At 35.7% G+C, this 72,089-nt stretch overlaps 1 protein-coding gene across 1 annotated transcript; it reads left to right on the top strand.

Annotated features, from left to right (window-relative positions):
* Positions 1–53,130: 53,130 nt before the first annotated feature.
* On the top strand, positions 53,131–59,358 carry LOC124888889 (ATP-dependent RNA helicase MAK5-like). Its single transcript, XM_047400176.1, has 3 exons — positions 53,131–53,271; positions 57,596–57,713; positions 59,141–59,358. Exons 1-3 carry the CDS (start codon positions 53,131–53,133, stop codon positions 59,356–59,358), a joined length of 477 nt encoding a protein of 158 aa, XP_047256132.1.
* Positions 59,359–72,089: the final 12,731 nt, after the last annotated feature.

Below are 72,089 nucleotides of genomic sequence, written 5' to 3' on the forward strand. Positions count from 1 at the left end.
ATGACCAAATGCTCTATAACCATAACATGCCCCAGGCGTGGAGCCAAATCTTGAAGATTCAGCTCACCGAAAGAACCATCATGACTAGAATAACCAAAAGATAAACCTCTTAAAAACCAACCACAACTCTAGCTAAGACGATCAATGCAACAAGAATAGCCTCTATTAATAATCTAAAACATGATCTGAATGGGTCTACTCAACTGAACTTAATGCTAATATGGATGATATGAATGGTACCTACTCTGTTAACCACTGCCTCTGAACTATGAGCTACTGCAATTCCTCCTAAACCTACCCTGATATCACAAACTCTTTTTATTGCCTTCTAAAGCCTTAAAGGCATCTTCACCATAAGCTGAGCATGATTAGAAATCTCAAAAAAATACCTACTCACAATAACCAAATTCTGAGTAGACATACGAAGAGGAAGTCTAAATCATTAGACAAATAAACAAACTCTCTCATACTCAATAGTCAGAATAGAATTAAAATGCCAGGAAAACTGATGAAAATAATCCCCAAACCTATACCAATCATGGATCCCTACTCTAACCTTGAGAACTAACCCATCTAATGATCTTTAAGACTTTGAGGAATTTACTTCTTCAAAAATATCTTATAGAGTTAGGTCTATGTAAAAGGGAGAGATCTAGATGGCCTAGAATCAAGATGATATCTCCACCAATGTTAAGTTGCCAATTCTAACTAAAAAGTAGTGTAATCTACACAACAAGTCTCAACTAGGCCTAAATTATAGAGCCTATCCTCACAAGGTATAAGGACCTCATATGCATCCTTTCTCGGTGCACAAGAAAACCTAGGCAAAGCCAATCTTAAGATTATGCCCAACATTTTTTTCTCCTCAATTGAAATAGAAGGCTAGGAAACTACTAGCTAAGTAACTATCAGTATATAAGGAACCTCAACTCTAGAGCCATAACTACATGATATGCCCCTACCTCAGTACCACTCTAATTTGTAGTTTGTGCACCACTAGATGGTGCACCACTAACCAATCCCAAAAGTTGAACCAAAAGCATCTCAGATCACTGAACAAGAAATAAATCTACCAAAAAGCATCTCAGATCACTGAACAAGAAATAAATCTCGATAGAGCTTGGGTTGGTCCCTAGACCACCACTGGCTGAGGTGGAAGAATCTCTAGATTGAGAGCAGGAATAAGATTTAGCAAAGGCCTCCTATCCTGGACCCTAGTTGGGGATAAATCCCTGGTCTATACATAACCTCTAGGTTAACTAGAAATAATGAAAGGATACCTAGGATCATTCTCAAGACTCTTGTCTCATGTAGCGGCAACACATGTCCTAGCCATCTAAGAAAGAGTAAAACCAAAAGAAAGCTTTAGAAACCAACCTGAGACCTTTAGCATAAACTGAGTAAAAGAAGTTAATAACTCCTAAGAATATTATATAGCCTCCCAAAGATAAGAAACAAATGTTATTTTTCTAATCTGCAAGATTCTACTAGATACTTGCGCTTGTACCAATAAGACTGGTGAAACCTAGGCTATGATACTAATTTGTCATGGCTCAATTTATGAGTCATGATGACACCTACTTATCCTACTAGTAGGTAAGGAGAACCATTCCCTAAAGCTAGATGCAATGGGATAACTTGATGGAAAATGGACTAAATACTAAAATTTAACAATTCAAGACTTAAGTAGAAATAAAATAGTCAAAATAATCTAATAAATAGATTGAAAATCAAAAACCATCCTAAGACTCAGTAATGCTGGTACAAGAGATTTTACAAATGAACTATGAGTACTAAATGTTCAAATAAAATTCATCTCAAAGATGAAAGACCATACATTGTTAAATATAAGAAAAAGTGGTAACTACGACTCTAATAGGTTATTTAATATCTGAAACCAACCCTACATGAGCATACTCAGATCTGAACTAAAAGATACAGAAGTGTAGTATGAGTACCAAAATCATGGGTAGTCAGTAGGCATCATAAATGACTAAGCTAAATTATGAAATAGACATGATAAGGTACCAGATAAAATAAGTTAAGTCAAAGGAAAAGGGGAAAACCTAGAAATAAGCTCCAACATCACTGTATATAAATACTTAAATAAATATAAAATAGTAGCATAAAGATAATACGACTATAACAATAGGATTATCCCCTATAAGGCAATAAGTGCGGATAATTAAATAACCCAATGTAGATCTCTATAATCCTTGAGGGTACAATCAAGGGAACTTAAAAACCAAATAACCATATATTATCAATTATTATGCCATAACTAAGAATTTATCCAAACCATACCTTATCATAATAACTCACAGCACCAAACTTGAATTGAAACTCAATAGTATCATCATCATCATTATTATCAATTGTCGGACTTGAACCAATACTCATATATATATGTATATAAACTGTATCAATGAACCATATCAAGAAGCCATATCAATAAGCTAACACACTAAACTATACCAATGGGCTATAACTATAGACTATCCCTTTTACTCATATATATACATCAAACCAAAAATCACAACCATAAGTCATATCGATACCTACACCTATGAATTGTATTAATACCACATCTATTAAATTATACCAATAACCATGCAATTAGGCCATCTCAATAGTCATATCAAAAAATTATACCAATAATTATGTCTACAAACCATTAATAATATATATAAGCCAAATCATTAATAAATTCTATTACTATATCATTAGGCATGTCGATAGGCCATATCATTAATCATATCCAGAAACCTTAAAAATAATTATTTATGTGTAAGCCATATCATTAATCATATCTATAACTCATATCATTAATCATATTCAAAAGCCATATCAATAATCATACACACACACACATATATATATATATATATTCCATACCATTAGTCATATCGATAAATCATATCATTAATTATTTATGGAAAACATTTCAATAATGATATATATATATACATAAGCTATATCATTAATCTTATCTATAAATCACATCATCAATCATATCTAGAAGCCGTATCCATATATATATATAAGCCATATCATTAATCATATCTATAAATCATATCATTAATCATATCCGGAAGCCATATCCATAATCATCTTTAAATATAAGCCATATCATTAACCATATTTTTAAATAAAATTATTAGTCATATCCTAAAGACATATCAATAATCATATATATATATAAAAGCCATGTTTTTAGTCATATCTATTCATCATATCATTAATCATATCCGTAAGCCACATAAGTAATTATATATATAAGCCATATCATTAGTATTATCTGTAAATCATATCATTAATCATATCTGGAATTAGCACCAATATTTTAATATCCGACAAACATACTCATTAAATATATTCAATTTTCTTAATTCCAAAATAAAACATTAATACGAGTATATCATATTTTAGTAAGTCTACAAAGCTAACACAAGTCTTAGACTTAGGTGGGCCAGAGGGTGTAAGATACCTCAAAATTTCAATCATTTTATTTTTTACCCTCGTACGTGCATAACACTGAATGTTAACTTGAATTATGTTTAGGGATGTTAAAAGGGAGCTTGGGGAAAGTTTTAAAATTTTTGAAAGGGGTTCGGGGTTATTTTTGGACCCCAAGGAAATGAGAACAGATAAGATATCCAGACATACCGATGTTTTGATACCATTGAGAATAGGAAAAAAAATTCCAAGGAATCTAAAAAAGTGAAAAATTAGGTCTATGTCCAATGGATTACGCCTAGTAAGAAAAGTTTTTTTGTTTTAGTTTGACCTGTCGTCACATATGAAATAACAAATGATATAAAATTTAGCAACCCTTTTTCCACCAGATCTATTGCAGGAAAGAGATAATGTGCACCAGCTATAGATCGAGCATTGGAGTTCCTCTCCTCAGTACTGGCATATTGAACTATTGTCTATTGACTAGCTGAGATGTTAACGTTTCACAGAGGATAGCCTCCACGATAGTAGTGTGGCATGGAGGCTAGCCTTTGCAATATTGGCATGCCATACTGCTGTGTTAAAAACACCCAGTTTTGTTTTTTTCACTTTGGGTGGGGGCTTTTGGTCTTTTTACCACTTGTACGACCATTAAACATAAAGTAACCCTATTTTCTTAAGTTTTTAAAGATAAAATCATTATTTTTCTCTCTCAAACTCAAAATCCAAGAACCTTCAAGGGTTTTTAAAGGATTGACCATCTAAGCTCTAAACTCCAAATTGTTTTCTATTTCTTGTGTATTTTAGGCATGTACCTCATTTCCTAACTTTAGATTTACATTGTGGAACATATTTACTCATTATCCATGTGATTTAAATTGATGGGTTTGAAATTAGGTTGAGCGGTTTTGATTGGTGATGTGTTATGGTTTCATAGAACTTTCAATGCTTGTAATGATGAAAATATACATATTACTTAGGTCTTTTGGTTAGATATGATGTGTTTTGTGTGTTATTTTGCATGAAATCAGGTTTTGGAACTATTCTAGAGAAAAATAGTGAAAGTTAAAGTTTTGGACTACTAAAGTGGGAACCTATGGCCTATATGTGCTACCTACGGGGCATAGGTGATAGAGTAGGTCTCATATAGTGAAGCCTAGAGACTCAGAATCGTAGAAGAAGACTATTCTACTTATGGAGGGTACCTATAATCTGTAGGTGCTACCTATGGTCTGTAGGTGATAGAATAAGTGTCAGAGAAGCAGAATAAAAAGAGTTTTCAGGAGATATAGAGGAGGGGCACCAACGTGGGATGACCTAAGATCCGTAGGTTCCACCTATATCCTGTAGATTATTTAGTAAGTAGCCACCGATCTTGATTTTCCTCTTTTGTTTGGGAATAGTTTCCTAGGGTTTCCTAGTACTCTATATATACCCTTTTGCTATATCTTTTAGTTAGTTTACTCATTCTTGATACTTACAAACATATACTTGATTCTTAGATTCAAGTTTGATCTTGGGATTATTTTGTATTGATTTTTGTTGATTATTCAGTTTAATACTTTGGGTTTTACTCATTTATTATAGTGATATTTTTTGAATGCTTCCAATTATGAATTCTCTAGATCATTTCCAGTAATGAGCAGCTAATTCCCTTAGCTAGGGTTATGGGAACCATGGCTAAATAATAAAGTAGAAGAAGTGTTCAATCCTTCTAGAATATTATTGCTACATTAATTGTGGTTTTCTTAGAGTTTATTACTTTCTTAATTGTTTAAAATGTTAGGATCCAACCTGTATTCACTATGAAGATAAGAGAGAGGTAGAGATTGGGCAAAAGAGATCATAATAGTGATTTAGGGTTAGTTGCCAAAATAAGCTTACATATATTATCTACTTAACATGATTAACTTACATATAATCAACTTCAAATGGAGAGAAGATAGTTAAAACTAAGGTCCCAGGTAAGGGTTAATAAGGTGATGCTCTAAGAACGATAGAATATGAGTGAAATTCACCAAATAGCATTGACAGGTGGTTGGTGATACCTAACTTACCATATTCTACATGTGTTGTAGCTTGGTAGTTGGATTGAGCATGAGAAGACTACTAATTTAGAAGATAGGGGAACACAAGCCTAGTGTTAGTTTATGACTATTTACAACCAAAGCTTTTGAGTTTGGTTACTATTTACAACCCCCCATTTACTTCAGTACTGCTTATTGATTCTAGAAAATAAGAGATATATTTTCATGTATCACCTTCGGATTCAATCCATACCTTGTTGGGTAAATAATTTTTTTTCAAACCTTTTTATCCTTATTTAGAGGCGTAGATTTAAGCAGCATCAAAATTTTGGCACCGTTCGGGAAATATGGTGTTGATTTATTGATTAAAATTGCAGAAGTTTTTGGGTTTTTATTTTTTGTTATTAGTTAAGTGCATGCCGGTGTATGCCTAACTCAAAGAATCAAGGAAATCACTTGCCCTTACTATATCTAAACCCAAAGATAATTCTACAGCCAAATCATACGATGATAGAACACGTATGTGATGGCCAGCTTGAAGGAGTTCAAATGATCCTAATGTTGTGCCTGCTCTAGTTGGAATTGTTCAAATCATTTTACATGAAAGAATTGAAAAGTTATCAGCAGAAGCAGATAAGACCCAGAAGAGAGAAGCTGAGCCCCGTCGTATAGCTTAGGAGAAAGAGCTGGCAAAGCTGAGACCAATAGTTAATCATTAAGTAGTACTCGATGGTAATTGAGTTAGATTTAAAGTTGGTAGAGCTTAAGTTATCCTAGCATACCAGTACCTACCACCATATAATAAAGAGAAAGATATGGGATACGTTAAGCTGATCGAGAGATGAGCCATCATTCTTCCTATTTTGCCACTAAGTGTTAAGTTCAACATTGCTAGTCCTATGATCCAACTCTTGAACTTGGAAGGTGTTTTTGCAAATTTTGATATGAACAATGCAAATATGCATCTAGCTAATATCATTGGGATCTACACTTCTTATACTATGCCTAGGATAGATCAGGAGGCACTCAAACTTAGGCTGTTCCCTTTTCATTGACTGAAAAAGCTTAATTATGGTTGGGGGAACTTTCTCGAGGATTGATTACTACTTGGAATGAGTCGAACAAGGAATTCTTGAATCATTTCCTCCCTCTACCAAGAATATTTAAATTAGTAGATGAGCTATGGAACTTCAGTCTGTTACATTCTGAGTCGATGTATGATTTTTGGTTTTGATGTAAGAAGAATTGAGCATGGTACCTAATCATTGAATTTTAAGGAAAACTTGATGGAGCTATTTTATAGATCGTTGAGCATTAATTCCAGAGCTATGGTAGATACAATCATTAAAGGAGCGTTCCTACATTTATGTTGGAAAGTAGCATTTGATATTCTAGACAAGATCTTTCTTACCAACTGAGGGTAGTATACTCGGGAGGCAGAGAGGGGTGCTAGAACTTATGCCCTTGGGGCTTCCAACGACCACAACACGGTGGATGATTTTATAGAATAAAAGATTATGTAGCATAGGATTGATATTGGGTTGCTGACAAAGTAGTTTGCTAGAGTGAATTATGAGAATATTAATATAGTAAGTTCATAGGGTAAGGCCTCTAAGTCTTATGATTATTATTAGAATAAGAGTCCAAGTAATTAGATCATGATTTGGTTTATTTTTAAGCCAAAGGGGAAATAAAACCATGATCAAAACTATTATAGAGATAGATACAGAGATCAAAGTAGAGAGTGTGATGGTAACTAGAGAAAAAAGGATGACTACAAAGAGAAGGGAGACAAGTATGTTTCATCGGGCATTCGATATACTAAGTAAAGGATTCAAGTGATGTTTTCCAAGTTTGTTAAGGATTAATAATGTCAGGAAACTTAACTTAAGTAGATTAGGACAGATATCTCAAGATTGACCCAAAAGGTTGAATTATACGCGACTGTGATAAAATAATTAGAAAAGCAGTTTAGGTAGATGTCTGCAACTTCAAATTAGAGGCAATCGGGTACCCTTCCAAGAAATACAATATAAAATCCCAAGAATGATGGTTATTTTCTAACTATCACTACTCTAAATGGTAAATCTACTATTGATCCCTAGTTGCCTATTGTTGTTGATTCTATGAATTATTGTATTGTGGTTGATGAGAAACCTACCATTAAGTTAGATAAGGAAACAATTGTTGATGGTAATGTTGATCAGGATAAAGGTATAGGCATGGTTAATAAGTCTGTCATACAGTTAATTCTATAGCCTCCCAACCTTTTTCTCAAAGATTAAAATAAAAGAAATAAGAAGGGAAATTCAAGGAGTTCATTTATATGATGAAGTAGTTGAGCTTGAACATCCCTTTTCTTGAGGCTCTTAAGTAGGTGCCTGGATATATGAATTTCATAAAAGAATTAGTCACAATAAATCAAAAAGAGAGTTTTGATCCCATTGGTAATATGTACCATTTTAGTGCTATCACTTCTAAATACTTAGTTGATAAAAAAAGGACCCGAGGCTTTCACTATTCCATGTGCTATTGTACCCTTTCACCTTAAATAGGATTTGTATGACTTAGGAGCTAGTATCAATCTAATGCCGCTGGTGGTGTACAAGAAATTGGTGTTAGGGGCACCCAAACCTACATATATAAAGTTATTAATGGTCGACCAATCTGTGAAGAAGTCGATGGGTATATTGTGTGATGTATTGGTGAAGGTGGCATCCTTCATATTTCTAGCTGACTTCATTATCCTTAACTATGAGGTGGACTTCCAAGCTCCTATTATATTAGGTAGACCCCTCCTATCCACGAGTGGGATACTAATTGACATGGAGTTGGGGTAGATAAAGTTTTGCCTTAACATTGAGTAGGCAAACTTTAATGCATATCAATCAGCAACAACCAGATAATATATGAGTTTTGTCTTTCATAGACACTATCAATAATGATATTGATGTAGACGTTGTGCCTATTAAAGAAAAACATGGGGTTGAGGCATTAGCAGTAGTAATCTTAAATTTTGAGTGTGACAATATTAAAGAATATGAGGAGATGGTTAATGTATTGTATGGTAGAGGTTCTTACAATTATGCTCCAAAAACTATGGATCTTGAAATTAAGAATAGAACCACTCCCCTAGTGTGACCATTTATTATGGAGCAGTCAGTTTTGGAATTAAAATTTCTCCTATCTTATTTCTGGTATGCATTCTTGGGGATAAAAATACCTTACCAGTGATTATTGTTGTAGATTTGTTAGAATCATAGGTTGAAGCATTAATATCAGTATTATAGAGGTTCACGATAGCTATTGGGTTGACCATAACTAATATTATTAGGATTCTACCTGGTGTATGCACTCATAAGATAAAGCTTGAGAAAAAATGTATTCTTAGCATTGAGCATCGGCAATAGTTAAATCCTTTTATGTAGGGGGTTGTAAAGAAAAAATTATCAAGTGGTTAAATACTGGTGTAGTTTACCCTATTATGGATAACAAGTGGGTCAACTCGGTTTAATATGTGCTGAGAAAGGGTAGAATCACTGTTGTTCCTAATGAAAATAATAAACTTGTGCCTATGTGAAACACGTGGATTTGGAACCTTAGAAAATTGCCTATGTTGGAGTTTTTGGATCACATACAACTAGGGAGGTTCTAGCCACATGATAGGGTCTGGGTCAAGTGACCAGTCGTATGTTGTACAGTGTTGGGTGGTTGAGTTTCTAGAATGGGTACGACTAGGTGGGCATGAGTTGTATGGTTGGTGATGGGTTGTTGGGTTGGTTTAGATTTTCCTACACTTAATTTGAATCTTAGTAACTTAACTTGGATCTAAGTATGAGTAGCTCACCATGAGTTGTGAGGATAGGGTACGAGTCATATAGGCCAACTCGTATTTTGGACAGTGTTCAACCCCTCATGATTCTGATGTATGTACGTGTTGTGGGTACTAGTCATATACTTGGGTATGAGTTTTCCTAGGAGGTCATATGTTGGAAAAGTTTAGGTATCCAAGAGATTCCTCGGATACGAGTGGGGGGTACCACTCGTATGGTAGGGTACGATTAGAAAGAGTTATTCGTACCTACCTGCGAGAAAATTTTACAGTTTAAGTGGGGGCTATTCTAGACATTTTCCCTTATAACTCCTTGGGACTACGACTTCAAACACCATTTTGGGGATTCTAACCTATTAGCAATCAATCAAACACTCTAAACTCTCTCCAATCTGTCTCAAGTATTTTGGGTCAAGGAAGGCTAGGTTTTTTTCAAAACAATAAATTTGGTTATTAAAAGGGTGGTTTCTTTTAACCCTCATCACTATCTAAGGCATGTTAATCATTGATCATTGTTAGTTCCAATTAAAGTCTTGTTTTATAAATTTTTCTCTTAGAATAAATTGTGATTATGGTTGGGGTTTGAATTATACTTTGGGGGTTTTTGTTATAATGGTTGGTTATGGTTTTCCTATGTATTTTACTTGTGGTTTTCATAACATAATGGTGGTTTAAATATGTGGTTTCATGGGAATGGTTAATTGGTTCTTGGTTTTGGATTTGGAAACTATATCTTCCCAATGTGTTTGAATAATGCCTATGAGAATGCTTTCACTACACAGTTGAACATTTAATGAAACTATTGCATAGTATAACTTGGTAATGGAACTTAACTTGGTTCGGATGATTTTAAATGGTTAAATGGTAAGGGTTTGGTGGTCATGGTTTGGTTTAATTGAAAGCCTTGTAGGGTACAAGGGAATCCCCCAAGAAAATATTATGATGAACTAGTTGTGAGGTACATGGGAATCCCCTTAGTAAACTTGATAATAGTTTAATCTATGGGTACATGGGAATCCCTTTGTTTCTTTAAAAGGTTAGCTAAGGACATTTCTTGAAAGCTATAGTCGGTATGACAATACCACTACTTATAGACTTAGTTAATAATAAATGGAATGGTGGTTTGGTTGTGTGCTAATAGTTTTAATTGGGCAATAATGGTTTGGTTTGGTTGTGTTCTAATGGTTTTAATTGGGAAATAATGGCTAAGTGTGATAGCTAATTGTGAAGGAGTGAGTCCAATAAATGAACACTGGAAACTCATTTTTGCTGACATTAGGATTGGTCATGGTGACCATATATGATACTTATGTGATACGTGGGAATCCCCAAAGTTACACTTGTATATATGTATCATGGAGAGAGAAGGGTACATGGGTGACACAACCCACCCTGGGGCCTTATCGTAATGGGCATCCCAAGACCACCTTATTATCCAACCCATCCTCCAGCTGCTTATCCTGAGTTGGCTGAATTTCGAGTATGTAAGAAAATAGTGTAACAGCTCACATAAAGACTCTGGGATGAGATCACAACCATGACCAACTCAATAGAGTCCAGCCATACTATACCAATAATCCAACCATACCCAACCATACCAAAACAAGGGCCATAAACCATGCCATAACCAAGGATGTTCCAAAACAAAGATATAATCAATCCCAAAATGAAATATGATGGAATAGTAAGAAATTATGTCCAATGATGCCATCCTCCTAGCTTATTCCAATACCAAGGTAGACACCTGTGTTGATCCCGCCCATTCAAACCCATAGAAGTACCATAAAGGCTCTAACCAAAAGAGAAATGAAATTCATTTGGCACATTCCCCCAACCATAGACTAAACCAATATCCAAAATAAAACTAAAATGACTAGGAATATCCATAACATGATATGGAGCCATCCAAAAGGATGGAAGCTCACCACTTCAGTCCAAATGCTGTCGTCGAGTCAGTCACTGTATGGAGGAGTGGAACAGCCGCTTCCTGCATAGGATGGGTATGCAGCCACCCATAAATAGGATTAGCAAGTAATCACTACCATGATATCAGGGTAAGGATAACATAATTCCATTTATAAAATCAAGTAAAACCATCCATAATGCATACAACCATATAACAATACATGCATACATATATATATATAACTATGTCAGGAAAGGGGATATATGTGTGTGTGTATATATATATATATATATATACAACAATGCCAAGAAAGGAGTTTAGCATGCCTTTAAAACCTTTACATAGGTTGTATAGCTTTGCCGTCCTAAACCATCCATATGCTATATGGGTTCAGCTCCCCCTTCTAAAAGGGCCGCAGTGTATGTAGCTACATAAGCAGGGAAGAAAACTTGGGATGACTAGTAAATTCCCCAAATATATTGTGACATAATGCACACATTCACCAACACCAACCTCATAGAGGCAACTATAAGTTTCCAGTTTTGGTCTCCCCGGGACCTCCACCTTCCATGGCTTAGATACTCTTCCTGCCATTATTTCCCAATTAAAACTAATTTCCAAATAACCAAACCATTATCCATTTATTAACCAAGGTCATTGATATTGTTATCGTCATATGAACCCTTACTTGCAAGTATCATCCATATCCAACCAATTAAAGGTTTAAGGGGACTTTCAAGTGCCCTTTCATTTAACATATTAAACCACTTAGGGGATTCCATGTACCCCTCAAGCACAACCATTATCCCTTTACCATTTAAATCCATTTAAACTATGCATTATTCCTTTACCAAGTTTTAAAACATGCAAAAGTTCCATTAAAATGGCCAATTCAATGAACATATCCTTATAAGCATTTTGTCAAACACATTGGGGGAATAATATGACCTTAACCAATTCTACTTACCATTAACCATTTCCATTCAATCCAATTATCCAAAGCCACCATCAATGCATATAAAAGCATAATTAAAACCATGGGAAACCATAACCAACTATTTCATATCAAACCCCCAAATCATATTTGAAAACCATAATCATACAATCAATGAAATCATGGAAAGATTCATAAAACCCTAGATTTAGCAAAAATTAGTAATGAGGGAATATAACATGCCTTAAACCACGATGATAATGGAAAGAAATCACCAAAATAAGCCCCAAATTGATCCTTTAGTTGAAACCCTAGCTTTTCTTGCCCAAAATCCCTTGAGAGAATTATGAAATGTTTAGAAGAGTTTCTAAGTATTAATGAATGCAATAATAGGGTTAATAACCTCCTAAGTAGGTTAGAAGACATGGTACCCTATTAGGATAAGTGGGTAAATATCCAAAATACCCTTACTTAAGTTGCACCAAAATTCCATCACAGGGATACAGCTGACGAACACGAGTCGTTCCCTCTGAGACAATTGGTATCCTCCACTTGTATCCTATAATCAAACCATGGAGCCAACAATTTATAGCATATGACTCATCAAACCAAGTTGTATTGACAGCATACAATCTATACCCTTCATCCATACACCTGGCAGATTTATACCCAAGGAATATTTAGACACTGTCCACAATAAGAGTCCTGGTTATGACTCGTACCCTATCTTATAGCTCATGGTGAGCCACTCATACTAAGATCCAACTTAAGTATCCAAGTCAAAGATTAAGTTAAGGAACCAAATGATTTGTAACCACCAATACAACTTGTACCCCTAAGTAGTATCCATTACATTAACCATAATCCATCTTACCAACAAATAATGGTCAACATACGACAGGACCTTACCATCTATACCTAACCATACCACTCTTACCTATGAGTTGTATTGAGTCTAGAGATTTGAATTCCACAAAATTTTCTAAGGTCTAGAAACCAAGGTATTTCAATGGGAATCTCCTATTGCTGTGGTATCTCCGGTTTATGTGGCATGAGCTGAGGGTAGCATGAGGCATGGGAACTAAGCATACTATAAAACATAACATGAGTACATGAGCCATGAGCTGTATGACCTAAGTCTGGAGTTTCTGTATTTGTGGAACATGGTTTGTAATAGCATGTGAACTGGAATTCCTTATACTAGGAACTACAAGCGTACATGACTTTTGCTAGCATGCTCGAATACGATCTACGATCATAGAGCTGACATGTAAGCTATTAATAGATATCGTGATAACTGATGGGTTTTGAAAGTATGAAATACGATTCTGAGATGATTAGCGTGATCATGCCCGCTGCGGGAGTAGGCAAGAATGTCATCTATAAAGACTATGATGAACATATCCAAGTACTATTTGAACACACGGTTCATCAAGTCCATGAAAGTTGCTGAAGCATTGGTAAAACCAAAGGACATGACTAAGAGTTCGTAGTAACCATATTGAGTATTGAAGGCTGTCTTCAGGATGTCACATTCCCTGACCCTGAGCTGATGATAGACTGATCTAAGGTATGTCTTGGAGAAATAGCTGGCACCCTAAAGTTGGTCAAACAAGTCATCAATTTTGGGAAGTGGATACTTGTTCTTGACCGTGACTTTATTTAGCAATCGGTAGTCTATACACATTCTAAAAGAACTATTTTTCTTATGCACAAATAAGATTGGTGTGCCCCACGGGGACACACTGGGTCTGATGAATCCCTTATCTAGGATATTCTTTAACTATTCTTTAATTCTCTGAGTTTTGCTGGAGCTATTCTGTATGGCAGAATAGATATGGGCTGAGTATCTGGGAGAAGATTGATTTCGAAATCAATTTCCTTTTCGGGAGGAACTCTAGGAAGGTTTTCAGAAACACATCTGGGAATTCACATACTACTAATACTAATTCAAGAAAAGGGGTTTCTAGACTAGAGTCTTGGACTCGAACAACATAGTAGACAGATCCCTTTGATATCATTTTTCTAGCCCAAAGGTAAGTAACAAACTAACCCCTAAGTGCTGAAGTACTATCCCTCCACTCTAAGATGGGTTCATTCAGAAACTAAAACAGGAAAATTTTGTTTCTGCAGTCGACTGAGGCATAGTAGAAATAAAGCCAATCTATGCCAAGAATGACATCAAAATCATTCATCTCTAATTCGACTAAATCTGCTAACATGACTTTCTGAGATACCATAACTGGATAGTTCATGCATACCCATCAGGCTATGATGGATTCACCTACTAGGGTGGAGATTGAGAAAGGCTTTGCTAGAATTTTAGGACCGACTCTGAAATCTACTGCTATATAAAGAGTAAGAAAAGATAACAAAGCTCCTGGATCTAGTAAAACATAAACATGTATGAGAAACTTATAATGTACTAGTGACCACATCAGGAGAACTTTCCTGATCCTATCGGGATTGAAGAGATATGGTCCATTTAGGTGCTGCCCACTGGTGGCACTAGATGAGGCATCCTGCTGATTTGGGTGACTGGATTGAGCTAGGGGATGGGTGTACTGACTCTACGAACCCATCTAAGGACACTGTCTAAATCTGCAGCCTGGCTTGCCATATCCAAAACACACATTGCTGCCAGCTCTGCAGATACCTTGGTGGTTTTTGCCACACTGCTGGCTAAGAGGATTTGTTCAACCACTTTTTGGCCTAGATATTCTGGCACTCTTATTTTTTATCCCTTCTTTTCTATGCCTCTTCTCCCACTCTATAGAGCATGAGCCATAAGCCTTACTAGTATAATGGCCAGCAAATTATTTTGAGAAGCTACTGAATAAGTTGAGGCAATAAAAGCAGTTCTAAATTCAGAGTGGGAGACATGCTCATTTAGGGGATCTGCCTGAACGGTAGAGAGGCTGACTGCTTTTCATTATTTCTCTTGTTAGCTTCTTTGGAAGGAATATTGTAGAAGTATAAGAAAGAGAGAAATTAGATTGAGAGTTTAACTTGAGCTTGTGCTCACTCGCACAACATGAATACTGAAAGAAGCGAAACTTTTCCTAAAACCTCTCGTAGCCTCCTGTCCATAAGTGTGGCGCTCAACACTCCCATGCACAATACTCTACTAAATGAGGCTTTAAAACTTCCTAGGACTCTATTGAACCTTAGTCTCTGATACGAAGTTTTTAATGCCCAGAGTTTGTACCCCAGACACTATACGCTGCTCATAATCCTAAAGGACTACAAGTTAACCCATGACTCGTACCTACTGCAATAACTATAAAAAAAATACTACAATGATTGCAGAAATAGGTGAAAACATATGCCATAAGGTTTGAATCTATAAATATATCTGAATGCGGTATCAAAATACCAAAACTGAATAAAGTACTAAAAAACTGAACAACTATCTGAGAATACTCTAGTCTGAAAAGCCTCTAAACTGTCTGAACTGTAGAGATGATGGAACAAGTCCCTAACTAACTCTGACTACTAAAAATAATACTAAAATACTAAAATAATAAGAATGTCCTTGAACTATGAGGATGCACCACTATTCTGAAAGATAAAGATCTGAACTGCTAAGGATGCTATGGAGCCCGTGTATCTGAACCTATGATATAAGACATCATAGCGCAAATAGCATGCATCAGTACTTTGAATGTACTGGTATTCTAGTAAGGTAGGATGAAATATATGGGTTCATATGCATGTAAAATAATAACTGAATAACATGAGTATGACTGAGTAAGAGTAGATGCATGAATACATAGACTGTAACTGAGATCATGATAATATTGAGTACTGAATCTGAATACTGATAACCGATACCTGAGCTTATAAATATTGTATTACTGATCATTTGAATAACTGTATCTAATAGTTTTGAATACTGTGGAACCATACTGAGTTTTGTACTGAGCTTAGTGACTATGTCTGATAGTCCTGAATATGTAGAACTAAACTGAGTTCTATTCTAATACTGAGAATGGAACTGAGACTATAGGAGGTAATTATCTAATCAATATGCCCCTTTCTAATCTGATTGGGATCCTACCTGTAACCCTAATTAGAAGGGTATTAGTATCGTGCCACGGGTAAGGACAAGCTATGAAACCCTCTCTGATAGAAAGTTCTTCTATCAACCCTCACTAGAAGGATAACTCAAATAAGATATATCAAACCTCATGATATCTGCCAGAAAGATATCTCAACCAACACTGGCTATGTATTTCTGTAACGCAGGGATTGGTACTAAGGGTCAAACCCTCTACTGCCAGGAATACCCCCATCCCTAGGCTTACTCAGTGCTGAATCCTATACCCAATTGAATGGACACTGAACTGATTTCTAGTCTGTACTAGGATGGACTAATCTATTATTGATAATACTATTTAGCTGAACTGAACTAGATTCACTAAGTCTCCTGGACTGACAAAAACTACTAAATTCTCTTAACTGACTGGGTTTACTGAGGTCTGCACTGAGTACTAAACTAAACTGGAAGAATACTGAGTCTATTAAGTTTTCTAGAGTTTTATAACTGACTAAGAGTACTACTGATAGTGATGTAACTATTACTGTTCTATGACATACTATAGCTCTAAATAATCAGCTAAATAGTCGAGTACAAGTACCCTCAGGACTCGATAGCATAAAATAAGAGATATGGCCTAAACTTGAAACATGTAAACTAATCATTTGATAATTCTTAATTCATTGGGGCATTTTGACAAACACTTGCATGTCATGAATGTGAATACATGCTAACATGATATACTTTCACTATTCAACTCACATGCTTAATTCATCAATCACATAAAATATGCACATAATGCTAATTAACATGTGAGCATACGATTCCAAATACCAATTTACAATTTGAAAGCCTTAGCATGATTTCACATGATAACACATATAGATCAATTAAACCCACATGAAACTTATCATAAAACTGGATTTGAAACCCAATTATTCATTCTAAACAATGAATATTATTAAACCCAACATGGAAATTGTGAAATCAATCATACTTAAAGTTTAAAATATCTCTTGAACTCCAAGGGTGGAAGGTATCCTTGGATGAACACTTCACATACCTTAGTGCCTGAATTCTGAGAGATTGATGGTGAGTTCTTGAGTTTTTGATTTGAAATTAAATATCCTAGGGTTCTTGTTCTTGAGTATTTTGAGAAAAAATGGGTTTGATTACTCTCTAAGGTGATAAATTTTATGTTTTAGGGGCTGAAGGTTGAGGGAAAAAGACCCAAATACCCTTAAGGATGCATTTTTTTAATGACTGAAAATCTATACCATCGACGCGCAGACCGACGTGCTGCATCATTGGCATCGATTTAATAACCAACGCATCATGTTGAGTCTATGTCTACTCACTAGAAATTGACACTGGGAGCTGGGGAAAACATTTTTCAATGCAATAGTCGATACGGAGCGCTAAGATCACATTTATCCACTATTTTAGGATTCCGAAGGAGCTTCAAACGAAGTCTAAAAAATCTGAAACTTGTCCAAAAACACCTATGGAAATTCATGATCATGAACTAACCTAAATATCCATCTATAATGGATGTAAAGGCTATGAAATAGGATCACCGACTTTCAAAGGCTAGAACGACACTATGTCTGAAAACTTAGCTAGAATATTTTAAGTCTGGGACCCCTTAACAAGCTTAGAGGATTAAATTAAGCTAAGAATTTTGTGGGGTCTTACAGAGGATATAGGGAATTAATAGGAGTTCTTAAATTCATTTACTTATATTATGATAAGAGTCTGAGTTAGCTTCTAAAGCATTTTCTTGGTTTTACTCTTTACAGATAACTAGAACATGTGTTGTCACAACATGAGATGAGGGTCCCAAGACAAATCCTAGGGATCCTATTACCTTTCATGGATAAAATATAGGTCATGGATGGATTAGAGATATATCCCTAGATAGGGGTAAGGATAGAGGGCCTTCAATAGGCCCTATTCCTATCTCCAAGCTAAAGATTCTTTCTCCCCAGCCAACGATGAGCCAGGGACCATCAAAGCTCCATCTGGTTTTATTTCATCTTTAGTTCTTAGGGATGATTTGGTTCAGGTTTTGGAATTAGTTGGTGGTGCATCGTATGATGGTGCACAGTCTACTAATTAGAGTGGTATTGAGGCAGGGGCACATCCTATAGCTACGACTCCCAGATTTGAGGTCCCTCCCGAACCAGTACTTTCTTATCTAGTAGTTGTCCAACCTATTATGTTTGTGGAAGAGAAGAAGACATTGGGTTAATCCTTGAGATTTGCTCCACCTAGTTTTTTTGGTGAACCAAACAAGGATGCATATGAGTTCTTAATTGCTTGTAAGGTTAGGATCTGTAATTTAGGACAAGTTGAGACTTGTGGTGAGGATTACACTACTTTTAGTTAGACTTGGTAGCTCGACATAGGAAGAGAGGCCATCTTAATTCTAAGCCAGCTGGATCTTCCCTATTGACATAGACTCAGTTCTTTTAGATCTTCGTAGAGAAGTAAATACCATACAGACTTAAGGATCATATGAGGGAGCAGTTCTCAAGGTTGGAGCAAGAATCCATGACTATTTTGGAGTATGAGGCTCAATTTCATAAAATGGATAGGCATGCTACTTATGTCTTGACTACTGAGTGTAAGAGAGATTATTGCTTTGTTTAAGGACTGAGACTTCCTCTTCTTATGTCTATATAGAATTTTATTTTTGTTGGTAGGTCTTTTTCTGCGATTTTTAATCATTCTCAAGTTATAGAGGGGATGCATTGCGAGGCCCAAGAGGGAAGTAATAAAAGGTTATGACATCAGGGTTGTAACTTTGGGAGTCATAGTGATTCATAATTCAGTGGTAGTGGTTCCTAGGTTAGGTACCTCTGTGTCACTCATATTAGTACTAGGGTCAATTTAGTAGGCCCTTTCAGGCCACTCTTCTGATTACTGATAGAACCTAGTCTAGTTTTAGTAATTTTCTTGGAAAGTGTAGTGGTCTGACTTTGAGGTATTTATATCTTGGTTATTCTAGTCGTGTTAGTTATTTTGGGTCAGCCAAATCTTCTAGTTTTAGTACTGTGCTTGGAACATGTTATGGTTGCAGGGCTTTTTTTCATTTTTTGAGGAAGTGCCGCAGTCGTGGAGTGATGGTTTCTTAAGTTCAGAGTGTTTTAATGATTTGAGAAGTTCTTCCTCTAAATAGAGGTGGTATGCCTGCTCGTAGAGATAGTCCCCAGGGTGATCGTGGAGGATCTCAATCAGTTAGGATAGGAGATTGTTCAGTAGCCAGCCAGATGGTAAGCGTGGTAAGTTGTATGCAGTTGCTGCTAGACCCAAAGTTAAGTCATCTGCTATTTTTACAAGTATAATCTTAGTGTGCCATCGATTAGATTTTGCATTATTTTATTTGGGATACACTTATTCTCAAGTGTTTTCTTATTATAATCTACTGTAACCTTCGCTATGCATGACATACCCCTAATAATTAGGCAGGGAGTAGTTAGCCTCGAGATAACAATGATTATTTCTTATATTCTTGCTAGGAGGCTGATTTTGAAGTGTTCTGAGTCTTATCTAACTTACAATCATAAAGTTGGTGTAGAGAGTTTGTCGCTTGACTCTATTCTTATAGTTTGTGAGTTTCCTAATGTTTTTCCTATCGATCTACCTGCTCTTCCTCCGAAGTATGATTTTGTTTGTTATTGATCTTGAGTAGCGTAATCGACCAATTTCTATGTTAAATTACCATATGGCTCTTGCCAAGCTTAAGAATCTAAATTATCAACTTTAGGATCTTCTTGGTAAAGGTTGTATTAGACCGTCTATTTCTCCTTGGGAAGCTCCTGTGTTGTTTGTGAAGAAGAGATATGGTTCTGTGCATATATGTATTGACTATAGGTAGCTTAATAAGGTTACGATAAAGAATCAATATACTATGCCTCCCATTCATGATTTGTTTGACCAACTTTAAAGAGTAACGATGTTCTCTAAGATTGATTTGAGGTTCAGTTACTGATGTTCCATGGTTTCATGGAACTTTCAATTCTTAAAACCGAGAAATATGCAAGTTACCTAGTCTGTTTTGTTTGATGTGATGTGTTTTGTGTTTATTTTGCCAGAAACCATGTTTTAGAAGCTAAATAAAAGAAAAGAAGTTTAAATTTGAGCTTTTACCAACCTACGTTGGCACCTACTTGGCGTAGGTTCCACTTACGCAGTGTAAGTAATAGAGTAGGTGCAGAAGGTTGGAGTTCATAGAAAAACAAAAGTTTAGAATTTTTCCCCGCTACCTGTGATGGGAAATCTATGACCTTTAGGTACCTCCTACGGCCCGTAGGTTCCAGATTAAGTGTAAAAAATTTAAGATTCAAAGATATACGTAGATATAAAGACCCTGTCACCTATGTGAGGCCTCCTATGGCCTGTAAGTGGCACCGTAGGTGTCCACTGACTCAACTTTCCTCTTTTCTTTTAGAAAGGATTCCTAGGGTTTCTATATAATCTATAAATACTCTTTCGACATTTTATAGTTAGTTTATGCACTTTGACGCATCTTATACCCTTACAAACATATTTTGATTCCAAGATTGACTTTTGATCATGAGATTCTTGTGTTCTTGGTTTTTAGTTGATTAATTAATTTAAGAATTTGGATTTTCTTTGTCTATTATTATGATATTATTTCTATTCTATATTTATTGAATTCAATTGATAATTTTGTAACTATGAGTAGCTAATTCCCTTAGCTATGGTTATGGGAACCTTGGTGGGTTAACAAAGTAGGGGAACTGTGAGGTTTAACTTAACCATTGTTGCTTCATGTATTGTGATATTTTTCTTATTTTTTGCTTCCTGGGTAATGCAGAAGCTAAGGACTCGCCTGAATTCCCGATTATCTTCACAAAAGAGTTCAATATTGGGAAAAGAAGGTTGCAATAGTGATTTGATGCTATCAACCCTCATCTAATAACTTGAGACCCATAAGATGATAGTTAAACTGGGTTCCATAAAAGGGTTAGTAAGGCGACACCATGAGACTCACAAGGTAAAGGGTGAGATTCACCAAAGGCTTTTACAAGATGATTGGTGAGACAATGCTTTTTAGATTTTGAATATGTGAGCTTGAGATAGTCGGATTGGGCACGATAAACCTACAAAGTTAGAAGCCATGGGGGGCACAGGACCAGTGTTTGTTTTAGATTATTTTCAACCAAAAACATTCAAATCGTGTTAATTTCACTATTTGATACAAAATCCCCAATTTACTTTCTTGTGCTTCAGCTACTCAACAAGTTTGAGAGATGAGTTTGAACTATTCCCTATGGGATCGACCCCAACTCAGTGGGGTTACTATATTCTGACATCGATAGCCTTAAATGTTTTGGAGGGTATAGTTTTGGTGACATTAAATTTTGACATTGTTATCGGTGAATATGGTTGCGGAGTTGTTGATTGAAGTTCTAGAAATTTTTGGGTTTTATTTTTTTTGTTCTTCTTGCAACATACACCAGTGTATGTCTAGCACTAGGAGCCAAGGTAATCCCTTACTCCAACTTAATCCTAAGCCAGAAAGAATCCTACAAATGAATCATAGGATGATAGAACACATATGTGAAGGTCATCTTGAGGGGCTTTAGGACAATCCTACTGTCTTGACTCCTCCTTCTCCTAGTACAGTTCAGGAGACTATTTATCGAACGACTGATCAATTATTAGCATAAGAAAATGCTGCTAATGCAAAGAAAGAAATAAATACCTATTGTAAAGCTTAGGAGGCAGAGCTGGCAAGGAAGAGACAAGTAGAATACTGTTGAGAAAAACTCAATGAAAACAAAGATAGAGGTCGAAGGAGTAGAGCTCAAGTACTCCCATCCTATCAATACTTTCCACCATATATTTATTCAAAGAAGGACTTAGGATATGTTAAGCCTATCGAGATAGGATCTATCATTCCTCCAACATTTATACGGGGTCTAAAGTTCTACATTACTAGTGCTATGATCTAGTTGTTGAATCTTACAGGCGTGTTTGTGGCATTTCCAAATGGATGCAAACATGCACCTCATTAATTTTATTGGAATTTTCACTTCATACACAAAACTAGGGGTGGATCAGTAATTTCTCAAACTTAGGTTGTTACCTTTCTTTTTGATTGGTGAAGCAACATTGTGGTTAGGATAACTTCCACATAGGTCCATTTCTATTTGGAATGAGTTGTGAAGGTAGTTTTAAGATTGTTTCTTCCCTCTATCAAGAATGCTATAGTTATAGGAAGAGAAATATAATTTCAAGCTATTGTATTCAGAATCAATGTACGAAGCATGGTTTTGGTTTAAAAAGAAGTTGATGATGGTGCCAAATCATAGAATTATGGGAAGCAACTTGCTTGAAATATTCTATCGAGTCCTAAATACTAGTTCAAAAGCTATGGTGGACACCATTAATAGTGGAGCATTCATGCGCCTGCATTAGTAGTTTGCATTAGAGATATTAGATTAGATCTCTCTCACCACCGGAGGGTGGCATACTCGGGAGGCAGAGAGAGGCGTTAGCACTTATGCTATTGGGGCTTCCAGCGACCATAGAGTTGTTGATGACATAGTAGTGCAAGAGGTTGCTCAGCTAAACATGGAGGTTAGGTTATTGATAAAGTAGTTCATGATGATGAATTATGAGAAGGTGAATGTAGTGGGAATGTAAGTAAGGACCTCATAATCATATGAGTCAGATATGGATGAAGAGGCTAAATATCTAGATAGAGAGTTGGTGGGTTTCTGAGCCAAGGGCTAATCATTTGCTCAAGACAATTGGAATTGTAGGCAAGGGAATTATGGTTGGGACTACCATGGGGATAAATATAGGGATCAAAGTAGAGAGAGATGGGGACTAAAGAAACAATGATGGTTACAAAGAAATGAGTAGTGCATATGTTCCACCATAAAACCATGACACTGAGTCAGGGATAGAGGTTATGTTGTCCAAGTTAGTAAAGGGTCATGAAATTTAGGAGAGTAGTCTTAGGAAGATTAAGATAGATATTTTTGGTTTGACCCAAAAAGTTGAATTGCATGCTTCTGCAATCAAGCAACTAGAGCAATAATTTAAACTAATGTTAGCAACCTTGAATCAACATCAAACAAGCACTTTTTTTGAGTAATATGGTGCTGAATGATGAAGCTAAGAATGATGTTGTTGATGCAGGTGAGACACCTTAAGTAAAATCTAAAATGATTGTGAATAGTAGTGAGTCATCAAAGAAAATTAATAGGCATTGGTAAAAGTGTTAGGAAGTTAAACGAAAGGGGAAGGTAGCCGATCCTATATTGAAGACCATTCCACGAACCCCCTCCTTTTCCTTAGAGATTAAAGAAGAAAAGGGAGGAATAAAAGTATCAAAAGTTGTTTTCTATGTTTAAAAAACTATCTGTTAACATTTCTCTTTTTGAAGCTTTGGATAAAATTTGTGGATATGCTAAATGAATGAAGTATTTGGTCACTAAGAAATTGACGGTAAGTTTCAATCCCATTGATAATGTACATCATTGTAGTGCTGTTGCTTCTAGATTGTTAGTAGAGAAGAAAAAGGACCCTATATCATTTAATATTTAATGTACTATTGTGTCCTTCAACTTCACTCGAGATCTATGTGACTTAGAAACCAACATAAATCTGATGCCATTGGTAGTGTATAAGCATCTAGGGTTGGGGTCACCCAACCAACATCCATGAGGTTATTGATGGCTGATCGGACTACGAAGAAACTAATTGGTATTTTGTGTGATGTTTTGGTGAAAGTTACATCATATTTCCAGTGGACTACATGATCCTTGACTGTTAGGTGGACTTCAAATTCCCTATTATCTTGGGTAGAACCTTCCAAGATACGGGTAAGGCATCAGTCAGTATGGAGTTGGGGAACCTAAAGTTTAGACTAAATAATGAGTATGCGATCTTTAATGTATGTCAGTTGATGAGGCAACCAAAGGATATGAGGGTGGTATCTGTGATAGACACTATTAATGATTATGATGCATTGACCATACCTATTATATAGAGACTTGGTGTTGAGACACTAGCAACGACCATCATGAAATTTGATAGCGATGGCATTGATGAGCACAGTGAGATAGTGAACACATTGTATGGCAGAGATTCTTATATTTATGCTCCAAAGAAGCTTGACCTTGATCTGAAAAATAAAAGCACTCCTCTAGCTCGACTATCTATTGAGGAGCCACTGGTCTTTGAATTGAAGGCCCTTCTATTTCACCTGCGATATGCATTTTTGGGGCCAATAATACCTTGTTGGTCGTTATTGCTGCTAACTTATTAGAGACACGGGTTGAGGTATTGATATCGGTTTTGTAGAGATTCAAGAGATCCATTGGATGGACCATTGTGGACATTATAGCGATTTCACCCGATATTTGCACTAATAAAATACAACCTTACCTAGATTTATACCCAACATCAAGCACTAGAAAATTCTAAATTTTTCTATATATTAGGTAGTGAAGAAATAAATTATCATATGGTTAGATGCTGGAGTAGTTTACCCTATTATAGTAAGAAAGTAGGTTAGCCTAATTTAATTCATATCGAAGAAGGGTGGGATCACTGTGGTCCCTAATAAGAAGAATAAATTGGTTCCCATGAGACCAGTTACTAGATAAAGAGTATCCATGGATTACAGAAAGCTGAATACTTTGACTCAAAAGGACCATTTCCCAATGCCTTTCATGGATAAGATGCTTAACCAACTAGCAGGAAGGGGTTGGTATTGTTTTCTTGATGGGTACTCAGATATAATCAATGTCATAGTTCACAAAGAATATGTATATTTTAGGTATCTAATGTCGAAGAAGGATGCTAAACCAAGGTCAATACGATGGGTCCTCTTGCTTCACGAATTTGAATTTGAGGTGAAAGATAAAAAAGGTACTGAGAACCAGGTTACTGATCACTTATCTTTCCTTGAGGAGGAGGCAATGCAGAATTTAGGGGATAAACTTGACAAAGATGATACTTTTCCAAATTAGCAGATCTTGGTAGCATCACAAGACTTAATTCCCTAGTTTGTTGATTTTACCAATATTATTGAATGTGATCTTGTTCAACATGATTTGTCATACCAATAGAGAAAGTGGCTCATGCATGAGGTGAGAAAATTTTTCTGGGACAATCCATATATGTTTTGGATTTGTGTGGATGGTGTAAGTCATAGGTGTATTCCTAAGGTGGAGATGATGGGCATCTTTTAGGCTTGCCAATTCTCACTAATTGGGGGTCATCATGGTGGTACTCACATAGCCCATAATATTTTACAGTATGGGTATTATTAGCCAATAATCTTCAAGGATGCTTATGACTATGCGCAAGCTTGTGACCAGTGTCAACGTTAAGGAAATATTTCACGAAGTCATGAACTCTCCATGACACCTATCCTTAAGTTGGAGTTTTTAGATGTATGGGGAATTGAATTTATGAGTCCATTTGTAAGATCTTATGGGAGTACATCCTAGTGGTAGTGGATTAAGTTTCAAAGTTTGTGGAGGTGGTTGTGCTTCCCAACAATAAGTCACAGTGTCCATGCATTCTTGAAAAAAGTACATATTTTCTCAATTTTGCACTCCATGTGCTATTATAAGTGATGGTGGGCCTCACTTCTGCAATTGTCTTTTTAGGTACATGGTAAAAAAATATGGTTAAAGCATAAGGTGGCAACACCTTACCATCCTCAGACGAGTAGGTAGGTTGAGGTCCCCAATAGAGAGATCAAGTCCATATTGGCAAAAACTATAAATTCCAATAGGACAGACTGGTATAGGAAGTTAGATGATGTATTATAGGCCTACCAAATTGACATGACCCAAACTAGGACCTTTTTTTAATAGGAATCTCAAGCCTAATAAGGAGTGGAGATCACCCAGCACCTAATCCACCTAACCAATATATACCCTGAGTCGAGTGAATTCTGGAGATATAACAAGATAAGGTGATTAGCAACACAAGTACTTTGGGGTAGGTCCAAGGCCATTACCAACCCAAACAAGTTTAACTATCGAATAACCATCAAACAGCCATAACAAAACCAAAGTAATAACCAAGTCCATATCCATAACGTACCTAAGTCCACAATTCTTTTATACAAAGCCTTTAAAAGAAATCTAAGAATATCCGATTGGGAAATATCCCTGACCTTAGCAAAATCCAATGTCAAAGTCTAAACAAATAGAGACATAAGAAAACTCAAAACCAGAAATGAAGTCTTCCAAAGTATGGAAGCTTACTACTTCAAGTCAACATAAGTTGTTCCCGAGTCCAATCACTAAGTAGGAGGTGTAAGAATATGACCAACACCTGCATCGCATAGGGATACAACATTGAAAATAGTTAGTGGTGGAGAAATAGAATGTAACTCAAGGATAAGGATAAAATAATGCCAATAGTTCAAATCAAATCAACTAATGATTATAACTAATGTAATATATGAATATACATATATACCATGCTGGGGTAGAGAACAAGATAAGGATGAACTTTGAAACCCTTAACTATGGTTGTATAGCATGACCATAATAGAACAAGGTACCTATGGGGTATATAGGCCCATCTCCTCCTAGCTGGAAGGTCCCCAGTGCACGTAGCTACATGAATTAGAGAATATCCAAAATTGAATATGCCTATATGGGGAACTCGAACCTCTTGGCATAATCAAGGTAACTTAAGAACCAATAGGTGTTTTATTGGGGACTCGAACCTCCCATTAATATATTCATTAGCGGGACTAAAACCACCTAGTCACAAAGACACCCACACCAACTAGCGTGGTTTCATCTGTTAGTCTTTTAGACTCCACTTTCACAGCCCGACAACACATCCCGCTTTTAATGACCAATTTAAGACCATCATTTCATATACGCAATCATTAAGCCAATTACTTACCAAAGGCACTTTGTTGGAATCATCATACAAACACCACTTGTAAGCGTACAACATGCAATTACCATTATCAATCAACTAATCATTCATTTAACATTGGGACTCAAACCCATTGTCTAACAAAGACACTTGTTAATTCAAAGTTTAGGGACTCAAAACTGTTGTCTAGTAAGGAAAGTGATAAATTTAATTTTTTAAGGACTCAAACTATTTTAAGAAAATTAAACCACCAAGGTTACCATTTAAATCATTGCATTGCCAACAAGGCCTTTACAAACCATACATATTGTTTAGGCTAATGTCTTAGTCCAAAACACCATTAATATGTGACTAATTTATTCTCTTAGGCATTTTCACAAACACTTTGATGGCATACCATTACTAAGACCAACACAAAAATAAAAACCATCAAGTTTAGGTTACCTATAACCCATTTGTTAAACCATAATTACCAAACACCCACATGTTTAAACCATTACCAAAAACATGTATAAATATAATTTAAACCAAGAGTAAGCTATACTCAACAATATGTATCAAAACCTTCAACATTGATTTTCAAAACCACCATTTATGAATCATATAATCAATGTTTAAAACACATGATATTTGAGAAATAACATTGAGGTAAGAGTCACATGCCTTATTCATGAAGATTCATGGAAGAAACTTGACTCTTGAGCCTCTAGATGAACAGCTTTGAAGAACCCTAGCCCCAATTTTCTTGAGAGAGTTTAGAGAGGATTTTGATGTGTTTTGATCTTTCAAAGTATGTTATGAGAGGACACAATAAGTTTAAAGTTGTTGGGAGTTAAGGGTTTCATGATGGGAAATATCTAAAATGTCCTCAGCTTAAAAGCTGTAAAATGTGCACAGAAGTGTATGACTCCCCCCTTAACTCGTACACAAATATATGAGTGGTACACACCACTCGTACCTTAGGAATCAATTTGGACTCCAACTCTGTCCAACATACAAGTCCCTAGACCAAATAGTACCTAATCATATGATTAGTACCCCCCTAACCTATACACTAGACAAAATCCTCTAGGATAGACATATGACATCATACGGTTAGGTACCATACTACTCGTACCCTAACAAACGACTAGTAAGATGCCTAATCATACCTTAGAAAGAATGCAACCAAATCACACTAATTTTCATATGAGTTGAGAACCCTAAATCGTACCCACAACGTATGACTAGTATCCACATGTCATATGTTGTCCAGTGAGCTCAAAATCAAGATTTTTCTAACAGTCAAAACTAGGGTGTTTCAATTCTCCCCCACTTGGATCACTCGCCATCGAATGACGGGTAAAGGCAAGAACAAGCATGAGTTAACACATTTTACACATCAAACTAACCTTTAACCAAGTTATAAAACAAAGTCATAAAATAAGGATATTAATAACAACACATACCCCAAGCACAAATTTCCAGAATAGGGAACAAATGCGGATACTTGGACTTCATGTACTCTTCTGCTTCCCAAGTAGCATCCTCAACCTTATGGTTCCAACAAAGATTCTTTCCAAAGCCACACCTTTTGTTTGTAACCGACGGACTTGACGATCCAAGATTTCAACCAAGACTACTACCTCATAAGATAAGGAATTTGAGATACCCATCCTTTCCAAAGGGAAAATCGATGAAGGATCAGCTACACATTTTTTCAACGTAGAGACATGGACAACCGAATGAACAGAGCTCAAACAAGGAGACAAATCCAACTTATAAGCAACATTGAATACCATATTTACAACCAAATAGGGACCAATATACTAAGGACTAAAATTCCCCTTCTTACCAAACCACATCACTCTATTCATGGGAGACACCTTCAAGAATACCGAATCACTAACCTTGAACTCCAACTACTTACACCTCACATCCGTGTAGGACCATTTGTGACTTTGAGCGATATTCAATCTATCATGAATCACCTTCACCTTCTCCAAGGCCCGGTGAACCAAATCAGGGCCAAACAACTTACCCTCACCAACTATATACCACCCAATAGAAGAACGACATCTCCTACCAGACAATGTCTCAAAAGAAGCCATACCAAAGCTAGAGTGGTAACTATTATTATAAGAAAACTCAATCAAAGGAAAATGGTTGAAACAACTACCACCATAGTAAATCATGCAAGCATGAAGCATATCTACCAATGTCTAAATGGTCCTCTCTACTTGTCCACCCAACTGTTGCTGGAAAGCAGTACTAAGGTACATCTTAGTTCACTAGCCTTTCTAAAATGACTTCCAAAAATACAATGAGAATGCATTACCATGATCCAAAATAATAGAAACAATAGCAACATACAACTTGACAATCTTTGAAAGATACAACTTAGCATAATCCTCTGCTGAATAACTAGTTTTCCAAGGTAAAAAGTGAGCGAACTTGGTCATCCTATCCATACTAACCCAAATTGAATCATACTATTGCTTAGATCATCGAATACTATTTACAAAATCTATATTAATCACCTCCCACTTCTATTTAGGAAGCTCAAACTCTTGATACAACCCCTCCAAGTCTTTATGCTCAACCTTAACTTTTTGACACTCCTATACTTACACACATAGTTAGCCACACCTCGATTAATATTGTTCCACCAATAGAACTTCTAAAGGTCATGATACATTTTTGTAGAACTAGGATGAATAGCATAACTAGATACATTTTGTTTGACTAAAATCCTTTTCTTCAATCCATCGACATCAGGAACACATAACCTACCCTGGTACCTCAAGATACCATCACTACTTATCATAAACTTAACAACCTTTTGCTGACATATATTCCTCTTAATCTTTATTAAATCATGATCTAATATTTGTTTTTCCTTTATCTCAACAATAAGAGATGGTTGTGATACCAGATGCACTAATACACCACCATTCTAGGAGTTTGTGAGATGAACTCCAAGACTAGCCAAATGGTGAATGTCCTTCACCAACTCCCGCTTATCCTCATCCCCATGAGTTAAACTCACCATGGATAACCTGCTAAGAGCATCAACAACTATATTAGCTTTACCTAAATGGTACTGAAGACTCATATTATAGACTTTCAGTAACTTATGCTACCTTATTTTCTTGAGATTTAACTTTATGAGAAAACACATACTATATGCTCTTATGATAAAAAAAGATATTAACATGAACCCCATAAAAATAATGATGCCAAATCTTCAATGCAAATACCACAGCTAACAACTCCAAATCATGGGTAGGGTAGTTCTTCTCATGAAATTTCATTTGCCTAGAAGCATGGCCACCACCCTACTATGCTCCATCAAAATACAACCAATCCCAAAATAAGAAGCATCACAATAAACTACAGATCCCTTATTTCCTTCAGGCATGGTCAAAACTGGAGCTGAAGTCAACTTATCCTTTAATTTCTCAAAACTACCCTCACACGCATCCGACCATAAAAAATTGACCTTTCTTTGGGTTAACTTAGTCAATAGGGTAGCTATAGTAAAAGAACTTTCCACAATTCTCTTATAGTAACCGGCTAAACCAAAGAAGCTTCGAATATTGATTCATGTCGTAAGTCTAGGCCACTTCTTAACCACTGCAACTTGTAGTGCATATACCATGATCCACTCATTAGAGATAACATGGCCAAGAAAAATCACATCCTTCAACCAAAACTCACACAGCGAGAACTTAGGATATAAATGCTAATCCTTCAAGGTCTGCAACACAATACAAAGGTGATCGACATGATCCACCTTACTATTAGAGTATACCAGAATATCATCTATGAAGATGATGGCAAGCAAATCTAAAATCTGACAGAAGACCTATTCACAAAATCTATGAATGCCGCTGGGGCATTGGTCAACCTAAAAAACATAACTAAGAACTCATAGTAACCATACTGGGTCCTGAAGGTAGTCTTCGAGATATCTACTGCCCTAATCTAAAGTTGATGATAACCCGACCTAAGATCAATCTTCAAGAAATACTTCACATATCGAAGTTGATCGAACAAGTCATCGATACTAGGAAAAGGATATTTATTCTTTATAGTCACTTTATTCAGCAGTAATAATCAATACACATTCGAATAGAACCATCCGTCTTGTGCACAAAAAACAAAGGAGAACCTTAAGGAGACACACTAGGATGAATGAAACCTTTATCTATGAGATCCTATAGTTCCTCCTTAAGCTCCTTCAACTCGGTCGGAGCCATCCTATAAGGAGGGATATAAATAAGTGAGTGTTTGAAATAAGATCAATCCCAAAATCAATTACCCTATTGGGAGGAATACCAGGAAGATCATTAGGGAAAACCTCGTGAAAGTCATTTGCCATAGAAAAGGATTCTTAAAAAGGACCATTCAAGTTAGAATGTTTAACCTAGACAAAATAATACAAACACCCTTTGGAAATCAACTTTCAGGCTTTAAAATAGAAATGAATCTCTGTTCAGAAACTAAAGAACCCCATTCCCATACAATGAATGGATCATTAGGGATTTTAAATATGACCTTATGGGTCAAAAAATCTAAGAAAGAATAACACAAACGCATCTAATCCATTCCCAATATGATATCAAAGTCAACTATATCTAACTCTATCAAATCATAAGAGTTTCTCTACCACTAATGGATATCATACCCCCTCTATAGACTCTTTTATTAATCACAGATTTACTATCTAGGCTAGATACTTGAAAAATATTAGAAATAGACTCAGGAAAATCTTAAATGAGGTCATATAAAAAGAGTGGACCCTGGATCAAATAGATAATACACATCATGAGAAAAATATTTCAACACACCATTAAAAACATCGAGAGATGACTCAAAATCCTGGTGAGATACAAGAGCATATAATCGATTCTAGCCAATGTCAGTACCAGAAGCAGAAACAAATACTGAAGAAGCACCCTTTGGTGCAGGAGTAGATGAAGAGGAAACCAGAACCTGGTTAGCCCCAGAACCCATTCTAACATAACAGTCGTGGTACATATGCCCAATCTGACCATAATTAAAATATATGTTCTTCTCTTTCTCATAAAACCCACGATACGACCACCCATAAAATCTATAAGGAGAAAGGGTAGACCCAATTGATCCCAAATAGATTAAGATTAGGAATCGTGTGACCAGGACCCACTGTCATACTGGGACCAAGGATCACCTAACGGCTTTGGGTAAGGAGCACTAGATGTGGAAAAAGAACTAGAACTCCCCCACTTTTTCTTTGGCTACTTACCACCATCTCTACCACTCTACTCAAAAGGCCTTTATTTCTTCTCCTACCTTTCACTAAACTCAACCTGCTTTCTTTTCTCTTCCTGCACTTACTATATGTACACCACTAACTTAGATATATCTATGTCTTGGATGACAAAGAAGCCTTACTTTCAAGGATCATCTCATTAGATATTCTCGAAGTAATCTTACGCATTCTAGCCCTAATGCTAGACACCAACTCAGGAGCATACCGAGATAGATAATGAAATTTCAATGCATACTCCTTGAAAGACATTCTACCTTGCCTAGAATTCACAAACTCTTATGTTTTTTCCTTTCTAAACTCTTGAGGAAAAAAGATATATAAGAAGGCACTAAAGAAATCCTCCCATAAGGTAGAACTAGCATCTTCACCCCTTGACTGTTCCCACACTTCATACCACTAGTACTCCACATCTTTCAATTAGTAGGAAGAAAATTCAACATCTTCAACCTGCAAAGCATGCATAATCCAAAATATCTTCTCTATTTCATCTATGAATCTTTGAGGATCCTCCATAACCTTTATACCAGTAAACATATGAGGATGCAACCTTATAAATTGGCCAAATAGTGTGGCCTCAGAAGATAAAGTAACAAAAGTACTACACTCAAATTGAGAAGCTACAAGTTGAGTCAACAAGTTAATGGAGCAACAAAATTTGACATTAGTAGCCTTTCCTTGTGGCGACTGAGTATGAGTATCACCCTAAGGAGTAGGATCAGTGGGGACAGGTAGAACTGTACGAGAATAGTTAGATATAGCGACCCTTCACTGGGTTTAGACTCAAGAGGTAAAGCATGTCCAATGAATATTGTCCCAGTAGGGACAGAGGTACTTGCATGAACATTAGATCTTCTTGTAGGCAGGATCTAAAAGAAAAGCAAACATAAATCAAAAGAATTCAAGACCTTAGATTCTATAGTTCAAAATAAGAAAATAAAAAAGTGAAGCACTCCTAAATGTCTCATAGCCTCTCTCTTATAAGTGTGGAATGCTACACACCTATAAAAGACACTCTACTTAACACAACTTTGTGGATTCCCAATTGACCATTAACCTAGGCCTAATACCAACTTGACAGGACTCAAACTAGGGACTTACTGTAATGGGCATCTCAAGCCAAACTAGGATCAGAGATCACCCCACTACCCAATCGAACAGACCAACATATACCCTGAGTTAGATGAATTACAAACATATTACAAGATAAGGTGATTAACAATACAAAGAATTTGGGATAGGTCCAAGACAATAACCAACCCAAATAAGTCTAACCATCCAATGCCGAACAAACAACCATAAAAAAAACAAAATTAATAACTAAGTCCATATCCATAACATACAGTTTATCCGTACAAAGCCTCTAAAAGAAATCCAAAAATATACAGTAGGGATATGCCTCCAAACATAGACAAAACCAATTTTCAAGTCTAAGCCAATAAAGACATAAGAAAACTCAAAGCCAAAAAAGGAGAATTTTAAAGCATGAGAGCCACAAGCTATTCCGGGGTCCAATCATTGCAAAGGAGGTGTAAGAATATGACTAATACCTGCATTGTGTGGGGATACAATATTGAAGATGGTTAGCGATTGGAGCCCTAACATATAACTCAAGGACAAGTATAAAATAATGCCAATCATTCAAATCGAATCAACTAATGCATATAACTAATATAGTATGTACATATACATATATACCATTCTGGGGTAGGGAGCAAGAGTAGCATGAACTTTGAAAACCTTAACTTGGGTTGTGTGGAATAAGCAACTAGAATAAGGATCCAATAGGCTATATGGGCCCAGCTCTCCCCTAGCTGGAAGGGCCCCATTGCGTTTAGCCACATGAGCTAGAGAATATAAAAAATTGGATATGCCTATATGGGGGACTCGAATCTCCTAGCATAATCAAGGAGACTTAAGCACTAAATAATTCATTATAGATGATTCCAACCTCCCATTCACATATTTTTTCAGGGGACTTAAACCACCCAGTCACAATGAAACCTGTACTGGCTAGCGTAGCTTTAAGTGTTAGTCCTTTAGAATCCACTTTTATGGCCGAATTATATATCCTACTTTTAATGCCCAATTTAAAACCATTATTTCACATACACAATCATTAAGCCAATTAATTAACAATGGCACTTTGTTGGTATCATCATGCCAACACCACTTGAAAGCGTACAACATGCCATTACCATTATCAATCAAACAATCATTCTTTTTATTTTGTGAGTCGAACACATTATCTAACAAAGATACTTATTCAATTCAAAGTTTAGGGACTCGAACCTATTGTCTAGTAAAGACAATAATCAATTTAATATTTTAGGGACTCTAACCCCTTTTATCCAATTAAACCACCAAGGTTACCATTCAAATCATTACTTGGCCAAGAAGGCCTTTACAAAACCATTTACAAACTATAAATATTCACTAGGCTAATGCCTTAGTTCAAAACAACATGAACATGTGACTAGTTTATTCTCTTAGGCATTTTCACTAATACTTTATGGCATACCATTACTAAGACCAAAACCAAAGAAAAACCATCATGTTTAGGGTTACCCATGACCCATTGGTTAATACAAAAATACCAATCACACACAGGTGCAATCCATCACCAAAAACATGTATAAATATAATTTAAACTAAGAGTAAGCAATACTTAACAAGATGTATCGAAATTCTCATTATTGGTTTTCAAAACCACTAGTTGTGAATCATAATGTATGTTTAAAACACATGATATTCAATAAATAACAATGAGGGAGTATTCACATGCCTTATTCATGAATATTCTCAAAAGAAACTTGACACTTGAGCCTCGAGATACACACCTTTGAAGAACCCTAGCCCCAATTTTCTTAAGAGAGTTTAGAGAGGATTTTTATGTGTTTTGATCTTTCAAAGTATGTTATGAGAGGCCACAATAAGTTTAAAGTTGTTGGGACTTAAGGGTTTGTGATGGAAAATGTCTAAAATATCCTCAACTTAAAAGATGTAAAACGTTCATGGGAGGGTTTGACTCCCCTCTCCCTATAACTTATACATAAACATACAAGTGGTACACACCACTCATATACTAAGAATAAAATTAGACTACAAAATATATGTCCCTAGACAAAATCTTACCAAATCATATAATTAGTACCCCCTAAACTATACCCTAGACAGAATCTTTTTGGTTAGACATAAGAAATTATACGGTTAGGTACCATACTATTCGTACCCTAATATATGACAAGTAAGATGCCTAATCATATGTTGGAAAAAATATAACCAATCCACACTAATTTTCATATTAGTTAAGGACCCTGAACCACACCCACAAGTCGTATGATGTTAAGTGAGATTAAAATCAAGAATTTTCTAAGGGTCAAATCTAGGGTGTTTCACGAATTGCTTTTAAGACACTCATAGGTTCCTTCCCTTATTAGCTTGTGTATAGAAAGACATGTCACTGTTGGTTGAATATGAGAACAATGCACTATGGGCATTGAAAAAGCTTAATTTGGAGTGGCATGATGCAACTATGTTAAGGTTGGGAAAGGTGAATGAGTTGGATAAATTTTTGGTCTGTGCTTATAAGAGTTTTGGTATGTATCAAGAATGAATAAATCCATATCATGACAAGAAAATTGATAAAAGAGTGTTTGAGACCGGTGATTTAGTCTTGTTGCATAATTGAAGACTTTACTTGTTTTCTAGCAAGTTGAAGTCTAGGTAGTATGGACCATTAACAATGGTTAGGGCATTCCCATGTGGTATTATTTAGTGAGAATATGATGGTATATCCCTATTCAAGGTGAATGGGTAATAACGCTAAACTTATACATTAATTTAGTGCAAGGCGATCGTCGTCAATATATTTACTCAATTTTGGAGTCGAGGTCGAATCCACAGGGAATAATCTGAGTAACGATTAAACTAGTTTAAAACTAAACCTATAAGTTAAATTCAAAAAACTGGCATGAAAATATAAAATAGGGGTTTTCAATGATCAAACAGATGTTAAAGTTGTAACTTGCTTCAGAACTCAAAGCCAAAAGTTTAATAGTTTAAAGTAATGATAAAGAATAAACTAGGGTTGTGATCACTATGATTACTAAACCCCACTAAATAATAGTTGTGGCATCGGGTTCTCATGACTTGCGGGAAACACCAGTTTATTAGTTTTGACAGTTCATCTGAGTATTTCTCAACCTACCTAGATGTTGAACTCTCTAATTCTCTCGAGCTTAAGAAGTCATTCTATTCATACTCATTTTATCTCATGTTGATCAATCTTGTTACAACATTAATCATTAGATTAGAACTTAACCTTCCTAAATCCTCGTTGATAATTCACTTCTTACTCGGGTTGATTTCTTACCTCAAGAAAATCAACAGTAAGCAGAGCCTATTATTTCCAACCAACAGAAAATAATTAATACAAAAGAATTATCAAGGTGTTCCCATAATCACTCAAACCCTAACCAACTACTAAATCAATGAAAAAATAGTCATAGATCCCATAACCCTAGTTGTGGGTTTTAGTTTCTCATAAGATAGAAAGAGATAACAATGATTGGATTCATAATTCAAAGCAATTAAACTTACAAAGGATGAAATGCAAAGTTGATTCCCCTCCAAGTACAATAAGAATTTCCCACAACTAAATCAAAGGGTTGTAAAATTGGATTACAATCTTAGAGACTAAAGGGAAGTAAAATAGGCTTTGGAATGAGTTCCCAATAGTTCCCCATGATGAATGAACCATAAAAGTTGCTATTTATAGCCGTAACTTAAGAAAAAGTCAAATTTAAAAATTCAGATTTTTGCCCCTTAGGTGACGACATTTATGAGAGCTTATCACAAATCTGACGATATTTGTGATGACTTATCACAAATCTGATAACTTATCACAAAATGTCTTCAGACCTTCTGCCCATGTGTGACAACATTTCTGATGACTTATCACAAATAGGACAACATTTGTGACGACATTTATGATGACTATCAAAATATATGTGACTACATTTGTGATGACTTATCACAAATCTGACGACTTATCACAAAATGTCATCAGAAATGCTTCAACTTTCTTGTTCTCTGCCGATATGTGATGACATATTCTGATATCTTATCACAAATCTGATAGCTTATTAGACCAAGTCGTCAGATAAATCTTCAGAACTTAATTTCTTGCATCTTTCACCAAAAATCATCTTTCTTGACGTAGCTTTCATGAGTTTTCATCCATCTTGACTTTCCTATAAAATGATAAGAAATAAAATGAAAAACAACAGTAGTCACATAAGAACTTATAATTATTCTGAGTTAAATGTCCTAAATGTTCTAACAGAATGCTAGCACATCAACACCCTCAACTTAAAACAATTGCTTGTCCTCAAGAAACTACATAACACAACACTACGATGCTTAATCAAAAGAAACATAAGATACCTATGACAGTTGATCATTAATTTTAGCTTAAAACTCATCACTCGCTCCAAGTTCAATCACTTTAACTAAACTGTGTATATTAATAAAAAAACAATAGTGTGACACACAAGAATCAAGATATGGCATCAATTTAGCAACCACAACCATGCATATACAAATATTACACTATCCAAACAAGTTAGCAACTAGCAACATAACTAGTGTACCCTCACAACAAAGAAGGCCCTCCTCACTCATATATGAAATCAATCATGTAAAAGCAAGGATGGTCAAGAAACACTCACTCTCAGAAAGAAGTTCCAGTCAATGTATGCCAAATACTATAAGTTTGCACTTATTTTCATTACTGAAGCTTTCAAACAGTTAAGTTAGGATCACTATAGGACTTTTCTTCAACTTGTAATGTAGTCTTAGGGCTAGTATGATACACAAGGATATTTAAAGTAACTAAGCTTCCTTGGTACTACCCTATTTTTGGGGTCTCACTTATCAACCTTTACCTTATTTCTCTCTTTCTTGATTAAAGCATATTCAAGATGGGTGCAGTTTTTATTCATTCCTTATTTTTTTTACAACTTTTCTTTTCTAACTCTTTTCATACCACACCCCGCCTTGTATTTTTTTAATATTACCATTCTTCATACTCACTTTATATCACACACTCCTATGATATCCACCCTCAACTTAGGCTATTTGCCTAAGTCAAAGTCCAAAATATCCATAAAGGACCAGGACCAAAGTAGGTTTATTGTGATATAAATGGGAAGGTGATAGGTATAATAAAAATAATAGGCATTCAGGCTCAAAATTAGGATCAAGGGATATTATTCACACATGGAAGATCATTTAGGATAAAAGTGGACTAATATCAACAATGGCCTATGATCCTTTCCTAACCGCTATCCTATAACTAAGGTAAGACCTATCGGGTAAGTTTTGGATTTAACACACAAGGGGAACAAGGTAGTATCTGACACACAATGGCACAAAGGTACATCACACGCTACAGCCCATTCGATTCATGCAATTATTAGCAATGATTGCCATATCCCTAGTACTAATTCCATAAAAAAATTCACAATAACACATATAGATGCGCATCACACAGTTACCAGAAAGACAATTGGAGAGGTATTTATCATTCAAAAAAAAATAAACAAAAATATGTCAACTGTCCTAGATACTTATTTTTCCCTCAGTTAACCACAACATATCACAAAACAAACACAATACACCTAAATATGTCGGATCTACTAGGAACAAGACTCTGAGGAAAAGAGGCAAAGAAACTAAAACCCCAAGAGGACATCAACTCCCATAAGTAGCCCCACCCATAACGTAAAATCATGCAATGTCCCCAATACATCAAACCAAAACAAGAGAGTTAGAAACATACCTGTGGTACCATGGGTGCGAAGATTTGATGTCAATCATATAATACGAATACAAACAACAAAATACCTTGGGTTGCCACCCAAGAAGTGCCTAATTTAGTATCGCGACATGACCCAACTCAACTTTTTCCTCCACCTTGAGGATATGAATTTCACCCCCAACTTAGAGTCCATCTTCTTGCCTCGATCATAGGGTGGTGGTACAAATATTAAGAAGTCGAGTAATGGATGATGCATGGTAAACAACTCAGTCTTAAAGTGAGGTGTGTTTTTATGTTGCTTGTCTAATTTAAAATCAAGAATATAGGATTCTTGTTCCTCATCTTTACACTCTTCAAGTATTTAAATGATTCCACAGGCAAGATATCATCTAAACATAATGTATAAAAGTGCTTTGATTGAGGCCCAATCAATCCTACTTCAAAATTTACACTATCTACTGCAGACTCACTTTTATTCACCTTCTTAATGTCAGTCTCAAGATCAAGATGACAATCAAGTGGTTGCGATTCTTGAGTTTTTTCCTCAAATTGGCAAATTTCCTCCTTATATTCTTCTTTGTTTAGCCATTGTAAACATGGTGGGAGTGATAACTCCTTTAGCTCTTCCCACAGCTGTTCTTGATTCTCGAAAATTTATTTCATCAATTTGTTTGCTTGAATCATGACAACACACATATCTTCAGTATTATCACTTTGACCACAAGACAAACACCAAGTTACAATAAGTAGGACAGTATCCACATTATATTGTGAAGGTCCAATCCATATACTTCCAGGTAAATCTAGATAGCAAAACGCAAAATACGGTTCCCCATAATAATAACAAGAATCGTTACAAGAATTGTCATCACTCAAAAAACCATCTATCCAGGCTGACATCTCAAGAAAAGTGTGAGAAAAATAAAAATAAAAGAAAATAAAAAAATAAACTAAATAAATATTTACAAGTTTTAATTCAAGCAATTAAACTAAAATTCCTAACCAACTCAATACGACAAATTATTCCCCAGCAATGGTGCCATTTTTGATAACGCTCAACTTACATGCCAATTTAGTGCAAGGTGATCGTCGTCAATATATTTACCTAACTTTGGAGTCAGGTTCTAATCCACAGGGAACAATGTGAGTGACGATTAAACTAGTTTGAAACTAAACCTACAAGTTAAGTTCTAACAACTAGCTCGAAAAGATAAAATAGGAGTTTTCAATGATCAAACAGATGTTAAAGTTGTAACTTGCTTCAGAACTTAAAGCCAAAAGTTCAATAGTTCAAATCAATGATAAAGAATAAACTAGGGTTGATCACTATGATTACTAATCCCCATTAAATAATAGCTGTGGCATCGAGTTCTCATGGCTTGCGGGAAATAGCAGATTATAAGTTTTGACAGTCCATCTAAGTGTTTCTCAACCTACCTAGATTTTGAACTCCCTAATTCTGTAAAACTTAAGAAGGCATTCTATTCATACTGATTTTATCTTAAGTTGATCAATCTTGTTATAGCATTAATCATTAGATGAGAACTTAACCTTTCCAAATCCTCATTGATAATTCACTTCTTACTTGGGTTGATTTCTTATCTCAAGAAAATCAAAAGTAAGCAAAGCCTATTGTTTACATCCAATAGAAAATAATTAATACAAAAGAATTATCAAGATGCTTCCATAATCACTCGAACCCTAACTAACTACTAAATCAATGAAAGAATAGTCATAGATCCCACCACCCTAGCTAGGAAGTTGATTTACAAAGGTTGTATCTATCACCTAGTTTGAGTTAAATAACTCAAGTTCGAGACTCCGACTATTCAGTCAGTTACCATTGTTAATGAGTTTACCAATATTTTCCCAAAAGATATCCCAGGGGTCCCACCTAATAGAGAAATAAAATTTGGGATTGATCTCCTTCCCAGTACTTAGCCTATTTCTATTCCTCCATATCATATGGCTCCCGCAAAACTTAAAGATTTGAAGGAGAAACTCAAAGATCTCTTAGACAAAGGCTTTATTAGACCCAGTGTTTCCCCGTGGGGTGCACCTATTCTATTCATGCATAAGAAAGATGGTACATTACGTATGTGCATTAATTACCGTCAAATCAACAAGGTAACTATCAATAATAAGTACCCTCTTTCTTGAATTGATGACTTTTTTGATCAATTACAAAGTGTGAGCTACTTCTCAAAAATTGACCTTAGATCCGTCTATCATCAGCTTAAAGTGAGAGAGTGTGATATATCAAAGATAGCCTTTCGAAATTGTTATGGTAACTTTGAGTTTCTTGTCATGTCCTTTGGGTTAACCAACGCTCCAGAAGCCTTCATGGACCTTATGAATTGAGTATTCAAGCAATATCTTGATATGTTTGTCATTGTATTCATAGACAATATTTTTGTATATTCCTGAAGTGAGAATGATCATGCCGACCATCTTAGAATTGTCTTGCAAACTCTTAGAGATCATCGATTATTCGCTAAATTTAGCAAGTGTGAATTTTGGCTAAGGTCAGTTGCTCTTTTGGGTCACATTTTTTCCACCGAAGGCATTATAGTCGATCCCTAAAAGATAGAAGCTGTAAAGATTTGGCCTAGACCTACCTCCCCATCTGACATTAGGAGTTTCTTAAGTCTAGCTGGTTACTACCATTGTTTTGTTGGGGGATTCTCTTCCATTGCATCTCCCATGACCTGGTTGACTCAAAAAAAAGTGAAGTTCCTGTGGTCGGAACCTTGCAAAAAGTGTTTTCAGGAGTTAAAGAATCGACTTACTTCAGCCCCAATGTTAGCTTTACCCATTGGTACTGATGGTTTTGTGGTGTATTGTGACGCTTCTAGAGTTGATTTGGGTTGTGTGTTGATATAGAGGGGTAAAGTTATAGCTTATACCTCTAAACAGTTGAAGCCTCATGAGAAGAATTACCCATCCTATGATCTTGAATTAGCAACTATAGTTTTTGCTTTGAAAAGCTGGAGACATTATTTGTATGGTGTTCATGTTGATGTGTTTACTGATCACAAAAGCCTGCAGCGTGTATTTACTTAGAGGGAGTTGAATCTTACACAAAGAAGATAGTTAGAGTTGCTAAAAGATTATGATATGAGTGTGTTGTATCACCTGGGCAAGGCCAATATAGTGAAAGATGCTCTTAGCAGGTTGTCTATGGGTAGTGTAGCTCATGTAGAGAATGATAAGAAAGAATTGGCTCGTGCTGTACATCACTTGGCTAGGTTGGATGTTAGATTACTTGATTCTGCTGAAGGGAGTATGTTAGTTCAGAGTAGTTTTGAGTCCTCTTTGGTCTTAGAGGTAAAGGAGAAGCAAGACAAAGGATCCTAGTTTGGTCAGACTGAAGGAGTCAGTTAAGGACCAAACGGTAGAAGTTTTCTCCTAAGGGGGAGATAGTGTGTGGAGATTGCAGGGTAGATTGTGTGTTCCCGATGTTGATGATCTAAGGTAGTGAATTATAGCTGAAGCATATGGCACACGATATTCTATTTATCTTGATGCTACCAAGACATACCCCAATTTGTAGGAAATCTATTAGTGGAACAGTATGAAGAAAGACATAGCAGGATTTGTGGCAAAGTGTTCTACTTGTCAATAGGTTAAGGTAGAGCACCAAATGCCGATGGTGTAATCCAAGAGTTTAGCATTCCTACTTTGAAGTGAGAAGAAGTGAATATAGATTTCGTAATTGATTTGCCTCCTTCTCGTCGTCATCATGATTCGATTTGGGTTGTTGAAGACCGGTTGACTAAATTAGACCATTTCTTGCCAGTGCATTCGTCTTTTATAATTGAGGATTATACTAGATTATATATTAGAGAATTCGTTAAACTTTATGGAGTTTCTTTGGCTATTATCTCTGATAGAGGTACTCAGTTTACTTCCCAATTTTAGAGAGATTTTTAGAAGGGTCTCGGTCCCCAAGTTCATCTAAGTTCTGCTTTCCATCTGCAAACAGATGGTCAGGATGAGCAAAACATTTAGACTTTAGAAGATATGTTGAGGGCTTGTGTTCTTGATTTTAAAGGTAGTTGGGATGAGCACTTGCCATTGATCATATTTGCGTATAACAATAGTTTCCATGCTAGTATTCAGATGGCCCCATTCAAAGCTTTGTATGGGAGAAGATGTAGATCACCTATAGGTTGGTTTGAAGTAGGAAAAGCCGCTATGATTGGTCCTGATGCTATTTTCAAGGCTGTGGAAAAAGTTAAGTTGATCCGAGAAAGATTGAAGACCGCTTAAAGTCATCAAAAGTCGTATGCGAATGTGAGAATTAAAGATCTTGAGTTTAATATTGATGATTTAGTGTACTTAAAGGTTTCAACCATTAAAGGGGTGAAGATATTTAGGAAAAAGGGAAAGCTTAGTCCCCGTTATGTTGGTCTGTACAGGATTCTTAGCCGTGTTGTGAATGTAGCATACGAGGTAGAGTTACCCACAGAGTTGTCTAGCATTCATCCGGTATTTCATGTTTCCATTCTTAAGAAGTGTATTGGGGTTTCTGTCATGATTGATTCTTCCGAAAGCTTAGATATTCAGGATAGCCTATCATTTGAGTAGATTCCGGTTGAGATTATATATTTTCAAATCTACAGGCTAACGAACAAAGAAGTTCCTTTGGTTAAAGTGCTTTGGCAAAATCAATCTATTGGGAGTGCTACTTGGGAAGCCGAAGCATATATGCGAGCTGAGTTCCCTCACCTCTTTTTTGTGAGTTCAAAGCGAGCAGAAGATACCATTTTTCTTAATTCCTCCCTCTTCTTATTAAAGATTTAGCTGTGTGTCTACTTCCATCACGAATTTGTGCACTTTTTAGGGTATCCGAAGGTATAGAGTGAAGTAAGCCCTTTGAGTGAGGTGTTCCAGCTATACGTCCTTATTTTCTCTTGTTCTTGGCCAATATGGCAACATTTGAGGACAAATGTTTCCAAGTAAGAGATATTGTAATACTCCAAAACTCTAACTAATAGTGCAACCATGACTCAAAAACATGAGAAGTAAATTGTAGTGATTTGGTTGTTTTCTGATCAAGGGTAATGTGTATTAAGGTCTTAAAGATGTCCTAGTGATTAGGTGAATCAAAACATTCCTTACTGATGAATTCATGGGAAGGATGTTGTTATATTCACTTTCAAAATATCAAGATCATGACCTACCAAAATATAGATAATTGAATTATCTTTCCAACGATACCAATTTCACCCAAATCCGGTATCGGAGCCTAGAGTTATACCCATTTTAGTCCATCATGTCAGGCTGGAAAATTGAGTGACGAAATTTTGTGATAAGCTATCACAAATGTGATGACTTATCACCAATGTCGTCAGCCTTAGGCAGATTTCCACCCTTAGTGACGACATTTTGTGATAAGTTGTCACAAGTGTAGCGACTTATCACCAACGTCATCAACCTTAAGCAGAAAATCATAAAATCCACCCTTTTATGACGACTTTTCACAAGTCTGACGACTTGTCACAAATTTCGTCAGCTATTTTTTTCAGCAATTAAAGGATATTTTTTCAAGGGTATTTTGGTCTTTTGTCATCTTTTAAAGGTCCCTATATATATGAGAATTCCCATGTAAACCCTAATTTCTTCATTCTTTCTTCCAATTCTCATAAGAATTATATCTAGGATATTTATTTAAGGACATTAATCTTTAAAAAAATCATCCATAAATCTTCAAGATTTCTTCAAGAATCAAGTTCCTCATAGTGTGGGCTTCGAGAATCATTTATTACAAGTTTGGGTAGAGTCTCAAGCACTAGAATTCATCCAATTTCAAGATTAAGGTATATGGGGTTTTGAACAAGAGCAATTCTTTCGTTCTTGTGCCCAAAGCTTTGATTTCTATCATGGATTTATATGATTTTTCAAGTGAGTGTATACCTAAATAACTTCATCATGAGATTATGAGAATATAAATTGTTCAAGCTTTTTTATACATTATTATTTTGCTATTGTCAAGTTATGACATGATATTTAATATTGCGAATTTCATATTTCTACAATGAGTTGATATTTCAAGTGTTTTCAAGATATGTGTCAAGCTTTAAACTTCCTTATGACAAACTGGATTATTGAGTATATTGATTCATGAGATTGAGTTATTACAATGAGTCTTGATATTTCCTCAAAGTTATTGATGCTGTCATGATTTAATGAATTGATACATTTTGATATTGAGAATGATTTATTTGATTTTAGTCGAGTTAGGAACCCACAAATTAGTTATGATTTGATAAATGAGAAAGAGATTTGATTTGGTGTTCATGATAGACCCTTGTGATATTTTTGGTGGATTTCCTAACGCGTTCTGAGCTTGTGTCTGGGAGTAGTATTTACCACCGAGTGGGAAATATGGTATTTCCCTGAAACTGCGTGCCACCATGGATTGATATTGATAATTATGGGCCAGAGACCGAGTATGAGATTGTGATCACTAAATTTAGGTTGTACTCCCTAGCAAGAGTACGAAGCTTTTGCCAATGTGGGGCTCTCTCCTTAAGAGGTCAAAACATTGGACTCCATGTAGCTCACATGGTTTATGTTGGTTATAAGAACCTCCCATGTCCATAAGTGTTGAGTTTCTTGAATTACCAAGTCACTCCGAGTCCTGAGTTGAAGAGTTGAGTTATTTATAATGATTTATGAGGTTTTGATCATATGATTTATTTACTTTGAGATTATGAAAAGTATGTTCCAATCTAACTCAAGCCAAGTGAGCCATTATTGTACATATATGCATATTTTTATAAAATTGATGATGATATTTGCATTATTTCATACACCCCCACATACTCATACATTCCAAAATGCTGACACACATATTTTCCTACGGGCTACATTTTCTCATAATGTAGGTTCAGGTTCTTAGCCAGAACTACGTTAGCGATATTCAAGTACCTCAAATACATTCCCTCAGTGGTGAGTCCTCATGGTTCGAGGACCGTGTCTACATTTTTGGTGATATTGTTCTGTTGTTATGGATTTCAGTATACGTTGAGTCAGTTGGGTATTTGTCCCAATGGCTCCTTGATTTTGGTGTATAGAGGCTTTGCCAGAATAGAGGGGTGGTATGTACAAACATTCAATACATTTTGGTTGTATAGTCTAGTATTCTCGAACATTTATCTTGAACCCTATGTCGTATATCTATTTGTTGTGCATGAATATTGTTGAATTGAATTCCTTGAGGTAGTGTCTGGCTTCGAGTGTTAGCTCACATAGCCCGAAGCACCATGTGGCATCTCGAAATGAAATTTTGGGGCGTTACATTTGAGTTATTCTTTTGCTATGCTACACAGTTTGAGATATTTTCACATACCTTGACATCGTTGATGCTCTTGTTATTGTTTTTTGGTTTCATAATTAATCAAAACTTTGGATTTCATTCTTTCATCTTTGTACAATTAACCCTATGTTTTCTCTATTGAACTCCATGTGTTGTTACATAACAATGACCGACTAATTTTCTTGACTAGGGTTTTGAGGAACCCTAGTAAACTAACGAAGTAAGGGAAGTGCAAGATCAACTAGACCCATGTTTAAATGTGCATTGTGATTTCCTTAAACTTAATTAATTTCATAGTGGTGGCCAAATCTAAGAATCAACCTCTATTCGATATGATCTTTACAAGAGAGGTCAAGAGTGGGAAAAGGGAATTACAATAGTGATTTAAGCCTATCAACTCTCGTGTAATAAGTTGAGATCCACAAGGTATAGTTAAACAGGAATTGGAGATAAGGGATAGTAAGGAGACACCCTAAGACTCACAAGGTAAAGGGTGATATTTAAATACTAATCCATAAAATAATTGGTAATATCCAACTTGTTAGATTCTGCACGTGTGGTGATGGTATAGTTGGGTTGAACATGAGAATCTTATGGAGTTAGGAGATCAGAGGGAACACAGTTCTAGTGTTTGTTTTTATTGATTACAACTAAAATATCAAAGTTATGTCACTACTTATTACCTTCAACAATATTTCCCCTATTTACTTTTTTGCACTACCCGTTGGTTTCATCAAGATTGAGAGATAATTTTGCGCATTAATGATGGGTTCAACCCCAACCTAGTTGCGTTACTATATTTGACATCGACCCCATCATATTTTTTTAGAGATGTCATTTTGGGCTACATCAAATTTCAGCATCATTGTCAGGGAGGATAAAATGTTGATTATTGTTTGAAGTATAATGAAGTTTTTGTGCTTTAATTTTCTATTCTTTGTTTGGTGTGCACCGTTTTATCCCCAATACTAGGAGTTAAGGAAACCCCTTACGGCATCCAATTTATGACCTAATTTACCTTCAACATACAACAACACACATTTTTCAGATGTGTTGGGAGCTACCATAAATCTAATATTGCCGGTGGTGTATAACCAGTTGAGGTTGGATGAAACAAAATCAACATTGATGAGACTGTTGATGGATGGCCGTACTGTTAAGAGGCCAGTTAGTATTATTTGTGATGTGTTGATGATGGTGTCATCTATCAAAACCCCAACTTATTTTGTCATTCTTGAGTGTGATGTGGACTTCTAAGTCCCTATATTCCTTGGCAAGCCCTTCCTAGATATGGATAGAGCATTGGTTGATATGGAGTTGGGACAGATAAAGTTTGGGATCAACGATGAGAAAGTAATCATCAATGTGTGTGAGTTAATACCATAGATTAATGATATGCAGGTGGTATTTGTGATAGACACTATTGATGATGATGTTGCTGAAGTGACTTTTCCAGTTAAAAAGAGACTTGGGGTTTAGGCATTGGCAAGAGTAATCATGAACTTAGATAATGATGGCATTAATAAATATGAGGAGATGGTGAGTGCATTGCATGGTAGAGGTTCTTACACATACCTAAAAAAGCTTGACCTGGATTAAAAGAATAGAACCACTCTTTCGGCCCGACCATCTATAGAAAAGCCACCGATCATAGAGTTAAAGGCCTTTCTATCTCACTTGCGATAGCATTCTTGAGGGCCAACAATACCTTGCAGGTGTTTATTGTCATTGTCTTAGTGGAGACAGAGGTAGAGGCATTAATCTTAGTTTTATAGAGATTCAAGAGAGCTATTGGATAGACTATTGCAGATATTGTGGGTATTCCACTAGGTATTTGTACTCACAAAATACAAATTAAGCCAAACAATATTACCATCACTGAGCATCAGCGAAGATTGAATCCTCCTATGCATGAGGTTGTAAAGAAAGAAATTATCAAATGGTTTGATGCTGGAGTGGTTTACCACTTTTCTCATAGCAAGTGGGTTAGCCCTTGATTTTAATGTATAGAGGCTTTGTTAGACTAGAGGGTTGGCATGTATAGATATTCAATACATTTTGGTTGTACAATCTAGTATTCTCCAGTATTTATCTTGAACCCGATGTGGTATATCTCTTTGTTGTGCATGAATATTGTTGAATTGAATTACTTGAGGTAGTTTCTGGCTTCGAGGGTTAGCTTGGGGCTACATGTAGCCCGAAGAACCGCATAGCATCTCGGGATGAAATTTTGAGGCGTTACACTTGAGTTATTCTTTTGCTATGCTACACAGTTTGAGATATTTTCACATACCTTTACATCGTTGATACTCTTGTTATTGTTTTTGGGTTTCGTAATTAATCAAATTTTGATTTTACTCTTTCATCTTTGTGCAATTAACTCTATGTTTTCTCTAGTGAACTCCATGTGTTGTTGCATAACAATGATGAACTAATTTTCTTAACTAGGGTTTTGAGGAACCCCAACAGACTAACAAAGTAAGGGAAGTACAAGATTCAACTAGACCCATGTTTAAATGTGCATTGTGATTTCCTTTAACTTAATTGATTTCATAGTGGTGGCCAACTCTAAGAATCAACTTGTATTCGATATGATCTTTACAAGAGAGTTCAAGAGTGGGAAAAGGGAATTACAATAGTGATTTAAGGCTATCAACTCTCATCTAATAACTTGAGATCCACAAGGTGATAGTTAAATAGGGATTGGAGATAAGGGATAGTAAGGAGGCACCCTGAGACTCACAAGGTGAAGGGTGATATTTACATACTAATCCATAAAATAATTGGTAATATCCAACTTGTTAGATTCTGCACGTGTAGTGATGGTATAGTTGGGTTGAACACAGGAATCTTATGGAGTTAGGAGGTTAGGGAAAACATAGTTCTAGTGTTTGTTTTTATTAATTAAAACCAAAATATCAAAGTTCTGTCACTACTTATTATCTTCAACAATATTTCCCCTATTTACTTTTTTGCACTACCCATTGGTTTCATCAAGATTGAGAGATAATTTTGCGCATTAATGATGGGTTCGATCCCAACCTTGTTGGTTTACTATATTTGACAGCGGCCCCTTCATATTTTTTTAGATATTTCATATTGGGCTACATCAAATTTTGGCATCATTGTCAGGGAGAGTACAATGTTGATTATTGTTTAAGTATGTTGAAGTTTTAGTTCTTTTATTTTCTATTCTTTGTTTGGTGTGCACCGTTTTATCCCCAATACTAGGAGTTGAGGCAACCCCTTGCGACATCCAATTTATGATCTAATTTACCTTCAACATACAACAACACATATTTTTCAGATGTGTTGGGAGCCATCATAAATCTAATATCGCCGGTGGTGTATAACGAGTTGAGGTTAGCTGAAATAAAATCAATATTGATAAGACTGTTGATGGATGATCGCACTATTAAGAGGCCATTTAGTATTATTTGTGATGTGTTGAGGATGGTGTCATCCATCAACAACTTATTTTGTCATTCTTGACTGTGATATGGACTTCTAAGTCCTTATATTCTTCGGTAGACCCTTTCTATATATGGGTATGGTATTGTTGATATGGATTTGGGATAGATAAAGTTTGGGATCAATAATGATAAAGTGATCATTAATGTGTGTGAGTTAATACCGTAGGCTAATGATATATGGGTGGTGTTTGTGATAGACACTATTGATGTTGATGTTGATGTTGCTGAAGTGACTATTCCAGTTAAATAGAGACTTGGGGTTTAGGCATTGGCAACAGTAATCATAAAATTAGATAGTGATGGCATTTATGAATATAAGGAGATAGTGAATGCATTACATGGTAGAGGTTCTTACGCATACCTAAAGAAACTTGACCTGGATCAAAAGAATAGAACCACTCTTTCGGCCCGACCATCTTTAGAAAAGCCACTAATCATAGAGTTAAAGGCCCTTCTATCTCACTTGTGATAGAATTCTTGAGGGCCCATAATACCTTGCAGGTGTTTATTGTCATTGTCTTAGTGGAGACAGAGGAAGAGGCATTGATCTTAGTTTTATAGAGATTCAAGAGAGCTATCGGATGGACTATTGCAGATATTATGGGTATTCCACTAGGTATTTGTACTCACAAAATACAAATTAAGCCAGATAATATTACCATTATTAAGCATCAGCGAAGATTGAATCCTCCTATGCATGAGGTTGTAAAGAAAGAAATTATCAAATGGTTTGATACTGGAGTGGTTTACGAGTTTACTCATAGCAAGTGGGTTAGCCCAGTTCAGTGTATTTCTAAAAAGGGTAAATCACAGTGTTGCCCAATAAGAAGAATGAACTTTCCCTCATGAGGCCAATTACAGGACAGCGAGTATGAAAGGACCAAAAAATTCAGAATGCTAGGACTCATAAGGTACATTTTCCCTTGTTGTTTTTAGATCAGATACTGGACAAGTTACAAGGAAGGGGTTGGTATTATTTTCTTATGGGGTATTTGGGATACAATTAAATTACTATTTATCTTAAAGACCAAGAAAAGATGACCTCTACTTACCCTAATGGGACTTTTGTACTAAAAAGGATGCAGTTTGAATTGTGCAATGCTCCCGCCATATTTTAGAGATGCATGATGTCAATTTTCTATTATATGTTGGGGGTATTATTGAGGTCTTCATGGATGATTTTTCTATAGTTGGGGACTCTTTTGATGACTGTTTAGCCCATTTGACCAATGCTCTCCATAGATGCGAGGAATACAACTTGGTTCTAAATTTGAAGAAGTGCCATTTCATGGTATAAAAGTTATTTTACTCAGACACAATATCTCAAAAAAGGGTATTGAGGTAGATAAAGTAACAATTAAAGTGATTGAAAAGTTTCCTCTACCAGTCTCGGTGAAAGGTATTTAGAGTTTTTTGGGTCATCTAGGTTTTTATCGGCGTTTCATCAAGGATTTCTCAAATATTGCACATTCGCTATGCAAATTTCTTGAGAAATAGGTGAAATTTATATTTGATGATACATGCCTTAAGGAATTTGAGTGCCTGAAGGCACAGTTGGTAACACCCTCTAGGCTATGTTCTGGGTCAGAAAAGAGAAAATATGGCTCACCCAATTTACTATCCCAGCAAGGCACTAAACCCCACACAAAAAAACTATATAGTTACTGAGCAGGAGTTGCTTGCAGTGGGTTTTGCCTTTGAGAAATTTTGGTCTTATTTTCTTTTGACTAAAGTCATTGTTCATATATCCCAAGCAACATTGAGATACATAATGTCGAAAAAACATACAAAGTTAGGATTGGTTCTTTGGGTGCTCTTACTGTAAGAATTTGACTTTGAGGTGAAGGATCACTAATGCACTAAAAAATCAAGTTGCAGATCACTTGTATAGGCTTGAGGAGGAGGAAATTCAGAAACAAGGGGTTGGACTTGGCATAGATGATACTTTTCCAGATGACCAGGTCTTGGAAGCATCTCAAGACTTAATCCTGTGGTTTGTTGATTTTACCAACTATTTGTCAAGTTATCTTATTCCAGAACATTTATCCTTCTAATAGCACAAGAGGTTTATTCATGAGGTGAGAAAGTTCTTCTGCGATAAGCCTTATCTCTTTCATATCTATGCAGATTGTGTAATTTGCAGATGTATTCATGAGGTGGAGATAATAAGTATCCTTAAAGCTGGTTATTCATCACCAATTATGGATCACCATAGAAGAACCGGTGCAACCCACAATATTCTGCAATGTGGGTACTTTGGCCTATGATCTTAAAGGATGCCCATGATTATGCATAACTTGCGACCAATGTCAGTGTCAACGGAATATTTCATGACTCCAAGAACACCTCATGACACCTATCTCAGATTTAAAGTTGTTTGATGTGTGAAGGATTAATTTTATGGGTCAGTTAGTGAGCTCCCATAGTATGAAGTATATTTTGTTAGTGATTGACTATGTTTCAAAATGGGTGTAGGTGGTAGCACTTCCAAATAATGAAGGTAGAAATGTCATTGCCTTTCTGAAGAAAAATATCTTTTTTTAATTTGGCACTCTTTGTGCGATCATTAGTGATGGTGGGTCTCATTTCTCCAAATGGACTTTTAAGTACCTATTGGAAAGATATGGTGTGAAATATAAGATGGTGACACCTTATCATCCTCAGACGAGTGAGTAGGTTGAGGTCTCCAATAGATAGATAAAGTTCATATTGGCAAAGATTGTGAATGCCAAAAGGACTGATTCATAACGAAAGCTAGATTATTCTTTGTAAGCCTATCAAACAACTTTCAAGAGCCTCATAGTTTTCTCCCATATCAGTTTGTGTACAGCAAAGCATGCCACTTGCCGGTTGTAATTGAGCACAAAACACAATGTGCATTGAAAAAGCTGAATTTAGAGTGGAATGATGCAACTACATTAAGGTTGAAAAAGGTGAATAAGTTAGATGAATTCTGACTCTGTGTTTCTGAGTGTTCATTTATATAAAAAGAAAGGATGAAGTTTTACCATGACCAAAAAATCAAGAAAAGGGTGGTTGAGCCCAGAGATCTTATCTTGTTGTGTAATTCAAGACATAACTTGTTTCCTGGAAAATTGAAGTCTAGGAGTATGGAAAATTCACCATGGTTTGGCTATTTCCACATGGTGCTATTGAGCTGGAGAATGATGGTGAATCCCCGTTCAAAGTGAATGGGCAACGGGTGAAGCACTACTTGGGAAACTCTATAAAAGTAAAAGTTGTTAATGATATGGACCTTGGTGAAGTCTGAGTAACTAAGTTAATTGTGTCATGCCGCGATGTTAAATTAGGCACTGCATGTGAGGTAACCAATGGGGATGGTTGGTTAAATGTTAGTATGCAACCTAGCCGTGTCGTGCCGCGACGTTAAATCAAGCACTCCGTGGGGACAACCCATGTTCTGTACTTATTTGATTATAAAGTAACTTGTGTATTCAATGTGCAGGGCTAGAGTTGCAGAAAAAACAAGAAAATCTTTTTAGTGCCAGGCCTCACGACACACCTAACGAGTTATGATCAGTCTTCATGAGTTATTATCTGAGACAGAGTGAATTGGAGCTCAGACATATCTTAGGTATTTGGTCTCTGGATTTATCATAACTCTTAGAATGAGTCATAGTCAATACTATTACTCGTCGCCTTGATTTTAGATGACTAGAGATCCAGGTAAGGTTTCTGTAATACCCATGCTTTTTCTTAGCTTGAAAATCATCTCAAAGATGTTAGAACTTGCTTTGAAATAAGAATTCATTCTTATACACATGGTATTTCCATAATTTTCACTTCCTATAACATGGAAAATTGAATAATCTTTCCACCGATATATAATTCGCCCAAATCTGACACCCGGGCGAAGAGTTAAAGCCTTTTTAGTGAGACAGGGTTTCACTTGAGCCTTCAGTGCATCGCAGAGATAGGTCAAATAGAATTTGTTAATTTCCAGTGTTTCTCCATTATACTAGCATGTCACGCCAAACTTCCAGGTCATAGATAAGGTGCCAAAGCGATAGCTCTGCGTCGCGCCACCGTGCAGTTTCCCAATTGTCAATTTCTAGTGACATAGTGTGATAACGTCGCGTCGCGCTAAGGGCCCAATTCGGGAAATTTTGCTGAAAAATTTAATTATGTGTTTAGGGTTAAAAGGGTCAATTCCCCCCCTCCATATAAGCTTCCCAATCGGGATTTAGCCCTTATTCATCCAAAATATTAATGTTTTTATCAAATATTCTCAAGAACTCAAGCTAGGGTTTTCATAGAAGGTCTAATTTCAAGAAGGTTTCACGATCAATCTTCACGACATCACGAACTAAGGTATGCATAGTGTTCATTCATGGGATCTTTTCGTCCATGAAGTCCAAGAATCCCTTTTTAACTACAAGTTATGGATTTTCTTCATGTGTTCATGCTTTGTATGTTATCTTTCATGTTGATAAATGAGGAATTGATTTCTATTCCATGATTTGATGATAAATTCCATGTGGGTTGATTAGTATAGATAAAGATTTATCAAAATTTCATGACTAAAACCTTGTATGATGAAATTGGAAGTGAACCATGTTGTTTAATTGCTATACCTAAGGTCTATATGTACTATGCATGCCATATGTTTGATAAAACACCAAGATGAAGGAAATTTGCCTAACTAGAATGATATCATGTAAATCGCCATAAATGTACAAGCTTATGCCTATTAGACATTTGATGAAATGCTTCAATAAACGTATTGTGGTGATTATCATGTGTTCAAGAATATTAAGTCATGTTAGTTTCCTTCCATCGAGTCCTGGGGGTACTTGTACTTGAAATATTAGCTGTGTGCCTAGAGCCATGTCATGTTTTTTACGATACTCTCAGTTAAGCTATGAAATCTTAGACTTCAGATAGTCTTATGACTTAGGAAAAATTTCCATTATCTCATGGCTCAGTCAGTTGTCAGATATCAGTAGCATTCCATCACCCACAGAAATTCAGTAACTTAGTCCATGCTCAGTTTAGTTCAGTATATAATGTTCAGTTTCCATTCATATTGGAGTAGGAATTAGCATCGAGTGAACCCAAGGATGGGGACTCACCTGTTATATAAGGGTGTGATTCCTAGAAGCAATCCTTGCATTCCAAAACTATGTAGCCAGCATAGGTTAAGACATCGTAGCCTACTATATGAATGTAGATGAGGTGGATTAACCTGTTATGTAAGGGTTCTCACCATTCTTGCTAGAGTTACCTGTTATATAAGGGTTACTCACATGTTGTCCTTACCAGTGGCGCAGTATTGACACCCTCCAATCAGGGCATAGATTGGACCCTAACTCAGCTATTATATCACCTTAAAGGCATGTCGGTTAGATACTACTTCCCACAGTTTCATGTTATAGAATCAGGACTATCAGATATATTCAATCAGTCTCAGTAATAGAACTCAAATAGTTCTTCAGATTTTAGGACTGTCAGACACAGTCTACTCAGTCATAATACGAAACTCAGATAGTTCTATCAGATTCAGGATTGTTAGCTACAGTCACTTATGTTATCAGTTATACTCAGATACAGTCATTCATGTTATCAGTTATGTCATGTTATCGGTATTCAGATTCAGCAATCATAATATCACGTTGTCAGTTATAGTTACGTAATTATGTATGCATTCTCATGTTCATGTTAGACAGTCAGCTAGCATTAGCATGCATGTGAACCCTTGTATTTATCCTACCTCACATATATACTCGGTACATACGTATTGACGCATTCGTGCTATGGTGCTTTCTTTTTATGTTACACCATAGGTTCAGAGACACGAGTTCCAGATTAGCAGTAGATTCCAGATTCCGCAATCAAAGTAGAAGTGAGTCTTCATCCTTCGAGGACATAATAATTTTCTAGTATTTCATTGATTAACTTATTAGTTGGAGTTAGTTGGGAACATATCCTATCAACTCCTTATTCAGATTCTTCAGACAGTAGAGGCTTTCAGACTAGATGCAGACTAGATACAAGCTATAATGTCTTAGACTTCTTTTTTATTTTGGGTATTCTATTACCCCACAAAGATGTTACGTTATTAAGTTATGTTCATGATCGAACCTTATGGATTTTCAGTTCATGTTTTCGTATTATTATGTTATCTTATACAGTATACAGGTACAAATATCAGTCATGGGTTAGCTATGGTCCTTCGGGGTCATGAGAACCATGTAGGATTTCGGTTCAGCAAATCGGGTCATTACAATTTCAATCATTATGCATGGGGAGGGGGAGTCTACAATCCGTAACCTAAGGTAACAAGTCATAGTATTACCATGCCTTATGGGGGTAGTGGATCGACCAGTCCAATCCATATAGTTTAAATAAGGAAATTCAATTCAAATGATTGATATTCCCAATTTTGATGCCGGTGACTCCTTTCATTCTCATTAACCACTCCTTAAATGACTAAATATACTGCAAAGTCATCGCAATCATCAAAGCTTAAGACTTTTAAGAGCCCAAACAAAGTTGTCTCTTAAAGAATTAGGGTTCAGTTTACAATAGTTTTCTTTTCAATGATCCAAAGCACTAAGTTCCAAAGCACTAAGTTAAGTAAGTGTGTGGTTCAATTGCATTATGTCTTAAGTTTGTGATACATATTCTTAAGAATGACATAGATTCCTTGTTAATTTGTATGTGCCTAAAGATCAAACCATAGTGTTTTTGAAAATAGAAATACAAATTAGGTATAGCATGAAGTTTTGTGCCTTAAAATTTAATGTTGGGATCTACTAGGAGTTGTATGAATTTAGCATAATCATGAGAATGCATATTGTTGTGTTTGGAATGTGAAATAGGAATCCAACCCCTTGAACAACTATATCTCAGTGGTCACGGGGCTCATAATGACTCGTAGGGTAACCTAACGAGTTGTTACATGACTTGTAACCACTAGGAAATTTGATGAGAAAGGGAGCTGAGATTTCTCTCAGATTACGGCTCATGCTACGATATGTAGTCACACAATATGACTCGTAGTGAGGAATTGAAATGACTAGAAAGGGTAAAATATAAAGGGAAAAGTTTTGGTAAGACAATGAGTGTTTGATAATGAGACATTTTATAATATAAAGACTTGTTAGGAGGATTCATTACCTAAATAGTGACCATTCTTGATGCACAGTCTTACCTTACGAGTCTCACAACGACTCATAACTAGAGATCACGACTTATACCCTGAGTCATAGGTTGCCCAGTTCTTGAAACACTGATACTAATTTTCTTTGCATGTTTTTCATTTTATTAGGACTTACTAACAGATATGTTTCAACATGTACCAATGGATCAAATAACAGACTCAATAAAGAAAAACACCCCAAAGAAGAAAACCCTAAAGAAGCATGCCCTGCAATCTACTCATAAGCTTAGAAATAAGGAAACAAATAAGTTAAGCAACTCAGTCGACGAATATCCATTAATGCAGTAGGTGAAGACAAGTAAGCATTTCCTCAGGGTGCCAAAGAAACCTCAAAGGATGTCACACCACCCAGGACTAAGCTTAGAAGAAAGAATCCTAGCACATCACCACCCCACTTACCATCCAGTCTGTGGTGGATGATGAAGATAATGATGATGTTGAAGGTGATGATGATGATGAGGGGGAATCTAGCTCTAAGGAGGATAATGCTGAGGGTAATGATGGGTTCAAATCTGAAGAAGGGGGTAAGAGTAAAGAGAGTGATACCCAGTCAAAATTTATCCACCACCACCACCACCTCCTCTTACATGAACACCGCTATCCCTTGAGCCTACTCTGGTGCCAATCATTGAACGGTGGGTGTACCCCAGAATGCAGGCCTTATATAACAAGGGAATTCCAATAAACCCTTCCATGGGAAATCCACAAAAAGGGATTTATTTGGAGAGAAAGCTGAGTACCATAAGTATATTCGAGATACCTAGTTTGGATGCCCAATTCAAACACTACCACTTTTAGTAGCTGACCATAGTTCTTGGATAATTTTGTTCTACTTTAGTATGTGAGTTTTATGCAGCATATCAGATAGAGATCAAGAGGATATATCCACAGAAGAAACTCTGGAAGGGTGGTGACCCATTGATAGATGTGATGATCAAATATATTTAGGTGAATATCTTCATCAGGACCATTACTCGAGTTCTCCATGGACATGACCTCCTACCACCAGCAATACTTCAGAGATTGATTTTTGTATGTATAAAATACGTAAAACTAAGAGAAGGTAAATCAATACTGAGAACAAATTAATTCACTTTCGATGGATGGCCAGACTGATTGCAGTTGAAGGAGAAGAGGTTACTTCTGTAGTAGAAAGAGTAGGCCTGATTTCATAAAAAAATACAAAGGGTAGCCTAAATTTTTGGCTAAGGCATAGTAGATGCTTGTGCGTCATAGGACATGTCCCACATATGGGGATAATGTACTTAGTTCAGACCATGCAAACTTCATAGCTGATATTACGGTAGTCTATGATATTGATATAGCCTAGTTGATTGTGAGAAACATTCGTGATTAGGCAGTGAGCACTGACACAGTACTAGCATTCCCATGCTTATTGATACAAATATATTTAGATAAGGGAGTGCCTGAGATTTCATATGTTGATCAGTTCATCCTATAGTAGAGCATTATAGATTTGGGTTCAATTTAAGATGAGGTTAACCCTATCTCTAAGGCAGCCAAGATGTGAGCTACTATGATTAAAGAGGCATTTATGTTTGGAGAGAACATGATTAATTTTATAGGGTTCACCTGTATGGGTGAGACCCTTATTGAGATTTCCCAGTCTGGACGTCAAACATCCACAAATGTAGTAGAAATTTCATATAACCTAACTCCACCACAACCTATGGCACCATGACCTTTTACTCCTAGGATTGTCCCTGTCGATTATGCATTAGTGCCGCAATCATTCCATGTTGAGGTGAAAAAAAGAATGGGCACTCTTGAGGCAAAGGTAAAATTAATGAGTCTGAGCAGTAGATCAGTCGTTGGCTAGAGGGTATCCAATTCCCAGATTTGGAAGATGTACAAGATAACTTAGCCGAGCTCTAAAAAGTGATTGAGTATCTTTATGCTAGACCATTCCCTTTCATTCTTATTATTGAAGAGATTGTTGAGAAGGAGGTTCCCAACATATACAGAGTTGATAGATTGAATAATGTGGCTAATGTTGATGATGGTAAAAGAGAAACAAAGAGGAAAAAGAGAAAGAGAACTGAGAAGAAGAACAGTGAGGCTGCAAAAGAAGCCAACATAAAGGATGAGTTGGACTACTATACTATGGTTCGTGAGGTTGCAGAAGGAGCTGGCAGTTCTAAAATATAGATACTATTGATCTGAGCATTCATACCGCTCCACCGCTAGATCAACCATTGAGCGCACCTATCATAATTGGTTCCACTATTGATGAGAGCATTCTTACTACTTCTGGGACCACTGTGCTGGGGCCCATCTTGAGGCCCCCCACACTAACAATGTTTGATCTGTCACCTAGTACACTTAGGTATGTTTTTGCCCCTATTTTTACTCTATACTTGTACTATTGATAGTGTATATGTATTCATTTTAGGGTGGGGGTAAACCACATAGCCATCACGGATTATTTTCATCGTGATTCTTTTCTTGTTGGCTGCAGTTTGAATGAGGAACTAGTATGTCAAGTTTAAAAATGCGTTATGTTCTATGTTATTTTTTAAGTTTTGTGTTTGTTTTTAATTAAGAAGAATATTTGTACCAAAGGCTGTGGATAGATTTTTTTGTGACTGTGCTAAATCTGTTTGTGAAAATAAGACCCCTTCTAAAAATTTTAGATACAACTATGTGATGTGTGCATGAATGTGACCGATGTGAATCTGGTAATGGAATTAGGATTGGGAACATATTAACTATGGTAAATAAACGCACATATATGGTAACTTGAAATTTGACCTTACACCATATGTGTGTGAGGCATTACCTAGTTCCCTCATTGTGTTGAATCCAAAACTTGACCGGTTAGTCTTGCCTAGGTTGTAGAATATTTAGTTAAGAAAGGATCATATGTTGTTCTTAAAAATTGTCCAGTTTAGCCTAAATAACAAACCAAATGTAATAATAATCCCTTGATCCTAATTTTGAGCCATAATATACCTAATTTTTGTTTACACCAACTCACCTTCCTATTTCAATTGCAATGAACCTATTTTTGCCCTAGTTCTCCTTGGACATTGTGCACCTCAACTGAGGAAAATCACCTAAGTTAAGGGTGGATATCATAGGGGTGTGCAAGTAGAAAGGGTGTGAATAAGAAAATAAAGTAGGGTTTGGTGTGGTAGAAAAAGAAAAAAAAGAGAAAAAGACAAGGAAAATTAAAAAGAAAATGAACATTGCAAAATAAGAAAAACAAAAGGGTAAATGATAGCACATCCAGCCTGAATAAGCAGAAAAAGAATAAATAGAGAGAAATAAGGCCGAATTGATAGAAAAGTTGGTTATATGAGTGGACTCCAAAGTATCTCTAGTACCAAGGAGGATAAAACATTAAAAATTCCCACATATATCATACTATACCCTAATCCTACGTTACAAGACAAATAAAGCCCTATATTGATCCTAACCCGACTATATGAAAGTTGAGGTCAAGAAAATAAGGGCAAGCCTAAGGCATTCTACGCATACTGCTAGAACGTCTTTGTGAGTGAGAATCTCTCGACTGTCCCAACATTAATATGTTGATATAGAGGAGTGATTAGGACCTCTTTAATTGTGAGGGTGCATGAGTTGCATTTTTAGATTACTTAAGTGTTCGGGTTGTGTAACTTGGATATTCACAGTTTTTTGTTACTAATGTGATGCCATCAATAGAATCCCTTCTGTCATGTAGTTTTACTTTATTGGTATACACAGTTGGGTTTTGAAAAGTGCAAAGTAGGAGGGGGTAATGCGTTTTGAGCCAAAATTTCTAATTGACTGCCATAGGTAGTGTAGGATCTTCCTGGTTAAGCATCATGTTTGTTTTTCTTTTGTTATTGTAGCTTGAGGACATGCAAACATTCTAAGCTTAGGGTGTTGATGTGTCTTGGTTTCATAGCACATATGATGCTTAAAATGGTGAAAAAATGCATTTACTTAGGTTGTTTTGTTTGATATGATATGTGTTATATGTATTTGCAGGTAAATTAGGTCGTAAGGAGGTGTTGACTAAAAAAAGGAGAAATCTCTAAAAATTGTTAAGTGTAGATCAGGCTATGAGTTTTTTAGTCACATTATAACTCGTAGCTAGAACTATGAGAGTAATAGTGGCAAAAGTTGAGTTTCAAGAGTAAAGTGATAGATAACCATGACTTGTTATGTGTGACTATGAGTCGTGGTGTGAAGTCGTTCTTAGCACAGTGACTAAACTTCATGAGCATTGACAAGTGAGGCCCTAGTGGTATCGAGTAAAGGCCACAAGTCATAAGGATTGACTAGGACTCGTGGAGAGAAGTTGTCCTAACAACAAACTAAAAGGTTCTAAAAGTGAAATTCTACTGGAGTGACTATGACTAGCAGTCTACGACTCGTGAAGTCATCTAACAGTCCTGATCAATAAAAGAAAAAAAGAGCTAAGACAGAAGGCAACAGGTTATAATTAGCCTTAACAACTTATTGCCAGAGGTTTGATGACTGCCGACATAATTCTCCTATTTTTTTTTAATTATGTTTCCTTTATTATTTTGGGATACTATAAATACCCTAGGGTTATTCTTTTATTATGTTACACACTTTGAGATACTTTCACATACTTTAAAATCTTTGATATTCTTGGTCATAGTTCTTGGTTTTATAATTAATCAAGACTTTGGATTTTATTCTTTCATCTTTATGCAATTAAATGTATTTTTTATTCATTGAACTCCATGGGTCATTGCATAACCATAAGTGGCTAATTTCCTTGACTAGGTTTGTAGGAACCCTGGTGGACTAATGAATTGAGGGAAGTACGAGATTCAACTAGACCCACGTTTATACGTATATTGTGATTTCCTTCAAATTAATTCATTTTTAGTAGTGGCCAACTCTAAAAACCAGCCTACATTCGAGACCATATTCATAAGGAAGGACAAGATTGGGAAAAGAGAATTACAACTGTGATTTGAGGCTATCAACCCTCGTCCAATAATTAGAAACACACAAGGTGATATTTAAACTCATATTGAAGACAAGAGATAGTAAGGAAACACCTTGAGACTCACAAGGTGAAGGGTGATGTTTACATACGAGTCCACAAGATAGTTGGTAATACCAATCTTGTAAGATTTTGCCCAAGTGGCAGTGGTATAGTTGGGTTGAACAAGAGAATCTTATGGAGTTAGGAGGTCAGGGGGAACATACTCCTAATGTGCATTTTGATTGATTACAACCATAACAACCATATTCCGTTACTATTTATTACTTTCAATAATATTTCCATCCATTTTCTTTTCTACACTACCCGTTGATTTCATCAAGTTCAAGAGATAATTCTGTGTATTCCCCATGGGTTCAAACCCAACTAGTTGGGTTAATAAATTTACATCAACCATATCATACTTCTTTGGAGGTGTAGTTTTAGGTGACATGATGGAGGTTTGAACTCAAAAAATGGGACAGGGTAGATGAGTGGTTATTTTTTTTGAAATATTTCAAAGCATTAATGCTTGATTTTGATGTTGACCTATGTGAAATAATATATAGTACGTGTGCACTACTTCCCATTTAGAAATTTTTTTGTTCGAAATTGAGAAAACAATTTAAAAATTCAAATATAAGAATGTTGTGGGTCAAAATCCAACTTAGTGATACAGGAAAAGCCATAGTACCTTTTACATCACTATTGCAATACCGTTGTAGTGTACCTATCACCATGGCGGCACTTCCTATAGCAGTCTGGGTATAACTATAGCGACCAATAATTTATGTGCCTATTGATTTGACTTTTTTGAAGTTTTCCCCTTCAACTTCACCCTTGTTTTAAAACATTATTTTTCAGACATTAAATTATGGCGACATCGCATGATGGAATTTTTGTTTCTTTACTCAGGTACTACTGCAAAAATGGATATGGATGATAATGTTTTTCCTTGTTACGAAATTTGTCATTGCCCATTGTAGGTTATGCTTCTTGGATTTACAAAGGGTCTCACACATGAATTCTCATGTATAGTAGATAAGGTAAAGGAAGTGGCACCTGAGTTTCATGCTCTGTTGTAGGAGCTCAGGTAGGTATAGTTGGTGTAGACAACTTACCTTTACAAATAAAGTTTAGGTGAGGGAGTTCTATGCTGATCTCCTAATAGTTAATTGGAACACTCCAAAGCCCACCCACTACATATGGTTTATAGATGTATCCATTATGTCAAAGGTTATAAATGATACACTGGGTGGAACTAAGTCTCTCAAATAAGCCTTATCTGGCTAAGGAGATAGAGAGTGACACTGGCTAGATGGTTGGATATTGCTAATTTCAAAAAAGATTTTTTCATCTGACTGGGTCCACCCTTCTAAAGCCATCACGAGTACCTATTTACACACTGAGGATAGATAGTAATTGAACTTATTTTATATAATTTTTAATCTTCCATCAAATTTGATTGATGAGACCTTTCAATGGGTCCTGGTGATTTTTTATGTTCTAGACTGCTTGAGATTGAATGTGGATACAAGATAGTATAGAAGTGGAGGGCCTTCTGCAACTAGTTAAAGAATGTGTTTCTCTTACCACTGATCACAAATATGTGTCATCATATTCATGTGTCTAAGGAGAAGAGGATAATTAGACTTAGTGTAATCAAGTCTTTGACTTGTTAAGAGTAAAGAGGCCTCCGTCGAGGATCAAGAAGAAAATAAAGTTTAATGTGGATAGGGAGAGAGAAATGGGTCTTAAGAAGGTGGAGGATTATTGTCATGCCTCAAATCTTATTGGGGTGGTTAGGCACCCATAGACGTAAAGGCTTGAGAGCACCAATCCATAACCTTGTACTTCTTATATATGTATTTATAATATCCTAAGGCTCTTCCATACATGGATGTAATGCATCGATGAGAAATAAACATCAAGCCCAAAACTATATATACAAGTCTTGGCCGTTAGGGCCATAATATCTACAAGATAAGACACTATTATGATTAACTTTATATTTGTCTATAAAGCCTCTAAAAGATACATATACTTAGATAAGGTTGGTACAAACCCCCGCTTTACTCTTAACTACTATACCATACTAAAACATATATAATAGACTAGGAAATCCTCGAATAAATATGGAGCTCACCAATAGCTGTTGAATATCCTGAGCTCCTAATGAGAAGGTGCATAAGATGAAGCACCTATTCCTGCAGTATTAAATACAGGTGTCCCGCAAGTAGCGTTAGTACAAAAATATGTACTGAGTATGTAAGGCTAAATGTAACCACACATGATATAGAAGCTCAATGTAAATCAAATACAAGTGTACAAATAGTGCTAGTAGACCACCTTTATATATATTTGAAGGGTCAGGTACATTACATTCTTTTGTTAATTTTACCTTTTATACTTTATAATATTTGTAAGCGATATGATACAAATGACCAGCTGATCAGTGGTAAATAGACAAATTGGGATCGACCTATGCAAAGCTTACGCCCCTGAGCTGCCAACTGTATATAAACATTGGGATCAAACCATAGTAGGCTTTTTCCCCTGAGCTTCCACCCATATATAAAGGTATTGGGATCAGCCTATGCTAGGCTTATGCCCCTGAGCTGCCACCCATTCAATTCAGATTTCATTACTTGGTTTATTTATCCTTTGAGATTATTACTTTGGTGGTAATAACATTATGGTACTTTGGAACAATAATCCAGTAGTAAAAAAAATATGAATAAGCACTTAATACAATAATAATGAGGTAGGGAGCTGTTGGTATACGAATGAAATATTTAGGAGATAAGAATAACACATGGGTTTTATTTGACTAAACGAAGAACTCCTGAAACTTTCTAGTTAAAATAAATTGCAATATTGATAATAAGCATATATTGAGGTGTGTTAACACATTAGAGAGTGGGAATGAGGTCATTAGCTACAATGTAGATCATATGCTACCATTATGCATTATTTTCTATTGGAGAACTTTGGAAGCCTAGATGGTGGGACATATGCTCGATTTCATGCCAAAGAGTGCGAAACGGAGTTTGCCTTACATACTTGGTCGTATAACTCAGATGATAACTCAATTAACTTCCTTCCTTTAGGATTATGTATCTCCAATAAAGTATATGGTAAAACTAGTATTAGTAACTAACAGACAGATTTGGGCTAAACTTTACCTAAAACAGTAGCTAGGCAGTAAGCCCTTAATTTGTCAGTCAAGTGTATGATTTAAACCCTTTTCTCCTTCAATTACATCCACATACTATATATATTCTTATAAGATCAGCCAAAACAACTTTTGCTTCATTATACCCTCCAAACAATACACTAAATAGGCACACTATTCCCCAACATCAACCCTACAGTCTTCAACATACTCACATAAAACAATCCATAAAATATCCCTAACATACATTTGTCATAACAACCAAATATTGTACTCATTATCCCTTGAGTTCTCAATAACAACACATCTATAATTCTTTCCCAAATTCGTATATAAGGAGGACAAAATGGAGTAGTGATCTTACCTTAAATTTCTGCAATTTATCCTTTTAATTTGAACTTATCAAGAACTTTAACATTCCATTACACTTTAATTCAAAGAAGAAAAGAGATGTCTCTTAATAACAAAGAAACGTGAGTAGGTAGCTTGTTTTATAGTCTGCCATGTATTTATAATTTTGCACTTATAGCTTGCTTTCCTAATCTTCCATAAGAGAATTAATCTAAACCTTAAGTGTTTTCACTTACCTTGTCTTGCAAAGGTGAGGGTCTCTTCAAGAACCCTAGAAGGAATTTTAGGGCCACTTTTCTTATCCTTGATAGAAAAAGGAGAAATCTGAAGTTAAAAGGGTGGATATTGTGTTTAAAATGAGTAAAAAGACCAGCTATATTGGTCTTATATTGATCCCTTTAAAATCTCCTTTATTAACCCAATTTTCATCCATAAATTTGTCTAAGTAGGTGATGCACCTACTTAAGGGTTCACGCTACTCAAAATGTCAAAGTAGGTGATGCACCTACTTGCTTAATTCTTTGTTGGGCACAATTAAATTGGGCCTTGGTAGATTTAAGTGTTGGGATTTTTCTTTTTTTTCTTCCTCTTTTACTTAATTTGGGCCCAAATGAGTACATAAATATAGGCCCAAATATTATCCATAGACTTAGGTCCATTAACTTGGTCCAAATAGCTCAAGTAGTGAGTCACATACTAGCTTAATTAAGTAAAGGAAGAACCTTAATATTTTATTCCATTATCAATCCTTAATCATTTTAATCTACCTTACAACTTGTATACGCTTGGTCACTTTAAATTTTAGATTCAAATACTAGCATACGATCCAAATTTTAAATATTTGTTTCGATGTTAACTTGGTTGCATCACATTAAAACGTACGTGCAGTATCTAAAACTCCATTTACACTATTAATACCTGCTTAGCAAATCTCGTACATTACCTATACCAAAAAGATATATCAAGTTCCATATAAATAGCATAAGAACATGCAAAATACAAGGTGTTACAATTATGGACTATTCCCCCATAATCATTAGGGCCTTTTGAGCAACTGGAGTATGACCTAGTTATAGGGTAGGAAATATTATTGAGGAAGCACATGACTACCTACAGTCCACCCCTCTTAGTTTTACAGTAGTCTCCTCTAACTGATGATTCTTACTGGGGAAGGGTGTAAATATTTTTGCAAAGATATTCACTCCTGATTAGAAGGCTCCCAAGGTAGAGATATATTATGAACATGAGTTCTTCCTTTTGAGAATACTAGATGAGGATGGTTTCCACGCATCAAGTAACAAAGATGACGCAGGGAACTAGGCCCCAACATGGCATTCCCCACTCCCCTTTATCCCCTAATTCATAGGCATTTTGTAGACATTATTTATTTTATCATATTTTCAAATAATTATCACTATTTTTATGTTTTTGTTATTGTTTGTAGCATCTTGGAACAATGACCTTGTTTGTAGGACCACCCTATAAAAATTACCTCAAAATTGTAGAATCTATAAAAAATAAAATTTTTCAAAAAGGCTACCTGTTTAAAGACATAGCTACTGCAATGGTCTTGACCTTTAGGTAAAGTCTCATTGTGGCGGGCTGTGGACTGCTGTAGTGGTCCCATCAGAATGATACCCTCTCTATTGAATCGACCCTTAAACAATAACTTGGGGAATTCTTGGTCACTACCCATCTATCATTATTAAATTACCAAACTTGTGATTTTTAATATGGCTAAAATTAAGGAATATTGTTCTAACAAAAAATTAAAGTTCAATGCTCTACACATTGATTTCCCAACACACTAGCAGTAACATACAATCAATGTGCTAAAATTATCATGTATCAAGTATTTTGACCTTTTCATCCCAAACCTATAAAAATAGAAACTCAAATGGTTTTACACAACCATATCATGAATAACATTATATCTCTTTTTAACAGAAATCAATTAGAAATGACTAGATTTAACTCTTTTTTTTTATGTTGTCAAGAAACGAATTGGGACCAACTAGGTTCCAATTATGGTTATGGAGATACCAATTGGAGTCTACTAGATACAAATTGGACTTAACACAAATAAACAACAAACTGAGGTAGCACCATAGGAAATAAGAAAGAGATTGATAACTCAAGCCTCATAGCTTCTTGAGGATTTGATATTGGCATCAACACACCAACTTACAGGACTCTACTAGACTTACTCCTATACTTGTAAGACTGGTAACTTAGAACACAGATACCAACTGTCATAACCAAAAATACGAGATCGTGCGAGCACCTATTTATTCTAACAAGATAGGACAACCCTTCCTACCCAATCAACTATTAGATGGAAGTCAATTAACAACTTAATTATAGTTAAGTAACATAAATGTATAAATTGACAAAACCTGTAAAATGGAATTACTTACAAACATTTCTACACATGATCAAAAACTTAAAAATTTACACAGAACCTAGTCTAGACATTTACAAGAGCTTCTATTAGAGACAGGAAAAATAAAAGACACAACTTCCACCTTAAGGAGTGATGCCAAAGTTGATGATGTGCATACACCACTGACACAAGAAATTTCTATTCAACCTACAACACAATCTACATTCTAAAAAGGATATAACAAAAGCAGTATTAGTACACCACACATACTTGTAGGCATCATCGATCGACAAAGGTTAGAATCATGTAACAACATATGGAACTCTATAAAATAAACTCATCCAACATCAATAGGAAGCAACTAAACTACCAAACCACATGACACAAACTATTTCCTTTATGTCCATTTAATAGTTCCACTAACTTTACTATTTGATACAATCATCTTCATATCTATGTAAGTACATATGAAATAGTTATAATGGAACTAATACTCAACACATAATATGTAATCTCAATTAATACACAATAACCACGATGTACTATCCATGAACACCAAAATATTCATTAAATTATGCAAGTGAAAAATCAACACATAATCATCAATATAATTTACCATCCACAAGAGTAGTCTAAGTGTTGCCTAGATAACAATAATATCGAAATACTACCTCAACCCATAATACATTATGCATGTTATATGAACAAGTATTCAAATATATATAAAGAAATACACATCAATTGCCAAATCTAGTGGACACATACATACTAAGGGGACTTATGCTTGCCCAATAGTCATAACTTATAGGGGACCAACTTCTTCCATGTACTATATTGGTGTGGCACTGAACCCTTTTAAAAATTATTAATTTGTAACTCAAGCTGGCAAGGTTACTAACCCTTTGAGTATAATAATATTATTAAGTACAAATGAATACCACTCAAATGTATCACAATGCATCTATGTTTAGAGTACATAAACTATCATTATTAAAGATTTAGTCCATTTCATACAATTATTTCATGTGTACTACAATCTCATCCAAACAAACCAACTACAAGAGTTCCTAAACACTGATTATTGAATATTCGACATACAAATTGGCACAAAGTGTAAGTGAAGTCTACAAATACAAATAAGCCATACCCTAAATCCATTACCTAGTCAATCTGGTTTAATACATACCAAATTCAAAATGCCTCATAATATCAAATGATTCTCACCTATAATAACATTACAATGTTCATGGTTATAACTTCTATAAAATTTATCACATCATCATTAATTCTGAAACATGTAAGTTAACCTTATATACTCACCTTACCCTCGGTTTGTTCTAACACTTTTAGATGAATGTCTTTTAAGCTCTTTAGATTCTGAAACCTCCTTCCCTTGTTATGACTCAACCCTAATAAGAACCATTAATGAAAAATCACGTAATCTCGATACTCTCCTATCAAGTCCATCCCTCTTCCAGGTAATTAGGTCATTCTCGTAACGACACAATTACACACTTACCTAATTGTCACTGAACTAGATTAATTCACATGACAATTTATTATGCTTATTAAATAATTATGTGAACCTTTTAATTAAACTCACATATAACCAGTCGTCACCCTACTAGTTAAATTCACATGGTAGTTCATTATGATTATTAAAAAATTATATAAATACTTCAAAGAAACTTACATACAATAAATAAAAGAGTAAGAGTCCTTTATTTAAGAAATTCTCATATTATTATCCATCGAAACAACGTGTACATAGGCTTAGGCGTGCTTTCTGTGGTGAAACTATATTTCGTACACATTAACTAACCATAGTAAACTACTATAAGCCATAAATTAACAGTTTATCAACTTAAATATCAATCATACAGTCATAAAAGTCTATTTAACAAATAAATATTCAACAATAATCCCAAGACTCAATAATGTTGGTACAAGAGCTACTACAAATAAACTATGAGTACTAAATAGGAAAATACAATACGTCTCGAAGATGAAAGATAAGATATATATATATATATAAATAGAAGGAAAAAGGGTAACTCTGACTCAGAGAGAACACCCAATCTCTGAAATCAACCCTACATGAGCGTTGAATCAGATGCGACAACTTGTACACAGATCTGTACCAAAAAGGTACAAAAATATAGTATGAGTACCAAAACCATGGGTAATCAGTAGGCATCATCAACCGACGAGATAAATAATGATGTAGATACAATAAAACATTAGATAAACTAAGCAAAGTCAAAGTAAAAGGGGAAAACTTTGAGATAAGCTCCAATACTACAATACATAAATAATTAAATACATACAAAATAAAAGCTTAATGATCTTACAACTATACCTACAAGATTGTCTCCTACAATCAAACAAATGCATAAAGTAAATTATCTAATGCAGGCCATCATCATTCAAAAGGGTGCAATCAAGGAATTAAAGAAACAAAATAGAAATAAATTACTAATTATTATGCCATAACTAAGAATTCATCCAAACCGTATCATCTCATACATATTTTCCAGTGTCATACTTGAATTGAAACTCAGTAGTATCATCATCATTGTCATCATTGGTCAATCTTGAACCGAAACTCAATAGTACCATCATCATTATCCTCTCGATCTCCAAACTAGCCTCCTCTACTTGGTGGTACCTCTACTAAACCATAACTATTGGAATCTCTCTAGTGTGTAACCACCTGACATCACTAGCCAAAATAAGCACATGCACCTCCATAAAGGTCAACCGCTCATCCTACTGAATTGAGCCCTATTTAAGAACATGAGATGTGTTTGAATGTATAACTACATAACAAAAGCATAGAAAACCCAATGGACAACCATAAAATTTAGGGGTAAGGCTAACTCATAAGCTATCTCACTAACTATGTAAAGAACCTTAAAGGGTCCAATATATCTGGGTTGAGCTTTCTTTTCTTCCCAAAGATCATCACACTCTCCATCGGCGATATAAACTAGAATAATCGGTCACCAAATCAAAATCTTAAGGCATGATATGTACAATCTGCATAAGCCTTCTGTTTATTATGAGCTACCTTCAACCTGTCCTTAATAACCCTGAATCTATCCAATGACTCCTGAATTAAGTGGATGACATAAGGCCTAATCTCGATAGACTCCAACCACCCAATCAGAGAACTATATCGCCTACCATATAAAGCCTCTAAAGGCACCATATCAAACTTGAATGGTAACTATTATTATATGCAAAATCTGCCATGCCTAAGTACAGCTCCCACTAACCTCCAACATCTATAACAAAGGCTCAAAGCATATGCTCAAGAACCTGAATAGTTTTCTCTAATTGCTTGCCGGTCAAAGGATATAAAGCTATACTATGATCCACTTGAATACCCAACTCCTATTGAAAAAACTATCCAAAAGCTAGAAGTGAACACTAAACCCTAGTCTGAAATGATAAATATAGGAACACCATGCAATCAAATAATCTCACTAACATATATATGTGCTAACCTCTCCACACTGAAGGACAATCAAATAGGAATGAAATATGCTAACTTAGTTAACAAATCCTCACTGACAGAAATACCATCGGAACCACAGGATGTACGAGGCAACTTAATGACAAATTTCATGGTAATTTGCTCCTATTTTTACTTAAGAATTGGAAATACTAAATCCAACAACCAGGTCACTGGTCTCACGTTTCACCTGATGATAACATAGGCAACAAGCTATAAAGTCTACCGCATCTCTCTTCATACCACACCACTAATAATGATATCTTAAATCCTTATACATATTAGTTGTACCTAAATGAATAGAATACCTAAAGCTTTGATCCTCATGCATAATTAGTAAAATGAAGTCATTAACTCTTAGAACATATATATGGCTATCGAATTTCAAAACATCCTTAGAATCTATAGAAGCGCTGTTGGACTCACCACTCAACACCTGATCACGAATGATGCAAAGTCTCTTATCCTCAAACTAGTTATCTCAAATCTGCTCAAATACTGAGGA

This window comes from Capsicum annuum, chromosome 11 (genome assembly GCF_002878395.1).
Source record: "Capsicum annuum cultivar UCD-10X-F1 chromosome 11, UCD10Xv1.1, whole genome shotgun sequence".
NCBI classification, from domain to species: Eukaryota; Viridiplantae; Streptophyta; class Magnoliopsida; order Solanales; family Solanaceae; genus Capsicum; species Capsicum annuum.

Coding starts and splice junctions, on each gene's coding strand:
- LOC124888889 (XM_047400176.1), top strand. CDS start 53,131: ATGGTTTGGCTATTTCCACATGGTGCTATTGAGCTGGAGAATGATGGT. Junction 53,272..57,595: donor ATGATATGGACCTTGGTGAA/GTCTGAGTAACT, acceptor CTTACCATCCAG/TCTGTGGTGGATGATGAAGA. Junction 57,714..59,140: donor GTTCAAATCTGAAGAAGGGG/GTAAGAGTAAAG, acceptor TTATTATTGAAG/AGATTGTTGAGAAGGAGGTT.